At 36.7% G+C, this 72,089-nt stretch overlaps 4 protein-coding genes across 4 annotated transcripts; 2 read left to right on the plus strand and 2 right to left on the minus strand.

The window, feature by feature from the left end:
* The first annotated feature begins 3,855 nt into the window (after window positions 1-3,855).
* On the plus strand, window positions 3,856-13,504 carry LOC122048510. The gene is made up of 4 exons (XM_042610071.1): window positions 3,856-4,206; window positions 9,710-10,042; window positions 11,396-11,555; window positions 13,175-13,504. The coding sequence occupies exons 1-4, from the start codon at window positions 3,856-3,858 to the stop codon at window positions 13,315-13,317; spliced, it is 987 nt and encodes a 328-aa protein (XP_042466005.1). The 3' UTR covers window positions 13,318-13,504.
* A 5,406-nt stretch (window positions 13,505-18,910) lies between these two features.
* On the minus strand, window positions 18,911-22,189 carry LOC122046615. The gene has a single exon (XM_042607393.1). The coding sequence runs from the start codon at window positions 21,907-21,909 to the stop codon at window positions 19,021-19,023; it is 2,889 nt and encodes a 962-aa protein (XP_042463327.1). The 5' UTR covers window positions 21,910-22,189; the 3' UTR covers window positions 18,911-19,020.
* A 21,293-nt stretch (window positions 22,190-43,482) lies between these two features.
* Window positions 43,483-43,953, plus strand: LOC122049362. The gene has a single exon (XM_042610755.1). It carries the CDS (start codon window positions 43,558-43,560, stop codon window positions 43,756-43,758), a length of 201 nt encoding a protein of 66 aa, XP_042466689.1. The 5' UTR covers window positions 43,483-43,557; the 3' UTR covers window positions 43,759-43,953.
* Window positions 43,954-60,261: 16,308 nt separating this feature from the next.
* LOC122048511 (disease resistance protein RPM1-like) lies at window positions 60,262-60,944 on the minus strand. The gene is made up of 2 exons (XM_042610072.1): window positions 60,500-60,944; window positions 60,262-60,407 (listed from the first exon to the last, which is right to left on the minus strand). Exons 1-2 carry the CDS (start codon window positions 60,942-60,944, stop codon window positions 60,262-60,264), a joined length of 591 nt encoding a protein of 196 aa, XP_042466006.1.
* Window positions 60,945-72,089: the final 11,145 nt, after the last annotated feature.

A 72,089-nucleotide genomic window follows, 5' to 3' on the forward strand; every position in this document is an offset into this window, starting at 1 on the left:
ATTATTTTTAAACAAGCTTTTAATTTGCAGATAGATCCTAGTGAACTCTAACTTATGGTAATTCCTCTATATGGGTTCACGGGGAATGAAGCTCAACCACTAGGTCAAATAAAATTGGCTATATCTTTAGGAGAGGAGCCCTTAATGAGGATGTGTCAATCGTATTTTATGGTGCTGGACGCACCCTCTGCATACAATGTCATCCTGGGTCGAACGACCTTAAATGAGTTTCGGGCGATCGTTTCAACTTTTTGCCAGAAGATAAAATTCCCTGTGGATGATCAAGTAGGGGAGGTTAGAGGAGACCAACTAGTGGCGCTAAGTGTTATGTGGAAATAGTCAAGACAGAGGTCAATGTCGCCCGAAAAGTTCAAAAAATGGAGGTCAATGCCATTTAGGAAAAGTCGTCTGCCTTGGTGTATGAAGAAAAGGAGGAAGTACAGATTCAAGCTAGCCGACCGGAAGTTGTCACTCACATAGCAACAGATCTGGAACCTGAACTTAAAGCCAAGTTGATGCAATGTTTGACACGCAACAGTGATGTGTTCGCCTGGATGCCCAAGGAAGTGACAAGCATATCCCCTGCAGCTATGGAACACATACTTCATGTATATCCTGATGTCCGGCCAATCAAGCAAAGGAAGCGGGACTTTGGAGCCGATCAGAACAAGATCATTAAAGAAGAGGTGGATAAGCTACTGGAGGCAGGTTACATCCGAGAGATACAATTCCCCAACTGGCTGGCCAATGTTGTCCTGGTCTCTAATCTCGGGAACAAATGGAGAGTATGCATCGACTTCCAGGATCTCAATAAAGTCTGCCCAAAAGATTATTATCCCTTGTCTCGCATTGACCAAGTAGTGGATTCTACTACTGGATGTGAGTTTATTTGTATGTTAGATGCTCATCAACGGTACTGATCCTGTCCAAAAGTTGAAGAGATGGAAAGCTGGGGATGTGGCACTCACGCTAACCTCCTGTGGACTCCGCGCGGACCTGCAACATAGACTACCTCAATACCGAGCTAGGAAAAGGGTCTCTGGCGTTAGCGCTCTGACACTCAAGTCAGTCACCGGCGATGAAGAATGAAGCGGAGCAACAAAAAGACTATAGCACAAATAGTGAATATCGCATACCTCCGTCGATGCTTGGATCCCTTTTTATATAGAGCTCCGGTAGCGCGCATGCATGCTTCCCAAGGCGAGCACGCATCTCAAATCTTTTCTTGAAAAGACTTGTCAGTAAAGTGTCCTGACACAGTATCTTAATAGACCGAGCATATCTCTGAAGTGACAGTGGAAGTTTCCGTCATACGAACTCCTGGCAGTCCATGCCCGGTGTTGGTGGCACCAACTCCCAAAAGGATATAACTGGATATCAATGTATTGTATCGCTAGGCGAAACGGGTTGGCCGCTCGGCCAACTATTCGCCACTCTGGTGCCCGTCCGATCGGGCAAGAACCTCGATACTCCTTTTGGCTGCTGGACCGAAGTTCCACTCTACCACTGTCGAGGCCTGCTATCAAGCTAAGCAGAGTAGCCACTCGGTCGAAGTTGAACTCTGTCGACGTCAGGCTCTGTTGTATGACCGAGCGAGGTAGCCGCTTGGCTCGGCTTCTACACGTCGTTTTCCCTTGAGCGTCGGTTGTTGGATTGTTCCCCATGTCGAAGGCGCCGGTGGGTCGGATCCTTATCTTCAGTCAGGGCATGCTTCACCCGACCGGTCGATACTATCCATTTGTTGACCGTCTTGATTTTGATTTCCTTTGACTTTTACCGTGATAGCATGATGTGGTCCTTCATCATCACCGTGAAAAGGAAAGGGATAATTTTGAAATTATATCAAAAGAAGGATACACTGAGAGAAAAAAGCGTCAGTGTAAATACAAAAAGAAAGAGGGAAGAGAACTTAGCTCAATGAGGTACCGTGGCTACTCAACGATAACAGCGAGAAGGAAGTTGGCGATGGCGGTGGCAGATTGGAGTGAAGACGACAGTGAAGGCAGCGACAAGATCTCGGATGAGGTGTTGGGCGCTTGCCTTTGAGAGGATCCCAACAGCAAGGTTGCCTATGGCAGCGCGCGACTCTTAGGCAAATGCGAGCGGCAGCACAAAGGTCAGACGGCGTTCCTTCAAGGACCACGAGGACAAGCGAATGGCGACTGCAGTGACGACGGCAGCGACGCTATTATAGTAGAAACCCTCGACAGCAACAATGAGGAAGTTGAGGAAGCTGTGGCAGTGAAGGCGGCAGCAAATAAATGAGGAAGTTGCAACACAAGTTGCTATTGCAGGGGGAAGAAGATGCTGGCAGGATCCGATGGCCTCAGCTAGCTTCGACAGGCTCCGGCAACGGCCTTGGCTAACTCCGACAGCTGTTGTTGTCTTGTTGAGCGACAGCACCTGCGGCGAAGGGCTACTGTGTAAGGAGGACTCTCTTCCTTTGTCCTTGCTATCGGAAAGAGACAAAAGAAGAGGCAGTAGGAGAGAAGGGAAAGAGGAGAGAGAACGGGTTAATCAAAAGAAAATTAGTTATTCCTGGCATCTCCAGCGGAGATTTTTTTTTAAAGGTTTTTAATATTTCTGATCTATTTCTTACTTATGTGATCGGCCACAGAAAATCTTCGCTTACCCTATAAGCGTTGGAGATACCCTTAGCCACCACAGCTGCCCTTCCTCGAACACTAGGGTTATAAATAAATTAAGTGCTCGTGAATAAGTTTAATATTCGACTAAGTAAATTAAACGTGCGTGAATAAATTTAATATTCGATTTACTAAAAATTTATTTATATTTATTTAATATACATAAAATTAATTAAATAAATAAGTTTGAATAACTCGTTAAACTAAATAATAAACTTGAACGTATATATATTCAGCTTGTTAATGCTCATAAATAATGTTCATAGACAATGTTCCTAAATAATGTTAATGAACCATATTAATTAATAAAAATTTTATCAATATAATAAATAAATAATAAAATAAATAAATAAATTTGAATGATCAAATTCAATAACTTAAAGTTTTAAACAATCAAACAAATTTAAATTTCGATAACATCTAAACGAACTAAGCTTAGGCCAAGCTTTAACAAACTTAAGCTCATAAAAAAATAAACTAAGCCAAGATTGAATAATCATTTTAAAAGTTTGGTTCATTTTAAGTTCGACTTGACTTGACTTGACTCAGTTACTTTATCAAACAAATTTGAATAACTCAAAACTCGACTCGGCTTGATTTATTTATAGCTCTATCGAACACTATGACTTTGACACTCCATCGAGAGTTATTGAACTTTTGATATGCATGAATCAATATTTAAATTTATCATTTTTTGAGTTAATAATTTATCGTTAAGTTTGTTACCATTTTTATTTTTTATCCTGCTAATTTTATTTTTTTTAATATTTATTAAATATTATTTTATTATATTTAAATTTTGTATTATTTTAAAATTTTAATGTAATAAAATAATTAAACTGAATTACTAAATTACAACCTGATTTTTTTTAGACATACATGTTAATAAAGTAATTGAATTTAAATGCGGATCAGCTTTCCTTCAATAAATTTAAAATCGAACAGAATTCTATATGCGTAGATTCGATTTAGTCGTATGGAACGTTAATGTTTTTTAACGAGTCAGGGTTATATAACGGTAAATAATATCTGTTATCACTCTTCCCACGCGTACTCACACGAACTCTACCCGGCGCCCTCTCCTGATCTCTTTTCCCTCTCACGTGTACGTCGCCGGCCTTCTTCCGCCGGCAGTCTGTCCCTCACTATCGCTATCTATTTCTCCCTCGTTTCCCTCTCTCGCTCTGCTCTGCCTGTGCCCGGCGTGCGAATGTCTCCGCCGTCGCCTGAGCGCCCACGGCCGCCGGAGCCGAGAGAGGCCGCTTCAGGCCATCTCTTCCCTCCCTTTCCTCCCTATTTGTCTACTTCTTCCTCTCCCTGCGCCAGAGGTCCACCCCTGGCCGCCAGGAGCCCGTGCCCTGCCCCGGAATCCCACAATCCGCTGCTGCTCAGAGCCAGGGCACAGCCAGGAGCTAGGGCAAGCAGTCGGCCTCTCCTTGTTCTCTCTCTTAGCCACCGTCTGGTCCACGTGTCCTTGCATGAAGCCACCGCTGTTGCTGCTTTGCATCCAACATATCACCGCGATGAACAGATCTTGCCTTGCGCGTTGGTCAAATTAAAGGTCATAATTCAGTAATATTTTATGGACATTATGTAAGATTGTTTAGTTTTGATTAATAGTTAAATGATATTTATGTTGGATAGCCTCAAGCATTTTGTAGCATTGAAACACCTATCCATATCTGTTCAATTGAGGGAAAATTGGAAAATAAATACATGGTCTTAGTATATTCATGTTGTTGGCTCGATTTAGTACCTAGGAGTGTATTTTGGATTAGCAAGGGAATAAAAGGTTGTTTATTAGCATTATGAATTAAGTTTTATAACTAGGGTTATGTAGAGATAGGTACCTCAAGACTGGATCTATCAACTCTGAAGTTTAATTATTATTTTTTTGTTACTATCGTAATTAGAAATTTATCTTAATTTTTTTTCCTACAATATTTTTATATTTATATTTCTAAATATCATTGATGGAGAACATTAACTTTTAGATCCTCAATCCTACTTGCTACTTGTATATTTGACATGGATAAATCTATAATTGAGCTCATTGCATCTTCTCTGTGCATACATATAAATATATGTAAAAATAGATTCCACATATGTAGTTATAACTTATTTGTAAAAAAATATAGAAAATTAAAATAATGAAATGAGTTTTATTTGAAAGTAAACCATTGAGGGGTTAAATAACTCATATGTTAAAATCGTTCTATAAAATCGCAATTAGACCTCATATTTTATATGGACCTGAATGTTGGGCTATGACTCGAGCACATGAGCAGAAGATGAGAGTTGCATAGATGAGGATGTTAAGGTGGATGTATAGGCATACAAGGATGGACAAAATAAGAAATGAGAGCATTAGAGAAAAAGTTAGAGTTGCATCTATTGAGGAAAAACTTCGAGAGACACGTTTAAGATGGTACGGACATGTACTTAGACGACCAATAAATATTCCAGTTTGGTGATGTGAAACTATGATAAACATGCATATAAAACGAGGAAGAGAAAGACAAAAAAAGACTTGGTTAGCAACAATAAAATAAGATAAAATTTATTTAAATATAGATGATTATATAATAGGAGATAGAGCTCAATGGTGAAGAAGGATTCATACAGCCGACCCAACCTAGTGAGAAAAGACTTAGTTGTTGTTGTTGTTGTTATATATATGTGGGTGATTATTGTTGGAATGTATACTAAAAGCCTAGCTTTTGTAAACATTTATTTTTGAAATAAAACAATCACATTGGTCAATATCTGTATTTATTTGTTAAATGTAATTGTTCAATTAATTTATATAGTAGATAACATGGTGTGTGGTGTCACACTCAGAAGATCATGTTGTCGGTTCTTTATAAATTATAAACAGTTGCTCACGACTAAGATGGAAAGGAACAAACCATTAGAATAGTCGTAGTGTAATTAAGTATTAGTTTATCTTGACTAATAAATTACACTGGTACATTCTAAGTGTATTGGGTAAGACCATTTTAGGTAAGTTCTTTTGTACTGACTTAATAAAAGAACTAGACCTTAGTTATTATGGAAATGTGTACTCTTAATCCTAATATAATAACAAACATATATATTTAGTATTTATTTCTTTAACTTATCAAAGGGTGAGATTTAGCTTGATAAATCAATATGCCCGATAAGTTGGGAAATGATATTACTTATAATGTGTGTTGTTGATTATAGAAGGAAACTGTGTCCTAGTTATCTAGGTTAAGAATGTCCCCAAGAGGAACTCATAAGGATTGCAATGTTAAACCCTGCAGGTGGACTTAGTCTAACATGACAATGAAGTTGAGTGGTACTACTCTTGGAGCTAGATATTAATTGAGTTGTCGGTAACTTACTTAATTAGTGGATATTCGTTATCTTAAACACAGGGAGACTAACGCACTCATAATAAGAAGGAGCTCATAATGTAATTTGGGATTGGTGCGGTAGTGCGATAATATCTCTCTAGTGGAATGAGTTATTATCGATGAACTTGAGTTGTGTGTTCGGGGCAAACACGGGATACTCAAGCTCATCGGAAGGTTAAAACCAATTTCTCCTCTAGGTCCCTGTCATAGCCTCATTAAAGTCTCAAGTCCATCTAAAGAAAGACTCATCTTGGTGTCCAAGAAGGGGGCCGGTCCATTGCTTGGTGACCAAGCAATGGCCGACCACATCTCCTCTTAAAGGGCCGACCCTTTGCTTGGTTCCCAAGCATGTAGGGGCCGGCCACAATAATTCAAACAAGGAGGGGTGTTTTAAATTTTTAGAATCTTCTCTTTGTAGAAAATTACAAGTTTTAAAAGAGAGATTTTTAATTTAAAAACTTTCCTTATTTGAATTAGGCCACATGTTTTAAAAGAAAGTTTAAAAATTTTTAAAACTTTCCTTTTTTTAACCATCCTCATGGTTTAAGAAAAAAAGGAAGAGAAGTTTTAAAATTTAAATTTTCTATCACTATGTTAAAAAAGGAAATTTTATAAGAAAAGTTTTAAATTTTAAAACATGGTTTTAATTTTTAAAATTTTCCTTTTTTAACTCCTACTTTAGGAAATTAGAAGAGAGCTTGTAAAATTTTATAAGGTTTTATAAAATTTTATAAAAAAAATTTTCTTTCTTTCCTTGATGAGGTGGTCGGCCCATCAAATCCACTTGGTTGTACTAAAATTTTAGAAGCATTCAAAAAAAAATTCTTTCTTTCCTTAATATATATATATATATATATATATATATATATATATATATATATATATATATATATATATATATATACCATTACAAATCAAAAACAAGATTGCTAGCCGGCTAGGCTTACATAACATAAAATACCATATAACGACACTCTCGAACAAAATCGGAATATACAACGCTAAGTACATTTAACCACATAAGTATAATCCACAAGAAATCTTCAATAACCCTAACTGGACATGTATACACACACCCCCTGCAAATAGACAGTCTAACATATGACTCCTACAACACATACCAATCATATGTACACACAACATAGATATGAATAGTCAACATATTTAACCCAATCAACCTGACATTCCCTATGCTACCTACTCTCTTAGGTTAGTGGTATACCTCAACAATCAAATATAAGTATCATGCAGGAATACGACAATCAATAGACAATTCAAAGTAAAGTAGCCTAATCATCCAGTAAACACACCTAATCTAATATAGATTTGGTTCCAACAAATCCATTCAACTACTACCACAGTTACTTCAACAATTAAGCATTCAAAAATCTATAAATTTCTCAATGCTAATAGTCTGACCAATTGCCCATGCTTCGAGCTGCCACTGCTGAATTTGAGTCAATATCAAAAAGGTTTAAAGGTTACCAATGTGGCTTGCTACATGGGCGCGTGACGGGTGATCAAAAAGCTGATGCACTGAGACAATTTAGATATGGAGAAACTCGTATACTCCTCGCCACACGAGTCATCGAGATTGGTGTTGTATCCTAGACGCTTCTTTGATGGTGGTTATGAATGCTGAGAAGTTTGGAATCGCTCAGTTGCATTAGCTCAGAGGACAAGTTGGGAGAGGAGAAAGGAAATCTAAATGCATCTTCTTGTCTTCTACTTCTGGTGCTCTGAATCGTTTGAAAGTTCTTGAAAGATCATCGGATGGATTTTACCTGGCAAACACTGACCTTCTACTTGGAGAACTTGGTAACCTACTTGGTAAGAAGGAATAGGGGCACATTCCAGATTTTCGCAAGAGATCGATGGATTACAGGAAGCTCAACTTGCTGCTTTAGTAATAATTTCCCTTCTCTTTCCAAGTTTAAGTTTATAGAACAAACACAGTGTAACTGATGCTCGTACTTCTAGTTTCTGAAAGCCGTTTTTTTTCTAGTTGCATAATGTTCTGGGGGCTAAGCAATGATCTTCAGCTTTTTCACAAGTTGCGAACAGAACTTAGCATGAGGCAACCACTGTGCATTTTTGGTGAATATTGAACTTTCATTTCCTAAATGTAAAGAATGAAACATGCTCGATGAAACCCTAATGGCACGCGAATTTCTACTTCGTCTCAAGTCTCAGTAGTAGTAGAAGAGCCGAGGCCTTCATTTTTTTCTCCTGCTGGACTTCGGTTCGACTGATGATTCCTTGTATTCTTGCGACGAGACTCTATCGCATTAAAGAGAATGGCTGTTTTTGTTCTTTTGGTGTTGGTTGAATGGTTCCCTCTGGCAACGCCGAACATCGATGGAAAATAGTATAAGAATGAAGCAAAATAGTTATTTGCAAATATTTATGACTCGTATCTTTCGTTTAAATGGAAGAGAAAAAAAAACCTAATAGTTTGTTTTCTTTATCAATGGGATCTCAAGTAGGGCGGTAAATGAACCAAGCGTTCGTGAACAAGCTTGGTGTTCGGTTTGGTAAGAGCTTGTTTATGTTCATTTAATATACATAAGATTAATTAAACAAACAAGTTTGAACAGCTTGTTAAGCTAAACAAATAAGCTTGAACACATATGTGTTCAGCTCGTTAACGTTCGTGAACAACGTTCGTGAACAAAGTTCACGAACCATATTCATTAATAAAATTCCTTTCAATATGCTAAATAAAAAATAAAATAAAATAAACTAAATAAATAAATTTAAATTATCAATCTCAATAACCAATCAAACAACTAACAGTTTCAAACAATCAAACAATCTTAAATTGAGAGATTCATAACATCTAAACGAACCAAGCTTGAACGAAGCTCAAGCCAAGCTCGAACAAAGCTCAAGTCAAGCTAGAATTGAGAGCTTGATAACATCTAAATGAGCCAAGCTTTAAACAAGCTCAAATTCGTAAAAAATAAACCAAGCCAAGCTTGAACACTCATTTCAAAAGCTTGGTTCATTTTAAGCTCGGCTCGGCTCAGCTTGATTACCTTATCAAACAAACTTAAACACCCCAAAGTTCAACTCAACTCGACTTGTTTACCGTCTTAATCTCAAGGAATTGTTCAGCTTAATTAATATGCCAACATGATCTTCTCAGCCTGCATGACTCATCTACTCGACTAGTTCAGTTGTATCATCACTCGCCTTTTACCTAATTTGGCTAGGTAATTTAATTTGAAATGCTCCGCTTGTATTTAGCGTTTATTAATCGGTTAATAATTGAATTGTTTAAATTGAAATCAAACCAATTCAAAAAATTTCTAACTTAATTAAATCGAATAAATTTTTATTTAAAAATTAAATAAATCGTGCTTATAAAATATTAATTAAATCAGTCAAAAATTAAAATAATTAAATTTTTAGTTAAATCAGGATAAGAAGGGGAGGAGAATTATGAATTATGAAATTAAATATTTTAAACCTTGGTTTTTAACAAGACTGAATCGATTTACTGAAATAATTGAAAAAATGAATTTTTGAATTGACTAAATCAAACTTTTAATTTTAATCTGTTCAATCAATTAATTTAATTTAACTGACTGTTTATTTTTAATTTGATTTAAACAATTTAATTAAATTTAGATTTTCTAACATTTTCTGTTTTGAAAAATATGTTTGGTTTGTATTTTCTAGTTTCTAGAAAAAGAAAGAGCATGTTATTGGAAAAGTAGAAAATGCCTTGAAGTTATTTTCTATGAAACACTTACACCATCGCACAAAACAAAACCTCCCGTGCCCTACTTTCCCTTCCGCCGCTCCTCCCCTTCCGCCGCGCTGTCGCTCCTCCTTCGCCCACCGTTGCTCACGCGCCGCCGCTCCTCCCCTTTCGCCGCGCGCAGTCCTGACATTGCCGGCGTGTGTTCTCACCGCCGCCGCAGCCGTTTTCTGGTCCCACCAGTGATTTCGCAGCGTCTTCCTCTCGGTCGTGAACAGAGTTCGCCGGCTGCCGCATCGTTCCCTCTGACGGTATCGTTCCCTCTGACAGCATTTTTTCATAGTACACCCCTTTAATCCCATGCCTTCTTCCTCGATATTAGTAGTTTCGGACAATAGGACTATGGTGTAGCTCTAGAGAGCATTCGTACATTATGATCAGTTGCAGATTCACAATACCTTCTTATTGATTATGGTGGAGCTCCAGAGAGCATTTTTTACTTTATGATCAGATAATGATCTTTCTTATCTATGGGAAGAGATGACCAAAAGAAAGGTGCCAATAAGGATAATTTGTTTATGGAATACCCTTCTGATGAGATGCTCATGTCTGGAGTTGAAGGTGATTTTAGTGATCAAGAGCCGATTCCAATTGATCCAAGCCAAACAGCTCAGATGTTGCAAGCCATATGTGGAATGATTATGTGGAGCAGCATCCATAATTAACTTTGTATTTTTGTTTAATATATATGAACATGTGCGAAACTAAAAACAATATGTTATAGCATATTTGCCCTTAATATTTTGCTTACCATTTTCCATATTAACATACCAAACGCATTTTCCAGTTTTCTTTTCTATAAAAATAGAAATACAGCATATCATACCAAACACATTTTCTGTTTTCTAAAAACTATATTAGAAAATACAAAAATAGAAATAGAAAATGAGAAGTAGAAAATAGAAAATGAAAATAGAAAACACTCAAATCAAACGCTCTCTTAGTTTTTAGTTCACTATAAAATGTAAGTCCAGTTCTGTGATTCCAAACATTGTGTATTAAGTCTATTGACTTGCACCTACTTCATTATGAATTTACTGTTCATATTCGTGCCGAGTATGGACAGGTCTAACTGGATATATGTTTCTCTAAGGAGATAGTTAAAGTCACATGCAAGATAGTTTGTTAGTATTTGGACTATGCAGTTGAAATAATCAAGGTTAAGTTGCCTTTTGTGGAATTATTTTCATAGTTTAACTTGTTTGAAATGTTTGTTATCTCCTCTAATGCTTTAGTTGTTAGCTTAGGAAAATGAATCATGCCCTATTTTGAAAAGGAATGTATTCCTCATTATGTATGGGGAGTAAATAAAATGCCCTTGTGATCCTAATCCAATTATATCTTGTTCAATTATTTTAAAAAATGGCTTTCATGTTTTGTTCAAGTAAAGCATTTTGGTGAAAAGATATGTGCATTTGGAGAGCTAGAACAATGTGCATTTACCTGAAGTTTACATCTATAGTGTTGTTATAATTAGTTGTTTTTTGTGGGGATGACGGATCTTCTCCGTGACAACCACTCACTCCGTAGTTCATTGCTTCTGTGTTTCTTCTCCCACATGTGTAGCATCATATTCTCCTATTTCCTATTGTCTTTTTTTCTAGACAAGAGAGAGAATGGCATTGAGGCGTCCATTGGGATTGTCAAATGGGGAGTTGATGCGATCAGACTGCAAGCCTTGCACACGTTTGATGCGACACACAGCTGGCATCTTCAGTGTTGGTGGTGCCCTTTCATTTTGGATCCTTTGTCGTATCCACTACGGTATTTTCCCTCATCCTCTTGCACCTCTTGTGGTTTTATTCTTTAGTTCGTCAGCCTAGTGAATATCAAAGTAAATGGTAAATTACTAATATCAGTTGCTTTCTAACTTCCATGTGTATTGGTGACATGGTAGAAAACATTTCTTTTCCTTCAATGGAACAATTAGGTTTTCTGATCATTGAAGGATTAGGCTCAGTGAAATCTTGACTATGCTTTCTCAATTGAAATGTTTCTGTCTTTGCCCAAGAACAAAATTAGACCAACAGGATTTTCTCCAAACTAGACCATAATGTAGTCGCTATGATATAATTCTAGGATCGAAAGTGGCGACTATAGGAAGGGGGTGAATAGTCCTAATTAAAAAGTTAGATTATGTAATTTAGGTATAGATTTATGGGTCTAAGAGTTTCATTCTCTCCCTCAACATTTCTACTTCCAACGTGCCCCTTCAAGTCTAACGTCAATAGAAGTGAGGACTTTGATAACCAGGTTACATCAACCCAATCTAAAATGTCAAGACACTGAGATTTTTGTTTTTAAACATATTTAATAAACCTCACTTAGCAATGTGATTCCTCAAAGCTTTTTTTTTCTAAATTTCTATCTGTCAGTTCAATTTTTACTTGTTTCATTCTTTAACTATGCTTCTCTTTGCTTTTTATTTGGGCAAAAGTGAAAAGGGTGTCCCTTTTTTCCAAATCCTCAAAAGGGCGTTCCACTTTGTTTTTTTTATCAAAAAGGCACCTCATCCTTGTAAAATGCCATAATTGTCCTCCAGTACTACAAGTACTACAACTGAGTTGTGTAGTTGTAGCAGTTATGGTTTCGTAACTATTACATCTAAGCTATAACGTGAATGTTAAACCTTAAACATTGAAAGACCATAATTTTTGACATGGGTTGAATTATGGGACGCACAATATATCAAATCGAAGCTCGTTCAGATATCTACAACTGGTTACGGGAACCTGTCACGATCCTATTTCAGCCTCAAAAAAATGTTGTTTAAATCTTTTTAGGAAGCTCTGAATAATTTTAGTCTTAAATTTTTCCCCATGTTGTAGCATCTACAAAACCTTGGCTGCTATGGTTTTAGAGTTGCTACAACATGTTCGACCAATTCGGGATTTAGGCGGAAGATATAGGCAGGATAATAATGAGACATTATTGAACATTTGTATCATTTTAAAAGAAGTGGGATGCTCTTTTGATAAAAAATCAAAGTGGGGCGTCCATTTGATCATTCGGGAAAAAAAAGCGCCCTTTTTATTTTTGTCCATTTTATTTTATGTTTTCATTGATATCGAAGTGTATGAATTTTTTTTCCACTCATATCCTTCACCTTATAAATTTAATCATGAACCATGATGATCTTCAGAGGATTACTTTTCAAGTACAAAGTAAGCAATTAACTACTTCAAGTTGTTCCTTATTTCTACATTGTAGAACACAATAAGCATCTGCTGTGTGCTTTTCCTATAAGAAAATAAGCTTGATTACTCACGCTAGCGATTCTTAAGACTTCTTATTGATCTTTTTGTCCTGCGTGTTGTTTAGATAATAAAGATCATATTGTTAATATTACTATAAACATCTTGAACTTTGTTGCACCTGTGCAGGACCACGGATAACCATCCCACGAACTCTTCGGTGGGCTTCATGTGGGGCAATAGCGGCGAGTTCCTCGTCTGCTCTGCTCGTTCGGCTCTTTAGTCCAGAATGTGAACCTCAAAACATTGCTGCTGTCCAACTCCCTAAGTGAGCTTTCGACTTCTCCGGCGGAATGTCTTACTTATCCTTAAAATTAAGGACAGGCAAATTGAAATCCAGAATTTTCAAACTGAATTTTAAATAAATGATTGTCAATTGTGGTGTAATATTTAGACGGTGACTCCCAGATGCAAATTGAACTTCAAGTCGAATGTATGCTGAGCTTTGCAGTCCTGGAAATAACTTAATCGACGATTCTTATACTCCTACCAAAAAGGATCTTTAAAGCACACAAATGGAAGCATTCACAAAATGTTAGATCTGTTGCAACATCATTTAAAAAAGAAGAAAAAAAATGGCCTCTTTGGGATTGGTCTCATTCGAAACAGGCTTACGCCGTGTTTCATTCAGAGCAGTTGCTTTCAAACGTTCATGAGAAAGAGTTTGGTTTCCGGTTTTATGTACGTTGGCTCATTATATATATAATCATTAAATTGAACAATTATAACTCATTAATATTTATGAATAAAATTATAAATTATTCATAAATAAATAGAAGTGTGGTGTTTTAAGAATTTATTTACATTGAATATATATATATATATATAAATAAATGAATAAGTTTGAATATCTAGACGTTTAGCTGAATAAAATTATGAATTATTCGTGAATAAAAATACATGTGATGATAAGAATGTGATTGTTTCCTCGGATGAGTCTAGTGGCTAGCGTATGAGGTGTTGTCATTATGAGGTTTGGAGTTCTAATCTCGATAAAATTTAGTTAAATGTCTTCCTTATGTACTAGTTATTATTCCAAAAGTTAGTAGTCGTCCGTGATTTACCTTCTCCGTGCTTGCCCTGGGACGAGTTGACGGGGGCACTAGGGAGCGAGCATATTTGTCTTTTGCCACCATGAATAAGAATGTGATTTGTCCTCTCGGAACGGTGTGGTGGTTAAGACATGAGGTGCTATCATATGAGGTTTTGAGGTCAAAACTCGACATGTCTGAGCATACCTCCCTCCAACTTTGCTACATGCATTAATGGCTAATAGTCACCCGTGATTTACCTCCTTTGTGTTAGCTTAGGGATGGGTCGGTGGGGGCGCTGGGGCGATCGAATCACCTATTGCCACATAAATAAGAATGTGATTTACTTTCAGTGATTGATGTAGTTGGTACTTATATGAGCAATTATTCTAATGGTTGATATAGTTAGTATTTACATGAGTAATTATTGTAATACATCTTATGGTCAATTTTTAAAGGATGTAAACTATCTCATTAGAAGTCTGACCTCCTACATGCAAATAATCGTTATATTAGAACAAATACTTCCTATGGGTTACTATTTTTAGAGAGTGTCAGACGCTTCTGGAGGGTCGCTAAGGTAATGGCTAAGATTATGAAATTATTATATGTCAGAGTTGGGTGGGATGGTAAAAGGTGAGATGTATTTCTATAATAATTAAGGTTCAATTCTCGTGCAAGACACATTTAGGATGATTAAATTACTTCTGAAGCTGAAGCTGAGGTACACATCAAAAGTGATCATGCTTTCTAAATTTACATGATTAGAGGAATTTGAGGTCTGACCGTCGACCGTAGATTAGCCTTGTTAATAGATCTAGATACTGATATCCAAAAATGAATAAGATTATGAATTATTTATGATAAAGACATGTTCAATTTATTATTGTTAATGAACCATATTGTGAACAATAAAATTCGTAAATTATATTTATCAATAATATTTTTATTTTAAAATAAATAAATAAATAAATTTATATTATAATTTAATGACGAATCTAATAAATTTAAAATTATAAATATTTTAAACAATTAAATAATTTTAAATTAAGAATTCCATATTATTTAAACCAATCCGTTCAAATCTGAACTAAGTTCAAACTTATATAAAAGAAATCAATTGACATTTCAATGAGATCCGTTTTAAGCTTTGCTCGGTTACCTATCAAACAAGCTCAATACAAATTTTATCAAAGGTTTGTAAAATATAAAAATTTCATTAAAAGAACTTTTATGATTGTGTAGGTGAGGTTTAAGGTTTTTAATTCAATAGCATGTTTGAGTTTTCAAATATGTTTTTTCTCTTGAAGGTGGAGCAATTAATGTACACGACGATTGACCCTTTTTAAATAATTTAAAAATAAATTATTTGATGATTCTATTATAATGTTTCAGTTTATAAATAATTAGTAATAATTAAAATTATATTTTTTTTCTTTTAAAAATAAATATATTTGAGATAAGTTAAAAAAATATACAAATGATTATAATTAAATTAAATTTATAAAATAATTAAATATTAAATAAAATGATAAATTAAAGAGAAAATTATATTTTTAATCTTGTAACTTACACTTTTTTCAATTTTAGTCCTGTTATGAGTCAATTTATATTTTTAGTCCTGTAACTTGTAATATTTTTCAATTTCAATCCTTTTTCCTCTAAAATTGAAATTTTTCAACGGAAAATGATGAGTTGTAAATTGAATTTGGGGATTTTGATTTTTTATGACCCATGTGCTTTTTATATTCCAACCACAAACTAGACATTTTTCGTTGAAAAATTTCAATTTTGGAGGAAAAAAGATTGAAATTGGAAAATATTATAAGTTACAGAACTAAAAACGTAAATTGACTCATAACAGGACTAAAATTGGAAAAGATATAAATTACAGGACTGGAAATGTAATTTTCTCTAAATTATATTAAATTTAAAATTAATTAATTAATTATTAATTATAATTAAATTAAATTAAAGATTATAATTAATTAAAATATTAAATGAAAACTATATAAAGATATTAAATGAAAAAATTATATGTAAGTTTTTTTATTGTGGAGAAAATAATATATTTGTATTAAAATTAATGTAATATATATGGAGCCATACAACTACATGGGAAGAGAATTAAAAAAAAATCTCACTCAAATCTTTAATGATTGAGAATATTTTAATAAATTTTTATAATGTTAATATAACATGTTAAAATTTTAAAAAAGTTTATTCAAAATTTTAACTATAGGAGATCCTTCGCTCTTGGCTCACCGTGACGTCCGAACACAGCAGTGACAGCGCCGCCTAGCGACTCCGAAGCAGTTGTCGTGTCCTGACGATCCAGAAGCCGCCGCTGTGGCATCGCCCGCACGCAACATCCGCATCCCCCGCCCCTGCTGCCGCTGCCGCATCATCGGAAGCAGTAACGAGGTTTTGTTCCCCTTCCCACAAATCACACCATATTATTGGTAGATTCCTCTTCTCTTTTCCTTGAATCGACTGGAGTAAGGATCATGGATTTGTCAATTTTATTGTGGAATTTGTTACATGCAGCAACAATTTGCTACTGGGGTTAATGATGTCGCGCGTGTTCTTGAGAGAATGATACAAGAAGATGCAGATTGCCAAGCAAACGCAAGATAAGATTTTTATAAGTTCTATTTCTCTAAATAAAATTCTCATAAATCTTAAAAGTCAATAGTACTCGATCTGAATTATTCATGCTTTGAGCCTTTGCTGGTTGGAATTTAAATGTTTATGACATTAATGGAGGACGATGAATGCTGGAGTATCTTTAGTGTCCATAAGGGCAGCATAGACACTTATAGGAGATCACTTTAGATTTATCATGGTTTATAAGGTATACAAGTGTTCACATAATGGAATTGGCAATTTAATCCTTAAAGGAGATCACTTTAGATTTCTTCAATTAACACAGAATTTATTAGGATTTTAGTCTGTAGTAGAAATACAACATATCAGAGACAGTGAAGACTGATATCTAATATCCTGATCAAAAGAATGAGGAGAAAACATATATGATTAATCCATTTTGTGCTAAAGAATGGCCAGATGATGTCAAAATGAAGAAGCACTGAAAAACCTTTGATAATTCTGATTGATTACTCCAACTTGACTGGCTGTGCTCAGGACTGAAAACTTGGGTACCGAATGCTATCCGCTGAAATAGCCTGATATCGCCATACTCTAGGGCATTGAAGATTTTGCTTTGGCCAGGTTTGACACCATTGTTTAGATCAACGTCAGCTAAGGCATTGAGAACTTGTACAACCTGAATCAAATTATGTTTATGCCAACATTCAATGTGATAACTACATGATGATTTCAGCTTGCAGTAAAACACTGGGTAGGTGATGAATCATTCAGTATACCTTTCCCATTGAAGGCCTCATAGTTGCTGAATGCCGAATGCAAGCTACTGCTGCTTCAATCAAACGAAACATTTCGTTTCCATTATAGTCATTTCCGAGCCATGGGTCGGGTATTTGTCCAAACTCCCTAGTTCCAAGTGCATCGATTAACCGTGGTCGTGCCTACAAAATTGCATATAAACTGATTTATGTTTACTGGCACAAAGAAGATAAAGTCAAAAGTCAGGTGGCTTATGAATTGGAGAATTAGGAAGTTCAGCTTGTTCAATTTAATCATGTTTCAGTGGATAAACCTTTATGAAGACAGCTAAATCCATGAGGCTCTGAACTCTAGCTAGCATCTTTAACCCAACAATTTCTTGTCAAAACCTATTTCTCGGGATTAGGTGAATTGGTTGAAATGCAGTTACCTCAAAGACTAAAATAGTTAAACTACTCCGGACTATAATAAGACTATGCATATGTACTTAACAACTACAACAATTGTCTAAAAGAACATGTAAAGAAGGAAATGTTAAGTCTTACCCACTCAACAAGGCTCTCCTCGCACATAGGTTGACTGTTGTCTACAGGTTGTCGTCCAGTGATGAGTTCCAAAAGAACAACCCCAAAAGAATAAACATCAGATCGGTCAGTCAACTTGCCTCTTGAAGCATATTCTGGAGCCAGATAGCTAAGTTGAAAAGATAAACATAATTGTTAAGGTTAAGTGATAAGCCATATCAGACAAGAAATAGTCAATTCATTGATTCACCTACCCAAAAGTTCCTACTACTCGTGTGGTTACATGTGTTTTAGCATCCATAGCTAACCTTGCAAACCCGAAATCAGAAACCTATGCCATGTATACATGCACATTAGCTATAAAGGCAAAAGAAAATGTAAACTGGTAACTTCAGAGGATAACCTGTGCTTCAAAATTGTTATCCAATAGTTATTGGAGGGCGGCTGTGGTGGCTAAGGAAAGGAAGTGCGCAGGTGTTCGATGAAGCAGCAGTGGCAATTGATACCGCCACAGTGGTGGCAGCGCCGCGGCCACGGTGGAGTGTCAAGGCCATGTTTGCAGCCATGGCGGTGTGGTTAAACTGCCTAGTGAAGGCGACGGATATGGAAGCAGGCAGCGGCAGGCGCAGTGGAGCAGAGATTGGAGATCAGTGCTGCACGAGGCCATGCATTTTGCCTTATATTTGTAGGTGTTTTCTAAAGTAATCTGGAAGAGGATTAGTATTGCTTCAACAATGAAAGACATAAAATGGATCAAATCAAATTCAAATGATTGTATTGTATTCCAGTCTCATGAACTAACCACCATCTACATAACCATTGTAATTGAACAATAAGTCTACCTTGGTTGGATTTGCAATCAGAACTTTATTTTCAAAGAAAATACCTTAAATTATCTTTTCAGTTTGATTTGTGCAAGCACTATAGTTTGTGAATAACTGAGGAAAATTGTTATCAGTCACAATTCTGATCTACTCTTTCCACTGCTCAAAACGGATACATAGATTAAATACATCACTCAACGTGATAGATACATGAGTTACATGTTCTTACATCACATTTTTCGCCGGAATCTGACCAACTTAGCCAGTGTTTCCTGAGCAGCCAAGGTCTGAGCATGGTTATGGCCTAGCATCACGGTCCTAATACTAACACAAGTCCTACAGAGTTCTTCCCCTTCATCGAAGTGCCCTCCTCTCAGAAGCAACTTAGCTCTGGTCTCGAGCAATGTGGCTTTCAGCAATGTCACATCCTGCCAAACATACTCGTCCACCTTCTGGTTGAACTGAAGCTTCTTCGTCCAGCACAATCTGCCTCGGTGCCAATCCTGTATCTGAGAGACGAACGATTTCTCTGCTTCTTCGAGCGCGTTCGTGCACACCTTCAGCAGCTCCAGGGTTGAATTGCACCTTGAGAACGTCATGAAGGATCTGATTGCCAAAGGAAGTGCAGTCTTTCTGATAAAGAAGGCCATGTCCAGTGCACTAAGCTGCACGAGAGGTGGCTCTTGTTTGAAGCCGAAGACTAGGAATGCTGAAGCCCACAGATGATCCAAGTTCATTGCAGCATTGCCAGCCCTCATGGCTCCGTGCACAGCAGCCTTCGCCGGCGGCAGCCCGCCTTTCCTTTTGGCAAACACTTGGGTGATTGGATGGAGTTGGATCCAGCAACCTGGCTGTCTCAAGCTTCTCTTTGCCAGGCCGAGATTTACTAGCAGCATAGCAGAGTCTACTTCTGTCTTTCTTGCTTGACTTGTTGCTAAACAGCACCTGGTGCCGCAAAGGAACACGTCAGTAAGATCTTTCCCCCATTGACAAAAGCTTCCTTTTGTAGGCAGGTTGTTGGAGGCAGCCGCTAACAGAGTTGAAGAAACTGGAACGGAAGCAAACCATGCACCAGTTTGGGCCATTCTCGACGCAAGGCTTCTTCCCGCCGCTTGATCCACCACTGCGAAGCAGAACGCCAGGGTTTTCATCAAGAAACTGCTGCTCCTCCACAAACCATCCTCATTGCCATCGTTGACTGAGATCCTATCGATTGTTTCAAGAAGTTCCGACGGTGAAATGGGAAGCTCTGAAAGAAGTGAACCGACTACAGACATCCCGAAGCTCAATCTCTCCATTCTCTCAACAATTTTCTTCAACACTTGACTATCCTCACTGGTGTAGTCCTTCTTCCTCCTCCCTTTGAGGAGCAGTAGCGAATCTGCGAGTGAGAGCAGCGGAAGTTGCATGGGTTCGAAGCTCATGACCTTGGATAGCCTAGTGGTAATGATGACATGGGTAGCGCCAGTGTTCCTTGGAATGAGATCATGCAAATCTTTGCCTTCCCACCATTCTTTCTCCGTCTCAAGATTGTCGATAACCAGCAAGTAAGGGATATCTCTGAAGAGCTCCCTCTTTACCCGCAGGAATGCGTCGAACTCTTGTTCATCGAAGCTCCTTATCCTCCCTCTTTCCTTCTCTGCCTCTGCACTGAGGTCCAATCCTAATTTCAAAGACAAGTTCAAGATGTTTTGCCTCAAGTACTTTGTTTCACCACCGATCCACAGCACCATCCTGTATCTCTGAGCATACCTGTAGGCAAATTCCAAGGCAAGCTCTGTTTTACCAATGCCCCAGCTCCCATTGACACAGAACACACTAGCATTTCCATGTCCTTTGTTAGCACCGCATCGCGATTTCTTGTGCTTCGATCGCTGCTTCTGAAGGCTTCTTCCTTTGCTTGGTAGTTCAATAACTGGTTCAATCCATGCCTCTAAAGTAGGCTCTTTGCTCTTCCTCATCTCCAAACTAATATACTTTTTACTTGTTCTCACTGTATCAATCTCCTCGTCGGCGAATCCATCACTTGAGCTGCCCCTCGTCAGGGAAGGCTTCGGGCATTCCATTTCATGAGCTTCGACGCACCCAAAGAAAGCAGCTTCAATCTCTGCCACCTCCTTCTCTCTACCCACAAAATGGCCATTTCGAGGAAAGGGCAATTCTTCAAAAGTTTCAGTTTCTACCTCTGCAATGCTCCTCCTTCCAAGCCTTGATTTTAGAATGGCCACAACCTTGGATATGCAGCTTCTCCAATTGCTACCATTTGTTTCAATCTTGAACTCATTGCACTTGGTAAAACCTTCCAATGCTTCTCTGCTTTCTTTACCCTCCAACCTCTCATTTGAAAGGCTAACGATCTCAGAGAGTTCGGTGTCGAACAGAACTGAAATCAAATTTTTCTTCTGAGCAAAGAACCTGATTTCCTCGACACTGAGACGATTTAGAAAGCTCGATGGAGTCACCACGATGACGCCGAAGGAAGCAGAGCATATTATCCGGTCTGCGATTTCATGGCTCTGAGAATCCGAGTACTTTGCCCGGTCAGCAACAAACGATGCTATTCCCTGGAGCTCAAGCTCGGTCTTCAGCCACTTACAGAAGCGAACGAGTACGTGGTTGTTTCCGTTGTAACCAATATAGACATCACAGCCATGGAGCTTCAGGTTGGAAGGAGGAGACACCGAGCCTCTTGTGAGCGAGGTGCGTGGAACCGGGAAGGAGAACGATATGCGAGGCAACATGGCGTCGGAAAACTTATGCTTCTGCTCGATTTGGTCTGCGACAAAATCAGAACTTTCCGAAGGAGGAGTGTAGGAAGTGCTCGGGATGTCATCGGAATGCAAAGCTGAGTTTGATGTGGTCGTCGACGGCATCGTAGCTGTGGTGGAGTAGCTGTTATTCCCATTTGGAGGTTCCAACGCTCTCGGAGAAATATACGGAGATTGCAGAGCCGAAACGAATGCAGACGATGGCGGAGAAGGTGAGTTCAAGTGCGGGGAGAGAGAGATGGACGGAGAGATTGGGACAGATTTCTCTCCGATCTCCGATGAAGGCCCTGCTATTCTAATGGTCAGCGTAGATGTGCATGGTTCCGAGGAATGAGAAGCTGATTTATCCATCAGTTGCTACAGCTCTGCCTTTCTTCACCACTGAAGCAGAAAAAAACAGAAGAAAAGGAAGAACTCACAAAGAAGGCTCATTTCATGCTCCAAAGCTCAAGATCAACAAGCATTTCCCTTTCCGAAGATCCAATTCCATTTCACAGGGGAACAAGATACATGAATCTGGTCCGAATTCTCTGTAGTGCTCACATGGGTGAGGTTTGAAATAAAAATCATTGGGAGGGAGGAGAGACGGTGCCAGTCCAGAGACTGACTGGGGCTTCGAGTAAACAATACAAAGATAGTGTTGTTATTGGCCTTGGTTCTATGTGTTGGGTGGGGTTGAACGCCAAGTCTGGCCAAGTGGCGGGAGACATTGGGAGGGGAACCAGGGCTCAGACATTATTGTGCAGAGGGATTCAGTGGAGCAGAAGAAGACAAGCTATAATATTGCTGCGGTGTGGTTCAGCAGGGAACAGAGGTGGCAGTGACCATGCTGTCGTATTTGGAACAGAGACCGGTCAACTTCACCCACCCCTCTCTATATATCAAAGGCTAATGTTGCCCCCACGAGTTACTACTACACTCGAATGAGTGATGGATTTTATCATTAAGAAAAAAAAAGTTGAATTATTCGTCCACTAAAACTCGAGAGTAGATCCCTAGTTCGTAAATTATGGATTAGGAGATGATCCATTACATGAGGACCCTTGATTTAAATGAACTCCATTTTTAAATAGGTAGAGTTCATCCAAATCAAGGGTCTATATCAGTGGATCATCTTCTGATCCATAATTTGTGGATCAGAGGATCTCTAATCATGTGTTCCCAATTTAAGATGGTTAGTAATTAATCAACAAATCAATCCTCTTTTATAAAAAAGAAAATAAAACTGTTAAATAGACATTTCATCATATATTTTATTTTGAAAAAAGAAGTTATTTTCAATAGCTACGGCTGATAATGAAACAATTTGATAAAATATACTATTCTACTCTAATTAAAACTATTATATATAAAATATCATTACATATAAGATATTTTAACTTAATCAAAATCATTTTAAATTTTGTATAACAATTATTTATAATTAGTGTTATATTAGTTGTTACAGTCTTGTAATAGTTAGTTAATAAATGCTATAAAAAATTTTAAGTAATTTTAATTAAATTTATTTTTTTTATTAAATTGATAAATAATAATTTGGATTAGAATGAAATGTTATATTTTGGTTTTTCAATTGAACGCGGATATGAAATCCAGGTGAGATTTGATAGTTGATCCTCTGAAACTTTTATTCCTTGTGATTAGATACCCCACCGGGAACTCAAAAGCAATGTTAAGCCATGGGATTGCCTTACACAGAAATAAATGCTCTGTGGGGCTGTCTCATGTGGGTTGATTCCGTGCTGCCTGTGCAAGCCGTCTCATGTGTGCAGTCTGAAGCAGTAGGGAGTAAATGTATAGGACATAGCTTTCTCTGTAGGTGCAGAACAATTGCAGTGAGAGATGCAATAAATTTGCTCCCATAATTTTAGGGGCTTAATCGAATTGAGTCAAGTTGAATTGAGCCAAGTCGAGTGGAGTTGAGCGGAGTTTAGTCGAATCAAATCAAGCCAAGTTAAATTGCACTGAGTCGAATTAAATTAAATTTTAAAATATTTAAACTTATTTAATAAGATAATCGAGATAAATCGAGCTAAAGTTAAAATGAATCAAATCTAATTTGACTTGATTTATTTTTTTATGACGTTGAACTTATTTGAAATTTAACTTGAACTTGATTTGTTTGGATATTATTAAGCTCTCAATTCAAGTTTGACGAATCCAAATTTATTTGATTGGTTATTGAATTTGATAATTTAAATTTATTTATTTATTTTTATTCATTTAACATGTTATGATTTATTAATGATCATCATGTATCAAGTTATTTATGAATATTAACGAGCTATATATATATATATATTTAAATTTATTTAATTAATTTAATAAATTATTTAAATTTATTTATTTATTTATTTAATTATATATATATTGAATCAATATAAATAAATTACGAGTCGAACATTAATTTATTTACCTCCTAAGTATTTAGATAAACAAAGTGAGCTTAATGAAAATTGGTGCTTCCAAGGCAAAACCACTGAAGCAGTAAATTTCCTCATTGTTATGGTCAACAAGAATTGCGTACTTTAATAATTAAGGGCCCACTAATTTATTGATCTTTCGTTTTTTACCGCTTTTGTAAAATCTGATATTCAGCTTTTTTACTGAATTTAGTTCATGAGTTTTTGAAATATCAAATTTACCTATCTAATTTCAAAATTATCAAATCCTATGCTCAAATTAGTTCAATTATAAAAAATTATCAATTGACTGATTTTTTTTTTCAATCTTATTTTAGTCAAATTATTTTTATATATGTGTTTAAAAAATTCATCAATCAGTTTCGATCAAAACTAACTGATAAACATAGAAATCTTGAAATAATATAAAATTAGTTTCTATATGTTCATCTAATTTATCTGATTATAAAAATACTATTAAATATCAATTTAAGCTAATATATTTAGAATAGTAATTTTTTTAAAACATGAATATGTTCGAAAAACTAATTTATATTTAAAAAATCACGATTCTTAATATATTGAGTCCAATTAATGTTTGATAGCATTTTAAAATTAGGAGAATATATTAGACGAACACATAGAAATTGATTTTATGTCATTTCGGGGTCTCTAGATCGAAATCAGTTGATGGATTTAGAGACATTGAAATGATATGAAATAAATTCCTATATGTTCATTCATCTAATTCTCATTATTATAAAAATACTATCAAATATTAATTTGATCCAATATATTGAGAGTAATGATTTTTTAAACATGAATTAATTTTTCAGACATATTTGTATTTAAAAAATCACTGCTCTTAATATATTTGGTAAAATTAATATTTGAGGACATGAATATAATCATAAGAACTTGAAAAACTTATAAGATCTAGTTTTACTTCATTTTGAGCTCTTTAGATCAATCAACCAACCAAGTTTGGTCGAATGAACATAAATTGATTTTATTTAGGTTCATTCAACCATAGTTTTAAAAAAATTGCTACTCTCAATATATTACGTTAAATTGTTTTTTGATAATATTTTTACAATCAAGAGAATCAGATGAACACATAAGAACTAGTTTTATGTCATTCCGAGGTCTCTAGGTCCATCAATCGATTTTGACCGAAATCCATTGATGGACCTAGAGATCTCAAAATGACATCAAACAAATTCTTATGTGTTTGATTATAAAAATACTATCAAATATCAATTTGACCTGGTATATTGAGAATAGTGATTTTTTAAATATAAATTAATTTTTCAGCCACATTCCTATTTAAAAAATTAACGCTCTCAATATATTGAGTAAAATTGATGTTTGATATCATTTTTACAACCAGAGCACTAGACGAATATATAGGAATTGATTTCATGTCATTTCAAGGTCTCTACGTCCATCAAACAGTTTTGGTCGCAACCGACTAATGGATTTTTTAAACAGAAAGAAATTGATTAGACTGGAAAAAAATCAGTCAATTGTTTTTTTCCTAGTCGAATTGATTTGAGGACGAGGGTAAAACGGAAAGTAGGTATATAATTTGATATTTTAAAACTATGGTACATGATTTGAATATTTTAAAAACTTATCTACTAGGTTCCGTAAAAAATTATGGGTGCGTTTGGTTTGCACGTTTTCCATTTTCATTTTCTGGAAAACGCGTGTTTTCTAGAAAACAGAAAATGACTTTTTGTCATTCTCTATTTTTCTAGAAAATGCTAGCTATTTTTTTAGAAAACAGACACGAAAAATGTAAACCAAACATCATTTTTCAGAAACACGCGTTTTTTATAAAATGGAAATGAAAAACACACAAACAAAACGCACTCTATATCTTCTTTCTTTTCTCTTTCATTTGCATACAACTTTTCTCACCTTTTTTTCTCTTTCTTTTAATTGAATTTTTTATTTTTTACTCTTTTACATACCTCATAGAAGTTTAGTCTTAGAGCACCTATAGGGAACCCGAAATAAATGACAGAGGATACTTTTGGACTCCTTGTAATATCAAAAATTCATTGGACCTGAAACGAATACAATATGAGCTATCTAAGTTGATCAAAGAATTTTGACTAAAATTTATTGATGGACCTAGGCTATTTGAATTTCTACAAACTTACACAGATCTGATAGGGTTGAATGAAAGAAAGGTACATAATGTCAAACCTTGATTCTGATCACAATAAACTGTGGCCTTGATTGGGGAGACCAAGACCACAGGGGCATGATCTGAGAGGATCAAGGCCAATGTGAGCTTGATCTGAGTGGATTAGGCCCAATAGGGGCTTGAGCGGATCTGGCACCCAAATTAGGTCCACCATTTTTCTTAATCTGAACCAAAGTTTGACATCATATATATGAATATAAGTTTAAAGAAATCCAAACAGTTTAGGTCGATCAGTGAGTTTTTATCAAAATTCACTGATGAATCTAGACTATTTCGTTCATTAGTAGGTTTCGATCAAAACTCACTGATCGACCTAGAGAGCTCAGATTACATCTATTTCAGGTCGTGTGAATTTTTGAGATTGCAAAGAGTCCAAAGGTATCCTCTATTACTTACTCCAGTATATATTATAAACTTCTAGCTAGAGTGCTTGAGCCTGGTCTCTTAGAAATTAGGATCACGTTAAGCCTAATTTGAGAACATATTAGACCTAAGTAGGCCTGGTGTGAGGAGACCACGATCACGTTGGACCTGATTTGAGAGCAGATCAGACCTAATCTAATCCTGGTTTCCTACATACCATGACTAACATAAACATGATTTTCTTAAATCAGATCCATGTTGGGATTAGCTCAACGTGGTTTTGGTCTCCCCAACCTATGTTTACAATTTTCCTTGATTAGAAACTAAGGTTCGACACTATATCTATCTTCCTTTCACTTAACTTTACTGGATGAGTGTAAATTTATAGAAATCCAAAAAACCTAGATCTATCAGTGAATTTCAATTAAAATTCACTGATCGATTTAAAAATCTCATATTGCACTCATTTTAAGTCATGCAAATTACTAAGATGGTAAAAAGTTCAACTATCCATGACTTATTCGGGCTCCCGGACTCCCCATAAGTGCTCTAAAATTATGTAGCGTTTGGTTCTCTCTTGGGAATCGAAATGAGAATGGGTATCATAGTATAGTAGAATGGGAATGAGTATGAGCTTGGGTATCATTCTTAAAACTAATGTTTGGTTAGTTGAATATTTTCAATCGGAATGCACCTAAATTTCCTTTTTTACCCTTAGAGGAAAATAAGAGAAAAAATTAGATAGAAGAGAAAGCTGAATGTGAGAGAAACATATGATGAGAGAGAATGATGAGAGAGAAAGTGCGATGAGAGAGAAAATGTGATGAGAAAAAATGAAGAGAGACAAAGTGTGATGAGAGAAAATGAGCGAGGAGAGTGAGCGTGATAGGAGAGATTGAGAAGAGAAAAAGTATGATGAAAGAGAAAGAGTGATAGGAAAAAATGAAGAGAGAGAAAATATACTGAGAGAAAATGAGAGATTGAGGAGAGAAATTATGATGAGAAAATGTGATGAGAGAGAAAGTGTGATGGGAAAAAATGAAGAGAGGAAAAGTGTGATAAGAGAAAATGAGGAGAGAGAGTGTGATGGAAGAGAAAGTATGATGAGAGAAAATATGGAGAGAGAGTATGGTAAAAGAGATTGAGGAGAGAGAAAGTATGATGAGAGAGAAAGTATGATGAAAAAATAAGGAAAGAATAAAGAGAGAGAAAATAATGAGAGAGAATACAAAGAGAAAATAGTAGAGAATATGTGATGACATAGAATGAGGAGAGAGAGTGTGATGGAAGAGAATGAAGAGAAAGAAAGTGTGATCAGAAGAAATATGGAAAGAGAGTATGGTAAAAAAGATTGAGGAGAGAGAAAGTATGATGAGAGAGAAAGTATGATGAAAAAATGAGGAGAATGAAGAGAGAAAGTAATGAGAGAGAGTGTGTGTGATGAGAGAGAATATAGAGAGAAAATAGTAGAGAATGTGTGATGAGAGAGAATGAGGAGAGAGAGAGTATGTTGAGAGAGAAAATATGATGATAGAACGAGGAGAGAGAAAGTATGATGAGAGAGAATAAGGAGAGAGAGTGAAATGAAAGAAAAATTGAACAAATATACTAAGTGTATTTTCGTCTAAACTTAATTCTTATTCCCATTCTATCAAAACTCAAGGGAGGGGTAGGTTTCATTCATACCCAAATTTTTAAGATTCATTCCAAAATCTTAATTCCATTCCCATCAACCAAACATAAAATTTAGGAATAAATCCATTTCTTCATTTGAAAACTTCTAAACCAAACGCCACTTTAAACTTTCATATGACATGCATGTAATGGAGGGGAAAAAAAAGTTTAATAATTGAAAAAAAAAGAGAGAGCGAGAAAATTGTATATAAAGGAGAGAGGAAATATAGTAGCAAGTGGTAGAATGGTACGACCAAATTGTAGGACCGTTAGATTCGATAGAGGGGAGGTGAATATCGATTCGAAAAATAAGAGTATAAATACGCAGCGGAAAAGTAAATGAACACAGTTGTTTTTTACTTCGTTCGGAGCCTGTGACGACTCCTACTCGAAGGCCCGTGGTCCTTGACCACTTTCGTTGGGCAATCACTAGCAATTCAGAATAATAATTACACAAGAGCCGTACAGGGAATGCTAATGAAACTGAAAAACAAATACCGACAAAAGGGAAAAGATGAAGCGTAGTGTCGGAGCTTTGTTGGCGTCGCACTGAGCGTCGAGCAGCAAGACCAGCAGTAGAAGAGTTCTCAGCTTGATTGATTGTTCTGAAGCTCCTGTCTGGGGCTTCTTTTATATGCTGTTCCGGGCGCCTGGATCCCTTCCGGGCGCCTGGAATGTGACGTAGCTGCTCCACCCGAGATGCTCCACGTGGCGACGACTTGGCTGGATATAATTCGCCTTCCGGGCGCCCGGATCCCCTCCGGGCGCCCGGACTACCTTGTTCCAGAAAACTCCCTTTTCCTGCAAAACAAAGTTAGTCCGAGGCAAATGTATATCCTGTAAAACAGATTGTCAGCACAGTTAAAGTTCAACAGATAAATAAAAAGAGTATGACTTAGATTCCGTCTCTCCGAGACCGGAATCTAGTCACGATCTCGACTTAGACATCCGAAATGGATCTAAGCCGGATCGACGCCTAATGTCCCCTTCCCGGGAACGCGTCCTCACAGTCACTCCCTTCCAGTGACTTACCTTTCTTACCTGCCAGACGTCCGGTCAGCCCGTCGACCCGTCTGGACTTCTCGCCAAGCGTCCGGTCAGCCCGTCGACCCGCTTGGACTTCTCGCCAGCTATCCGGTCAGCCTGTCGACCTAGCTGGACTTCTCGCCAAGCGTCCGGTCAGCCCGTCGACCCGCTTGGACTTCTCGCCAGCTATCCGGTCAGCCCGTCGACCTAGCTGGACTTTTCCTGCACACTCGATCAAAGTGTCAGACTGTTAGGATCCTTTCGTACGGCTAGAGAGGGGGGGTGTGAATAGCCGACCCCAATTCGTTCGATTCTTTCTACAATGTCGAGTTAGCGCAGCGGAAATAAAACAATAGAAGCGACAAGGAAAGAAATCAAACCTCAAACTCGATGGATGTAACGAGGTTCGGAGATTAGGGCTCCTACTCCTCGGCGTGTCCGTAAGGTGGACGAGTCCGGTCAATCCGTCGGTGGATGAGTCCCCGGAGAACCGGCTAATAATATACTCCTTGTGGGTGGAGAAACCTCACCACAGAGTCTCTTGCAACAGCAAGATAAGTGTACAAGAAATACAGCAAGAAGCAAGAGCAATATGAATGTAAAAACAAACACTAGCTTGCCTTCGACTGGTTTCCGTTGACGAAGCATCAACTTCACGGAAGAGCAGCAGCAGCTGACCAGCCGGGGAAGCTCACACGAAGCTTCACGAAGTAAAGAGCTCAGCAAAGCTCTGGTCGCAAGAGTGAAGAAGAAGAAGTAGCAGCAGTCCTGTAGAAGCCCTCAGCCCCTTTATACCTGCGAAGAAGAAACAGCGAAGAAACTAGCCGTTGCATCGCAACGGCTAGAACACTGATCGGTCTGCAGACCGATCAGCCTAGGCGCGTGAAGCTTCTGTGGGGACCGATCAGGTGTCGCGATCGAAGCCCTGATCGGTCTGTGGACCGATCAGGGAACCACCTGATCGGTCCATAGACCGATCAGGCTTCGGCTCCTCTCGCCACTGATCTCTTCCTGATCGGTCTGCCGACCGATCAGGCCATGGGTGGATCGGTCAGCAGACCGATCCACGGCTTTCTTCTCGCAAGTTGGAGACCGATCAGATTACAATCAGTGAGCCACTGATCTGATTCTGATCGGTCACCAGACCGATCAGGGCAAACGCAATATCACTGGATCGGTCACCAGTCCGATCCAACTCCTAGGTTTAGAGTGTCCTCTCTAACCTAGTTCGGAGAACGAGCTACCGAGCCCTCTCCGACTCCATATGCCAAGCTTCACTCACTTGGACTTCTCAACACCAGATGTCCGATCACCCTTGATCCATCTGGATTTTCCCTTGCCCGACTTCACTCACCGGGACTTTCACCTAGCTTCACTCACTAGGGTTTTCACCGCTTCACTCACCATGATTTCCACTGCCTGGCTTCACTCACCGGGACTTTCACCTTTCACCTAGCTTCACTCACTAGGATTTTCACCGGCTTCACTCACCAGGATTTCAATCTGCCCGACTTCCCAGGACTTTTCCGTCTGCTGGCTTCACTCACCGGGACTTTCCTTGCTGCCTCACGGGACTTTCCAACCGCCTAACATCCAGTTAGGACTTTCCTTGCCGACTTCCTCACCAGGACTTTCCAACCGCCTAACATCCCGTTAGGACTTTCCACTGCCTGGCTTCACTCACCAGGACTTCTCCGTGCCAAGTCTTCATACTTGGACTTTTCCCGTGCCAAGTCTCCATACTTGGACTTTTCCCGTGCCAAGCTCCCTGCTTGGACTTTTCCAGTGCCAAGTCTCCATACTTGGACTTTTCCCGTGCCAAGCTCCCTGCTTGGACTTTTCCAGTGCCAAGTCTCCATACTTGGACTTTTCCCGTGCCAAGCTCCCTGCTTGGACTTTTCCAGTGCCAAGTCTCCATACTTGGACTTTTCCAGTGCCAAGCTCCCTGCTTGGACTTTTCCGTTGCCAAGTCTCCATACTTGGACTTTTTCCCGAATCAGGTCAACCAGGTCAACCTTGACCTACGGTTGCACCAATAATCTCCCAAACATCTATTCTTGTCCCATATCAAGAATAGAACTCTCTCACGAGTGTCAAACATCAACATGCAACACAACTAGGTCAACCTTGACCTAAGGTTGCACCGACAATCTTCCCAAGTCAAACATCAAAATACAACTCGAGTCAAGTCAACTCGAGTCGGGTCAACCAGGTCAACCTTGACCTAAGGTTGCACCAACACAGACAACAACAAAACTAACTTAACCTATTTGTCATTCATCAAAACCTGGGTTAAATCGTTAGTGCTAACCGCACCAACAATCTCCCCCTTTTTGATGGAATGACAACCTGGTTAAGTTAGTGAAAACATATGCACGAAACAACATGCATTTATGTGGTTTTTAAGTTAGTCTGTATTTTCAAATTGGTTTATCTAACTTAACCACCTAACCCTCCTCCCCCTTTGGCATTCATCAAAAAAATGAACAAAGGTAAATAACCATAGTGAAGAGTTACTGTAATAGGTAATCAAATTTTGAAAGATAGCTAAGTTTGGTTCAAAATTTGAAAGATAAAAGTACAATTTTGAACACCAAGTTAAAAAATAGTCAAGTTGACTTGGGGTAGACAAGTTGAGTTTTGAAAAGTTAAAGTTAATCAAGTTTAACTTTTCAAGCGTGTAGAAATTTTCAAGACAGGTTTTTCAAATTTACTTTTTATATTTAAGTAACATCTAATTTTCAAAAAGGTAAAATTTTCAACTTCGATTTAAAACAAAGCAAAATTTAAACTTTTCAAGAAATAAAATTTTTGTCAAAATTAATTTTTAAGGCTAATTTTAGAAATAGTTAATTTTTCAAATCAGGTTTGAAAATTAATGTTCAAACATAGGTTAGGTTTTAAAAGGCATTTTTCAAACATACAAAATTTGAGTTTATTCTCCCCCTGAACTTGATACTTACTCTAACCAGCTGTCTAACCAATTAGCTACTAACTTACTATCAGAAGATAGTAGCTTTCACTTGGTTAGTCAGATTAAGTTAATTATAACCAGTCAGTGTTTGACTTGACTGATGAACTTTAATATGATTAATGTCTGAATTGTATTTAACGTCCAGACTTATGTTGATGCACTGAAATAAGCATCTTAAGTCCAGACAGTTGGCCTATGCATCTCACCCATTTCTATGTTTGTCAAACACAAGCAAGGTAAACCTAAGGTGTTGTTGAGATGCTCAAAAACTAGTCTTATGGGTACATGCTTTCTAAGGATTCAAAACTAGTCTAAGGCCAAAACTGTTTTTGAAAATCTAAAAATGGAAAGTTTTGAAAACAAACAAGTTTAACCTATAAGTTGGTAAAATCATTTTTGAAAGTATTTTTGAAAGATCCTAGCCTATTAAGATAGAACATATTCAATGTAAGTTTGAAATGCCACTAGATAAATCCAAAATGTTTTACAAGTAGTGTAGCTACAGAAGTAGGTCATCACTAAAGCTACTGAGATGATGAAGGGGGTGGTCCAGATCCCAAGGATCGAAGAAGTGCCATCAGCTCAGTATGTCGGGTGTCCCCGGCGGCTCGTAACTCGGCAACCTCTGGCCGTATGTCCCGATGAAAATCAGAGTTCTCCTGCTGGAGACTCGTCATAGCTCTCTCTAGTCCGGTCATACGGTCGGCTAGAGTGCGGGGAGCGTGTCGTGGTGCTCGAGCTGGGGGTGGTGGTGGAGCCGGTGCGGCTTCCTCTGGAAATAGTGCGAGCATGAACTCGTCCACCTGTGCGTCTGGATCGGGCTGGTGCTGTGCCCCCCTCCGCCAAGATATAATCCCGTCATCTCTATCTATATGGATGCCGGCTAGGGAAAAGTTCCGAGCGGCTATAACATCGAACTCGGTCATATGGGCAACGTCTCCCCTAGTGACATCAATGTGCAACGAGGACATATAGGCTGTCAGAATGTGACCAAATGGCATATGGACTCTACTGTCAGTCACATATCCAGCTGAATAGATGATGGTGGAGAAGATATGTAGGCTGATGTCAATTTCTAACCTATGAATCAGGGCATAAAGTAAGAACGAATGGAAAGGGCGCATCACAGCGATGTCTCGAGTAGTCAGTGGTAAAATGCAAAGGACTACAACCCTATAAAGAGCGTAGTCCTGGACTCGAAGTTCTACTGACCTAAACTGTGTCACCGTGGGATCTCTCTCTCCCCCGAAAAAATACGAATAAATCGTATCGAGAGTAATATGTGAGTAGGGATCTTCGAACGGTAGATCCCTCGGAGGATAGCACAAAAAGGAGCAAGTAGATGGACGCAACTCTAAAAACTCTCGGATGGTCGTAGGGGAAAATACGATATCGGTGCCTGCTGCCCTAGTGGTATAGGTGAGATCGTCTACTTTTACTAGGTTATTGCAAAATTCGGCACACAGACTTATGTTTATTGGACTGGTACATTCGACAAGGTTCCTTAAATTATAGTGGCCTATAACCTCTAAAGCAGAGGGACATGACCTTAGAAAGAACGATCTATCTATGCAGGTAGTCCTAATGGCTTTATAAATGGTGGACTCAAATTTAATCCTAAGTTCGTCTGTGGGAAACCTAGGGTCTGTACTAGCATTGGAGGGTCCAGCACCAGTGTTTGTTCGTTTCCTACTGTATATAAATAAAAGAATATTCAAAAAAAATTGAGAAGACAAAAAATAAAATAATAGAGAGGGGAAGAATTTTTTACCGAGGAGCCATCGAAAAATATAGATTTGACGACCTCGGTTGAATCGCAACAGCGTCTTCACCGCAAGAAAATTTTGATTTAGAGTACTTTCGCACTGAGGTTCAAAGTGAACCTTGGCAAAAGTGAGAAGTAGTGGGGCAAAGGTTGGGGGCGCCTGCTGCCCCTTATTTATAGGGGACTCCGGGCGCCCGGATCCTTTCCGGGCGCCCGGGGTTGCTAGGGCGGGGCGCCCGGATCCCCCTCCGGGCGCCCCGGAGGGTAATACCAGGGGCGCCCGCCCCTGGTTTTTGACTTTTTTTTTTTATTTTGTTTTGTTTTTTTTTTTTTTTGGAAATTAGGTTTGAAGTTAAGTTTTAAGTTTAAAATAGTTCTTTTTAAGTTTAGAATTTTGAAATTAAGTTTTAAAATTAAAATTTTGAAGTTAATTTTTAAGTTTAAAATTAAAATTTTGAAAATAATTTTTAAGTTTGAAATTAAAATTTTGAAATTAATTTTTAAAGTTAAAATTTTGAAATTAATTTTTAAGTTTAAAATTAAAAATTTTGAAATTAATTTTTAAAGTTAAAATTAAAATTTTGAAATTAATTTTTAAGTTTGAAATTAAAATTTTGAAAATAATTTTTAAGTTTAAAATTAAAATTTTGAAAATAATTTTTAAGTTAAAATTAAAATTTTGAAAATAATTTTTAAGTTAAAATTTTGAAATTAATTTTTAAGTTTAAAATTAAAAATTTTGAAATTAATTTTTAAAGTTAAAATTAAAATTTTGAAATTAATTTTTAAGTTTGAAATTGAAATTTTGAAATTAATTTTTAAGTTTAAAATTAAAATTTTGAAAATAATTTTTAAAGTTAAAATTAAAATTTTGAAAATAATTTTTAAAGTTAAAATTAAAATTTTGAAATTAATTTTTAAGTTTGAAATTAAAATTTTGAAATTAATTTTTAAGTTTAAAATTAGAATTTTGAAATTAATTTTTAAGTTTAAAATTAGAATTTTGAAAATAATTTTTAAAGTTAAAATTAAAATTTTGAAAATAATTTTCAAAGTTAAAATTAAAATTTTGAAATTAATTTTTAAGTTAAAATTAAAAATTTTGAAATTAATTTTTAAGTTTAAAATTAAAATGTTGAAAATAATTTTTAAAGTTAAAATTAAAATTTTGAAATTAATTTTTAAGTTTGAAATTAAAATTTTAAAATTAATTTTTAAGTTTAAAATTAAAATTTTGAAAATAATTTTTAAAGTTAAAATTAAAATTTTGAAAATAATTTTTAAAGTTAAAATTAAAATTTTGAAATTAATTTTTAAGTTTGAAATTAAAATTTTGAAATTAATTTTTAAGTTTAAAATTAAAATTTTGAAAATAATTTTTAAAGTTAAAATTAAAATTTTGAAAATAATTTTTAAAGTTAAAATTAAAATTTTGAAATTAATTTTTAAGTTAAAATTAAAAATTTTGAAATTAATTTTTAAAGTTAAAATTAAAATTTTGAAATTAATTTTTTAAGTTAAAATTAAAAATTTGAAAATACTTTTTAAGTTTGAAATTAAAATTTTGAAATTAATTTTTAATTTTAAAATTAAAATTTTGAAAATACTTTTTAAGTTTAAAATTAAAATTTTGAAATTAATTTTTTAAAGTTTAAAATTAAAACCTTATTCATCTCACCCGATCTATATTTTCAATCAGGGAATCCTATGATTTCGTGAGATGAAATTGGATTTTTAATTATAGAGTTTTGGTTTAACGTGTGTTAGATTCAGTTTTAGTTTTGGTTTCCACAAATAGGCATTCTTCGGATAAACTTCTAAGCTTGGTGAGTCACAAGGACATCATTAGAAGTAACCAACCTTTCGAGGTTTTCCGAATAGTCCTATCCACGGAACTTAGTACTAAATCTTGGTCTAACTGGTTAGGATTCGTTTAAGGGTAACTTCGGTCAGTTCCACTTGGCCAAATGCACCAGATCGAAACCATATCTTTCTAGACATGCGATGCCCAAGTTTCCCTAACGTACTATCATCAAAAAATTTCACCAATACCATGATTCAAGTTAAACTTGGTCTCTAATTCTAATTGCCCTGCCGGGTTTATTAGTTTTGGGTTACCCTGTCGGGTAAGTTAGTTTTGGAGGTGCCAGCTATTCTGGAGCCTCCCCCTGAATTATTGGCCATTAATTTATGTTTTAATTTTAGGCTTGTGTCGATTCTTTTTATAGTTATAGTTAACTTGGTGATAATTTTGTTGTTTCTTAAACTGTTTAGATTTTGAATTTGATTTAGGTTTGTATTTTGGATTTTGGTTTGGTTTATTTAATTTTATATAATGTATTTTTTCTTTAGGTATATAATATTGATTAAGTCCTACTTGCGTGGTTAGACACGCTTTCGGAACCCAAGCTAAATTGGTTGACTTGTATTGGGTTATTAATGATTTGAAGGTTTTATTTGAATTCGACTTATATCCTAATCCGGTTTTATTATAACATGCTTTTTGATTATTTAGGATTAAGTCTAGATTTTTTGATCTTGTTGTAAATTTTTCTAGCATTTCTTTTAAATCTTTAACATCATTTTTTAACGATAGATTTTCCTCTTCAAGTGTTAGATCTTGAGTTGGATTCGAATTTTTTAATTGTTCCTTGAGGTTTTGATTTTCCTCAAGAAGTGATTTGTTTTCATTTTCTAATTTAGTTAATTTACTATTTAAACAGGAAATAATTCTAAATTTTTTTTTTTTAAATTAAAGTATACCTCATTCGGGCCTTCGGAAACGAGTACGGACTCGTGGCTTGTTTCGGGTTCAGACCCGTCTTCATCTTCCGACTCATTTTCTGTTTCGGCTTCGCGGGCCATCAGTGCGAGGTGGCTTTGATGTTTCTGCTCTTCTTCCTCCGATTCGTCCGAGGAGTCGTCCCACGTTGCTTTGAGTGCCTTCTTTTTGGTTGGCTTTGGTTTTTCGAACTTTAGTTTTGGACATTCGTTCTTGTAATGTCCCTTTTTGTTGCAGCCGTAGCAAGTCATGTTCTTTTGTTCTGAGGGAGAGCTGATCTTTTGAAGATCCTTTTTGCTGAAGCTCCTCTTTCTCCTGGTGAACATTTTTCTTACCAAGTTCACCAGGTGTTCTTCGTCTTCAGAATCTTGATCGGAGTCTTCTTCAAGTTCAGGCTTGCTTTTCTTTTCTTTGGAGGAACCTGCAAATAGAGCTATACCTTTCTCGGCTCCAGCATTAGTTTGTTCGTGTAATTCTAATTCACAAAACAGCTCGTCTAATTTTAAGTTGGAAAGATTCTTAGAAATTTTGTAGGCATCCACTATTGATGCCCACAAACTATTACGTGGAAAGGCGTTTAAAGCGTACCTTATTAAGTCTCTGCTCTCCATTTGGTGGCCTATCGCATGAAACCCGTTGAGGATGTCTTTGATCCTCGCGTGTAGTTGATTCGCTGTTTCTCCTTCCTGTATTTTTATATTAAAAATTCTATTTAGAAGCAGGTCTCGTTTTGTTACCTTAGCGTCGCTCGTTCCCTCGTGCAGTTCGATCAACTTGTCCCATAGCTCTTTAGCGTTTTTGCGTGGACCGACTCTGTTCAGTTCTTCTCTTGTCAATCCGCACTGTAGAGTGTTGATCGCTTTATTTTCTGTTGATGCTTTTTTCTTGAGATCTGCTGTCCAGTCTTCAGGATCCACTAGATTCCCGGCGTTGTCCACTGGAATTTTGTAAGGTTTCGTAATGCTCATCCACTGGTCGAAGTCTGTTTTGAGGTAGACCTCCATGCGCTTCTTCCAGTAAGGGAAGTCGTCCCCGTTGAAGAGTGGAGGTCGCACTGTGCTGAATCCTTCTTGTTGGGACATTCTGTGCACAGGTAAATAACCAAAAAAAATCCCAAGACTTGGTCTTGGATTAGTAGTGCGGGAAGAGAAAAATAGAAAAGAATCTAGATTCGTGTTGCACTAATTTAAATTGATTAGAGAAATATTAAGTTAACGAAACACCAGTTTTAAAGTTAATTATTAAAAAAAATTCACCCCCTAGGGAATGGTGGTCACCTACTCCCCTCAGATACTACTGTAGGACCGTTAGATTCGATAGAGGGGGGGTGAATATCGATTCGAAAAACAAGAGTATAAGCGCAGCGGAAAAGTAAAATAGACACAGTTGTTTTTTACTTCGTTCGGAGCCTGTGACGACTCCTACTCGAAGGCCCGTGGTCCTTGACCACTTTCGTTGAGCAATCACTAGCAATTCGGAATAGTAATTACACAAGAGCCGTACAGGGAATGCTAATGAAACTGAAAAACAAATACCGACAAAAGGGAAAAGATGAAGCGTAGTGTCGGAGCTTTGTTGGCGTCGCACTGAGCGTCGAGCAGCAAGACCAGCAGTAGAAGAGTTCTCAGCTTGATTGATTGTTCTGAAGCTCCTGTCTGGGGCTTCTTTTATATGCTGTTCCGGGCGCCTGGATCCCTTCCGGGCGCCTGGAATGTGACGTAGCTGCTCCACCCGAGATGCTCCACGTGGCGACGAATTGGCTGGATAGAATTCGCCTTCCGGGCGCCCGGACCTCCGGGCGCCCGGACCTCTGGGCGCCCGGACTACCTTGTTCCAGAAAACTCCCTTTTCCTGCAAAACAAAGTTAGTCCGAGGCAAATGTATATCCTGTAAAACAGATTGTCCGCACAGTTAAAGTTCAACAGATAAATAAAAAGAGTATGACTTAGATTCCGTCTCTCCGAGACCGGAATCTAGTCACGATCTCGACTTAGACATCCGAAATGGATCTAAGCCGGATCGACGCCTAATGTCCCCTTCTCGGGAACGCGTCCTCACAGTCACTCCCTTCCAGTGACTTACCTTTCTTACCTGCCAGACGTCCGGTCAGCCCGTCGACCCATCTGGACTTCTCGCCAAGCGTCCGGTCAGCCCGTCGACCCGCTTGGACTTCTCGCCAGCTATCCGGTCAGCCTGTCGACCTAGCTGGACTTCTCGCCAAGCGTCCGGTCAGTCCGTCGACCCGCTTGGACTTCTCGCCAGCTATCCGGTCAGCCCGTCGACCTAGCTGGACTTTTCCTGCACACTCGATCAAAGTGTCAGACAACAACAAAACTAACTTAATCTATTTGTCATTCATCAAAACGTGGGTTAAATCGTTAGTGCTAACCGCACCAACACAAATAAATTATTATGTCTCTGGTAATTATTAAAATATGATATGACGATTGAGCCATTCCCGTATAATCAATTATCAGCAAAATACACTAAAAATGATCCGAGGCCACTGGCAACCAAACTGTTAGGTTTGACAAATCTGTTACACAATGCTGAAATATTTATGCACCATACTGTTGTTAGAAAGAGAAGCTAAGAGCAAAGGAAAGCATCAATATCTTGTATCACAACCACTCGAAGCATTTCGACGATTTACATCCAGAATCCTCCTAATTTAAAACTGAAAAGAATATAATTCAAACCTGAAAAGAGAATTTCCTTGTGTTCCTGATGTGAAATTTGCCTTTGAAATATACTGAGACGGATGCAGATAGGCTATCAATCTCTTTTTACTCTTGCAATCTATAAGGAATCGTGAAGCCCAACATGGCTCTACCAGAAAAGAGACCTAAAAACAGCCTTTGAGCTAAGAACAGGACCATCAGTGATGCTTTTGCTCCCCAAATCAAACACAGGCCATGCAATTTCATCGCCAGGTTGATTGAAGTATATGCAGTTCTCTTTGCATCCCGTATTCTCAACCAGTAAACATATCGACTGTATATTTCCCAAAAAGATTGCGTGGTTCCTCAAGCTCTCCACCTCCACGAATGATACTCGCGGAAGAAGCATCTGGTAGATCCGGTTTTTCATGTTCACCATCGATGTGTCTTGCTGAAGCTGAAATACTGAGAAATCATTAATAGGCCCATTATTGCCTTCACTTGATGCAAGAAGTACCAAAATCACAGTACCGCGCTTAATCAAGTGCATACTTAATTCCCCTTCATCCATGAAGCTCCATGAGTTAACCAATGATAGTGCAGAAATAGAGTTGGCACCAAGTATTGAGTCTAGGACAAAGAGGAAAGCTCTTCTGCAAAATAGAGTTTCCCCTCTGATCGTGCAGAAAACTGAACAAGGAATGCATGAGACAGATTGTCCAATGCAGTCTATTCACCATCCCCAGATGAATCACAGATCAACTCTTTTCATCCATTCTAAATAAGTGAACACTTCCTGACCTGAGGTGGCATGGGCTCTGTGTTCTCATAGGATTGTAATTCTGTACTGCAGCCTTCCATATCCGGCCTACACTACGAAGACTGAGAGGTTTAGACCAGCTTAACTGATTCAGGATTAGTTCAACGATATGAACAGGAAGATCACGCGATGGCAGAGATGACATGTCACATGCTTCACAATTTCCCTGTGGGTTTCCAAACACTCCGTCCATATTGCAGGAGCTCATCTTCCTTTTAACGTATTCAAACTAGCTATTCAGGTCTACATGTTTGGAATGGATGGATTTCTATAGAAAAAAGGGTAATTTCAGCACTAAGGAACATAACAAAAGTTTAAAGAGCAATAAAATTATAAAAGAAACCTTAAAGAAAAACAAGTCAATTTAATAATTTTGTACAAACAAAAAATAAATCTTTAAGACACATTTAAGTGATTTACCTTGAGACTGGAGACTGATCTGTCTCCAGAATTAATTGGATAGTAAGAATTTTGAATTATAATCGGTAGAATCATATAATTAATTTCATTTGTTTTAATCTATTTCGATTTGTTTTATGTTCGATTTTGAATCTATTACTCACTACTACGTATATTAATTCATCCAAACAAAAGGTCATATATTATTAGAGAAATGTTATATGAATCCCAAGTTTCATAAACAAAGAAACTCTACACTTCCAAGAAAGAGCACGAGCTGCAGTACAAGGGAGAATAAGCTTTGAACATCCGCATTGTCCGAAGCCGGTGGAAGAGCATCGCAAGCGAGACCTTCATCTCCTTCGCGACACTCACTGGCAAAAAGGCCTGGAGGGTACTTCCCGTAGAGGTTAATATAACTGAACATGGTCGTGGCGCAGTCATTCGTGCCGTCGTTCAACCGATCAGCGTAAGGGCACGCGAATTCCTTGAAAGCAGCGCAGCAGAGCTTGGCAGGGTACTTTGGCCCCTTGCACTGGCTGGTGATCACCGTGTAGTTCAGGTTTTCGAAGTCGATAGGGCAACCTAAATAATAAACGCGCGCAGAAAATTAATGTATCGGAAACAAGCTCATCGATGATCAGAAGAGAAGAGGGACATTAATTATGTTGAACAATTTATTACTCGATTGAGCCTGAAGCAAACTTCTCCCCGCTGAGCCACGCGATTCGAGAGCATTATCTGAGATGAAGGCAGAAGCGGCCACTGATATTCGCGCTACGACGACGAGAAGAACAGCGGGGAGGGAAACCTTCCGAATGAAATCCATCTCTTCAATTCCTATCGCCAGACGGAGGGAGAAAGGAAGAGATAGATGGGGAGGCCACGAGAGAAATGGAGGAATGGGAATAGAAGAGGAGGGGGCTTCTGGGGCCGCACAAGTCGGGGAACAGAGGAAGCCATGATCGTTCGCGAGAGCTAATAAAAGAACATTCTATTTTTACAGTATAGCTTTTAACAATCATCTGACCAGTTCGCAATTGTATTTTTTTTTTTCCAGAAGAAGAGCTCCTATCGTTCTCGCCATGATTACAGATTAAAATTAGCAAATTGCAGTATTCGCTATATATAAAGCATTTAAAACAGGGGCGAGCTTTTAGTTACGTGCTCCGCACAATTCGCAGGCCTCGCCGCAGTCACTGCCGGCGCTTCCGGGGCCGGCGTCTGGAGTCATCGTCGTCGTCGTCGTCGACGACGCAGGAGAATATGATCCAGGAGACGATTGAGAGCCACGCGACGATGACGCAGTACATGGCTTCTCCCCCGAGGCCTTGGATCGTTCCAATCTTTTCCATGATCTCCATGGCTAGCTCTATCTCTCCATCTCCCCTGTTGCTCAGAATTTATAGGAAGAGGACGTTGCTGACGCTATATCGTTGATGCTTGCTTAAGGTTTAATGCTTGTGGAGATCAAATGGTCTGCTGTAATTATGGCGATGTCTCAACGAACTGCGAGTTTAATCAAAGTTGATGGGGATTGGCTTCCCTTCCCTTCCAAGGAATCGCGATCGGTGCAGGCAGCGCTGTGGTGACATTTATCAGGGCGACAAGTTAGGTGGATCCCCATCACATCTTCGTATAGCAATTTAGAATTTTTCGACATCATTTCAGTTTAATCTTAATCAAACCTAAATATTGAATTTAGGTGAGATAATAACATTAGAAGCCTGAAGTTAGGATCGGCTAGGCAAGACAAGAATCGCAAGGCATCGAGCTCTTCCTCAATCATGTAGTTTATTAGGTGGTGATTTGCTAGAATGGTTTAATGGTGGGTAGATGATGGTTGACTTTGCTGGTCTCTAATCAATATCACAATCTGTAGCATAAATCTCTGTTATGTCTCATGGTCCACCCGTTGTTCTATTAAAAAGGTGAAATCTTACGTTCCAACGGTCTCACGTAGTCAGTCATACGATTATTTATGTTCAGATAAATTCAAAAATTATAGTTGAAAGGACATTTTTTTAGAATTTGTCAAGACTCAACCTCCTATCCGTTATAATAATTTCTATCTTGCAATAATCAACTCAATCATACTCCGGAGGTCTCATGGTTCATCCGTATGTCTCCTTAAATTTTCTATCTTTTGAAATTGTTGTAAACAATTATTAACTATCTTTAATATTTTATCTCTTTTAAAAAATTAACTTATAATTCTGCGGCAGTTACTCTACGGTAATCTATCTAATTAATAGCTTTAATTAATTTAATTAGGTGCATTAATATATCAACAGGCTTTAGTTTTTTTCCGGTCCGTTGGTGCATTTAATTTAGCGCGCACACATAAAAAAAAACCCAATATTTTCTATTTTCTTATTCCAGAAATTTCTTTAGTATTTTTTGCTGTTTTTATGCACACGGAGATGGATCATTTTTTAATAAAAGAATTTTTATTCAATGACGTCTTAAAGTTAATAAAAGTAAATTTCTACGATTAAACATTGTTAAATATTGTTAGCATAATTAAATTATAAAATATAAACAAAAAAACAACAATATGAACCTTCATAAACTTATTAAAATAGTAAAATATTTATAAAAATAAATAAGAGGATTAACATTCGAATAAAAATAAATATTTAAAAGCCCATCTCTAAATATACACGAGCTATGCATTGAATTTATCCGGTAGATAAATTAAGGGAACACCGTCCACGGTCCACCTATAAGATTAATCGGAATTATATAAAAATAATAAAAAATTATTAAAATAAAAAATTATGTATTAGATCAGTTAGAATTTTGTTAATATAAACTCTTTTCATCGCTCTATTTAGTTGTTATTGTTCCGGCGCCTCAGAGATCCAAAAAGCTTGCCCCTTTCTCATCCTCCTCAACTCCATCCAACGACACCGCGCCATGTGCTGCCCGAGCAGGTGCTGCTGTCTCTGCCTCCTCCTCCTGCTGGCGATCATCGTCGTCGGCTTCGTCTTCGGATTCGGCATCTTCTCTCACGGCTTCCACAAGATCAGGGACGCTCTACACCTCGAGGAGCCGCCTACGCCCGGATCCCTCAACCGCCGGCCCTTCCTCGCCGGCGCTGCACCGCCTGCTTTCTGAGAGGCACGCTTTTACTCTTTCCTTGTTTCCCCTCATTCTCTGGATCACTTCGCATGCTTACATTGGACTTCGGAAGGGAAGTCTCGGATTGGTAAATTCTAGGGTTTCTAGATTTCTTTCCTCGATTTGATGTTCGGTTTGATCTGCGGAATTGGATAGATGGGTTGAAGATGGAATTTGTTCCCGGTATGGAAATTTATTCTGGCAAATTCAATGGAAAAGAAAAAAAAAATTATCATTGTTTGATGAATTATTTCTTGCCCAAATCCATTCTGTAAAAGTGAAATTCGTCAGGCCCCGCATATAGTCATGAGGATAATTACGATTCAACCCTTGTTCAATTAGGCATTTCTCACCCAAATTCATGATTCCATGGCATATAATTTATATAGATCCTTATCCAAGTTGAAAAATTCCTCTCTTTTTTTTAATTGTTTGAAAAAATAATTTAATAATACGAAATAGCCGTTTGTTTTTGTTTTGTTTTGACCGCAGACTGATGGCAGGACGATTAAAATGAGATGCAACAAAAATGTAAAATAATCTTTATGGTGAATAAGGTGATATGGTAAAAAAATTAATCCAAGATTGCCCAACTCCAGATTGAAACTAATATTTTTAAAAAATGTTAATTAGCAATGAAAACATCACATTGTGTTCCTTTCTTGAATCTCAGGTTGAAACGCTTGCATGGGGAAACATTAGCCGTGATAAAAAAAATTTCTCATATTTTATTAATAAATAAACAACTTATTCATAGATTAATATATACATAAACACACTAACTCCATTATATATACGTTAATCCATTATATTTGTGACGACATCGTTATTAATTTGAATATTAATATATGTCATCTTTTTAAAAAAAAATATATCACATATTAATTATATTAACATTTCCCTTTTATTAATATACATTCATATTCATTTTAACATTAATAATTATTATTTATATTTTCACTTACTACTCATTCATCTTATTCTTTATTTTTAAAGTTTATTTATTTATTTATTTATTATTATTTTTTTTTTGATAAAATCTACTTATTAAAGATGTTAAAGAATTGAACATTATTAATGTATTAGTATTATAACACTCATCCATATTGATTGTAATATCATTTGGGTGTCCTCAGGGTGTAGTACAGACGGTGGGCGTATGATATCTCTGGCGTAATGGCCAGGGGTCGATTCTCAGGAACTGATTACCTGGGGTTTACCCCGCTATGCGCTTATGGCCTGTGTACCTGCATGAACCTCCCTCCATATCCGTGGGGTCGGCACTAGGAGGACCGCTAAGATAACGGATCTACCTTTTTGTAATATCATTTGGGTATTATAACGCCCACATATTAACATCAATATGAATAGACTAATAATTAATTAATTTCATAAGGGCATCTGAACGTTAATATATATATCACATTTTCAAATACCACGTACCATTATACTAGCACTTCTCTTTTATTATTTATGGTCTCAGTATTCATTTATTCAGTTTTATTCTGTCCAAAATATATTTTCTTAATTTTTAATTTTTTTATATAAAATCCACTCATCAAAAACGTTCAAAAAAAATTAAACACTATTAATGTATGGCTGTTATAATACTCATCCATATTAATTTATGACACCATATAGATGTTATAATACTCCTAGTACATACAGTAATCCATATTAATTTATGACACCATTTAAATGATATAATACTCCCAATACATATAGTAGACACTAACTTTATAATTAAGTTAACATATGTTGACTCTTAATCATATAACAATCACTAACCTATAGTTTCATAATTCATTAATCCCTCCTTTAAATTAACGCTCCAGATATAACAATATCTTGCAGACAGGGATCAATTCCCGGTAATCACATGTTGTTAGGAAAAAACTCCTCCTAACCCTAATTATTTGACGATTAGTTATAAACTGACCCGATGATTTATCTCCCTTCACGGATGAACTGTGGTAACTCTTGGGATGAGTGTTGATGTATTGGAATGGTGAATCCTCCCGTGTCTCCTCAAAAGTAAAGATATATGCTTATGTGGAGGACAAGAGTCAACATGAAGATAACTTGACCCGACCGATTATGCCAAGATTGTCCCAATTGACTATGCCAAGATTGTACCAAGTGGCTATGCCAAGGTCATATGCTCTGGTCCTCTCGATGGTCGTTCGACTGTCATAAGGCACACTCCTATTCGGGAGACAACTTCCAATCGAGTGTTCCTAATCGAATGCTCCTAGTTTTCTCTCGACCGGCTATGTCATGGTTGTTCCAAGCGGCTATGCCAAGGTCATATGCTCTGATCCTCCCAAATTGAGGATGACTTCATCGTATTGATAATATGAGCTCAAATCCTTCTCTACCTTAGTGATCCGATGCTCTATGGGACGGACCTTCCTCATTTATATTTCATAGTTAGTATTCTTTTAACGTTAGCCATCAGTAAAATAATCATTAACGCATTGGGCAAGGGCGGAGCCAAAATTTGTAACCCGTCTGGGATACAAATAACCTCCCAAGTTATCCTCGGGCTAAAAGCACTTTGTTTTAATTGGAAAATTCAAAATCAATATGATAAACATGTAAAATTAACATAATCTGCTACAAGCCCCCCCCGGGTCACAACCCAAGTAAACTACTACTTGGCTTCGCCGTTGGTATTGGAAAGACATAAAGCCAATACAAGTGATAAATGGTCATTAATACATAGGAAAGTAAAAGTCCACCGAAGGTAGCATACAAGGAAGGGAGAAACATAAGATGAGACAAGTTTTTCTAATCTTTAAACTCTTGACTATTCATTGGGACATCATGATGTCATTCTAACTCTTGTCTTCAATTTTTGTTATTCTCCCAGTTCTCATGTGGTAGTGATTTCACCTCTAGGACTCCTCTATAATAATTGATACGTCTGTGACCTAACTGGTAGATGATCCTCTAAAAGTCTTTCTATAGAATCAAGCGGAATCACTTTTTACTATAATAGATATAACACTGTCAAACTCCGATAAATGGAGAAGAACAGTAGATGTGTATGCCCAAAAATATTACATAAGAAAATATACCTTGTCAACAGAGAGAACCTCCACTTTTTATATCACCTTTCATAACCTCCCCAATAATGAGACAATAAGAAATATTTGGTGTCAGAAGATATCAATAAATGGAAGATATACAGTCTTCCTCCAAAGAATCTTCCGTTACATGTATATAAACAATCTTTTATAACTTCCGCAGTAATGATAAAACTGTATAGCCACCTTCATAAGAAGGTTTTGTTGCATGTATATGTTGGATATCAAAATATTCTCTGATAAATAACTATTATTTTGTCAGTTTATTATGATTCCTTGACAATGTTATCTCCAGGAGGTAGTCAGATAGGTTTTCAGCCTACCGAGGCAGCCCAATCGAATCTATGACCGATCGAAATTGTAATGAGAATTGCCCTATGCATTTGGCTCCAGCATATATATATGAAATGAGAATAGAGCCCGGTAAACTCGACTGACCTCATATGATATGAGCTCTATATCTTTGAATGAAGAGTTAAATCCCATAAATTCGACCAGCTATAGTGTCGGTCGAATATAGACCCATAGGCTCTAATGCTGAATATTTGATAAGTAATGAGGAGCCTAGTCTCGTAGGTTTGGTCATTGCTAGGACCAACCGATCATATGATGGGAGACCAACTAGAAGAAAAAGGAGTTCGGCCCCATAAGTTTGATTAGTTGTGGGGCCAGTCGGCTTTATACTGAAGGTTGTATTGTAGGACTAACGATCTATAAGTTGAGAGTTATATTGCAGAAGTGGGGAGTCGGGTCCCGTACATTTGATCTGTGCATTAAGACTGACCGAGTTTATCTTAAGTGTTGCACATTTACCTTGTATATATACGAAGGCAGTAAGCCCTATAGACCCGACCGACATTATGATTGACCAGTCAGTCATACTCTTGGAAGTCCCACCTGTTAGGATGTATACTAAAAGCCTAGCTTTTGGTATAAACATTTATATAGAAATAAGAATCACATTGGTCAAATGTCTACATTTATGATAAATGTAATTGTTCAATTAATTTATATTATAGATAACATGGTGTGTGGTGTCACACACAGAAGATCATGTTATCGGTTCCTTATAAATTATAAACAATAGCTCACGACCAAGATGGAAAGGAACAAACCATTGGAAGGTCGTAGTGTAATTAGGTATTAGTTTATCTTAACTATATAATTACACTAGTACACTTAGAGTGTATTGAGTAGGACCATTTGAGGTCGTTTCTTTTATACTGACTTTATAAAGGAACAAAGACCTCAGTTATTATGGAAGTGTGTGCTCTTAATCCTAATATAATAACAAGCACATATATTTGATATTTATTTCTTTAATTTATCAATGGGTGAGATTTAGTTCGATAAATCAATAAGCTCGATAAGTTGGGAAATGATATCACTTATAGTGTGTGTTGTTGATTATAGAAGGAAACTGTGTCCTAGTGATCTAGGTTGAGAATGTCCCCAAGAGGAGCTCATAAGGATTGTCATGTTAAACCCTGCAGGTGGACTTAGTCCGACATGACGATGAAATTGAGTGGTACTACTCTTGAAGCTAGATATTAATTAAGTGAGTTGTCAGTAACTTAATTAGTGGACATTCGACATCTTAAACACAGGGAGACTAACACACTCATAATAAGAAGGAACCCAAAATGTAATTTGGGATTGATGCGGTAGTTCAATAATAGTTCTCTAGTGGAATGAATTATTATTTATAAAATTAAGTTGTGTGTTCGGGGCGAACACGGGATGCTTAATTTTATCGGGAGACCAAAACCAATTCCTCCTCTCGGTCCCTATCGTAGCCTCTTAATTATAGAGTACTATACCCACCTATACCCACCTTCTTACCCATCCCATAGGGGCCGGCCAAGCTAGCTTGGAGACCAAGCTAGGGCCGGCCAAAGTTTGGTTCATGGGTGCTTCAAGGTGGCCGGCCCTAGCTTGGGTTCAAGCTTGGTGTGGCCGGCCCAAATTAAAATAAAAGGATTTTTATTTTTTTTTAAAATTTTCTTATGTGTATAACATGATTTAAAAGATAGTTTAAAAAATTAAATCTTTCCTTTTATAAGATTCTACAAAAGATTAAGAGAAGAGCTAAATCTCTTTCCTTATTTGTAGATTAAAAGGTTGATTTTAATTTTGGTAAAAACTTTCCTTTTTAATCATGTTCATAATTTAAAAGAAAGTTTAAAAATTAAAAATTCTCTTTAATTAGTTTCTACAAAAAGATTAAGAAAAGATTTGATATCTTTCCTTATTTGTAGATTGAAAAGAGATTTTAATTTTTAGAGATAACTTTCCTTTTTGGAAATTATCCACATGTTTAAAAGAAAGATTTTAATTTATAAAATTTCCTTTTTATTAACCAATCATGAAGGGATAAAAATTATTGAAATTTTTTATAAATTTCTGGAAGCAAATAAGGAAGTTTTAATTTGTGTTTAAAATTTTATTTGCTTGGAGATTTGTATATGGCCGACCATTGTAAATTGAGAAGAGAAAAATTATTTTTAATTAAATAAAAATTTTCCTTTTCATGGCAAAAGAATTAAGGAAGTTTTTATTTAAATTTCCTTATTTGCCAAGACCAAGGATTATAAAAGAGGGGGTAGAGGTGCCTTCATGGGTGAACAACTCTATTATTTTCTCCCTCTTTTCTTCCTTGGTGTGGCCAGCCCTTCCCTTTCTCTTCTCTCCATCCTTGTGGCCGAACCTCTCTTCCTCCTTGGAGATCAAGTGGTGGCCGGATTTTAGCTTGGAGAAGAAGGAGAGAAAGCTTACATCCCTTGGAGCTTGGTTGGTGGAAAAAGATCTTCATCTTTTGGAAGCATTGTGCTTGGCCGAAACTTGAAGAAAGGAGAAGAAGGTGCTTTGGTGGTTTCTCATCTCGGAAGATCGTTGCCCACACAACGTCCGAGGTTAGAAGAGGAATACGGTAGATGATCAAGAGGTCTTTCTAAAAGGTATAACTAGTATTTTTCCTTTCCGCATCATACTAGTTATTTTAGGAAATAATACTAAATACAAGAGGCATACGATTCTAGTATTTCAAATTTGTTTTCGATGTTGTGTTTTTTTTGTTTTTTCTTTTCCTTGTGATTTGATTGTTCTTTTCGGTTGACCTAAAGTTATTTAAGGAAATTAAATATTAACTTTCCTTAAAAGGCTTTGTCTAGTCGGTGGTGGTTGTTCCCATATCCAAGAAGGCCATGTGCCTCGCCACGTCAGTACTGGGAGCCAATTTTGGAAACTAATATTTAATGAAATTAATAACCTAGGTGATTTGGATCAAACGTGTTAAGTTCCGCAGGAGATCCAAATCAAAACCTAAAAGAACAAATAGATTAAACTTTGGATCAAACGTGTTAAGTTCCGCAGGCGATCCAAGTTTAATTTAAAAGAACACATGGTAGGTAGGAAAAGCTTCAGACCTTTGTACAAAATTTTTGTACAGTGGAACCGTTATGTTTTCCGAGTAGCAACCAACACCACCAGCTATTGGGTCGACTGATTACATACTGAGTTATATTGTAAGTCTAACCAACTGTATATTGAGTACCATAGTTTTGCAAGCCCGCACGACCTTTATGCTGATCGACTATTTACAAGTAGAGCACTAGATCCTTCAAGTCCGTTAGATTCTTGGATCGACCATTCTTATATCGAAGGTTTTAGTGCTGGGAGTGAAGGGTTGAGCTTTGGTGAGAATGATCCGTTTCTTTGACCTTGACTGTCACCTCACATTGACTTTGACCACCACCTTATCTTGACCTTGGCTTACTATATTATCTCTAGGTCCACTCACAACATACCGTATCAAATATATTATTCTAGTAACTCAATAATGCATACAAATACATACAGTTGCCCACTAACTCCATGATACATATATAATACATATAGTTACACACTGAATTGTTAATTATAGATCAATATTCACTAACCTTTAATCATGGAACATGCCCTACCCAGTAACTCTATAACTAAACAAGCCATGCTATTGAGTTGCAGACAGACTGCCAACTATTGCTTCGCTTCACCTGGCTGTCTTCTCTGAGTTGCGACACAAGGGCATTAGGGTCGGCTCAAGCCTATTTGAGGCTCTAGGCAGGGGAAAAAAAAATTCTCTCACCCTTTTTCATTTGGACTTGGGACCAACAAACTTTCAGACTTGGGACCGAAAATGGTGGTTTAATTTTTTTTTAACAAATTTAAATATTATTTTTTATAAATAAATTTTTACATAAAGTTTAATTTTCTTACTATTTGAGATGCAAATTTATTAATTAAATTGTCATATTCAAGTTTTGATAACCTAATTTAGAAAAGTATAAATTCTAAGGTATTAAAAGTGTATTATTATTAGATATAATAATACACCTTAAAGAGATAATAAATGTACAATTCACTAGATGAAAATAAGTGTATTGAATTGTTTAAAAATAAAGAAAGATAAAAGTATGAATAATTTCATTTTGAGATAATAAGTGTACAATTTACTTAGCTGAAAATAAGTGTATTGAATTGTTTAAAAGTAAAGAAAGATAGAAGTATGAATAATTACTAAAATGAAAGATGGAGAGAATAAATCTTACGAAAAAGAACAAAATTAAGGAAATATAGAGCAAAAAAGGTGGAATCTGCCACCCAGCGGCCCCACATGGTCAGCTCCACAATCATCTGTGAGAAGGTAAATCAGGAAGCTGTAGTTGTCTAGTACGGAGGAGGGTTTTTTTTCCTCGACTTTTCTGAGATTTAAACCCTTGCCCTATGGTAGCAACTCTGCTCCGCACTAGCCAACTCAACCTTGCCCGGGAGCACAAAATATAGAAAAAATATACCAGCCATTATCATGCCCCCTGCCCAACTCATCATCATCCGCGAAGCATAACAAAAAAATAAATAAAAAACACATGTACAAAATAACAAAACTCAATACAATTCTTAGAAAAAAAAAATATCAGAACGAGAGCAAACTAGCCATTATCATTTATCAAGAACTAAATTAGAGCCTTTTTAGGCATAGAGCAAAAGAAAAAATAAACCATATTTTTCATCACCTAAACTAAAATAATTATAAATGATAGAATGAAGACAAAGGAGAAATCAAACAATTTATGATTGTAAATACATCTAAATAAAAGCTAAACTTAATGTCTATAAAGGAAGCAAAATGATAGAGATATCTAACTCGTTATTGCTAAAAAATAATAAAATCATCCATTTTGATCCAACACAATACGGACGAATGCACAGAGAGTAGCATAGAAACTCAATAATAAAATATTGCAACGTGATAGTGTTAGGTGTGATTTCTCTTTCTTAATCTCAATGGGCAAGAGTAGCACAGAGAGGAAAGTTGGAAAAAGAGGAAGAGAAGCAACTAAAAAAACACTAGCATTTTTATTTTCCATTATATGAATAAGCTAAAATTTTTTTAATTCAAGTTCTTATTGATCAATGGAGAAATCGTGACCAATGAAAGAGAAACGTAACAAGAGAAGGCTAGGATTGAGAGATATTAAGAAGGAATAAATTAGATCTTATAAAATAACATGCATAATTAAAAATAAATTTAAAATATTCAAAAAAGTCCTTTATGACTCTACCTTCTGACAACACATCATTTTGTCAATGTTCTCCTAAAAATGCATATAAACGACCCAGTAAGCAATTACAACCTAATAACCAAACATGTGCCATAGATTCTTTTGACCAACAAGAACAGGAAAACTAGTCTCACTTGGCTGGTCAAGCCCTATAACTGAGGACACCTGGATCCCACATGATCTCATACTCTCACAACAGTTACTTCAAATAATAAACACCCATAAATCCGATTTAGACTCCCTCATTTCTAGACTAGAAAAAATAAAAATTATTGGAGACAATCCTACTAAATATTGGGACCAAGACAAAGTCTACTGTAAACTATCAATAATTAATCCGGGCTTACAATTAAGACTCAAAACTTAAAATATATAAATTGGGAAACTGAAGAATGTAAAATGCACATTAATCAACTCTGAACTTTAGGAGTCATTCAAAGGTCCACATCTAGGCACCGAAGTCCATCCTTCATAGTCAATAAAGGATCAGAACAAAAACATGGCCAATCTAGAATGATATTTAACTACAAGAGACTTAATTATAATTATTAAAAAGATGACTATGAAATCCCTGACAAAGACCAACTCTTAAATAAAATCTAAAACTCAAAATGATACTCTAAATTTGACATGAAGTCAGAATTTTGGCAAGTCAAAATGCATCTTAAGTCCATTGAATGGAAAACCTTTTCTTGCCCTGAAGGACATTTTGAGTGGCTTGTTATGTCTTTTGGCCTTAAGGTAGCCCCTCAAATATTCCAAAGGAAAATGGATGACATCTTTCGAGATGTTTCTCTCTTCACTTGTGTATATATATAATGTAAGGAAGTAAGTAGTGCCAATATTGTGTTATTTTGTTGTACTAATATTTGATCTCCTTGATTTACTAGTGCAGCGTTACTGTAACCAGTGTCTTTACTTTTAGCAAATTGTTGAGAGAAATCAATAGCTTCTTCGTAATGAGTGTTTTTAAATTGTATTTTGTTCATAAAAGGTCCTGGAGGGTCTTAAATCTCTAATACCACTATTTTTATGCTTCTTCTTAGAAGTTGTGTTGGAAGTAAATAGTAAATAGTGAATAGTAAATACTATTTGGTATCATTATTTTTATGCTTTTTTTTAGAAGTTGTGTTGGAAGTAAATAGTAAATAGTGAATAGTAACACTATTTTTAGGCTTCTTCTTAGAAGTTGTGTTGGAAGTAAATAGTGAATAGTAAACAATAAACAGTAAATAGTAATAGTGAACAGAAACGTAAAAAGTATAGTAGTAGTGAATTACGGAATTATAGTAAATGACAACAGCAATGTAACGATGCAATAAATGTAATGATGCAGTACTATTTTTACTCTGCTTCTTCTTAGAAATTGTGTTGGAAATAATAGTAAACAGTGAATAGTAAATAGTAAATAGTAGATAGTAAATAGTAAACAGTAAATAGTAATAGTGAACAGTAACATAAAAAGTATAGTAGTAGTGAATTGCGGAATTATAGTAAATGACAACAGTAATGTAATGATGCAGCACTATTTTTATGTTTCTTCTTAGAAGTTGTGTTGGAAGTAAATAATAAACAGTGAATAGTAAATAGTAATAGTGAACAGTAACGTAAAAAGTATAGTAGTAGTGAATTACAGAATTATAGTAAATGACAATACTAATGTAACGATGCAGTAAATGTAATGATGCAGTACTATTTTTACTCTACCTTTTTTTTTATGCTTACTCTGCTTTCTGTTCTTGTTTGTTTTTCAAGGAGCCTCACCTGTTTAGGATCTCACCAGTTAATCAGTGCTCTGGCTTATCCGTAAGATTTTGAGTTAAGAATACCCTTCTTACTTAGCCCGCACAGGTCTTATATGATTTTGGTTATTCCTGATACAGTTATCATTTACCTATTGATTACTAGGATAAGGACTGAGGAAAAGAACTAAGAAAAGATAGGCAGAATATCTTATTTTTATTAAACTCAGTTCATCATCATAAAAACAAGCATAAATCTTATTTAGCGGAGAATTTTACAAGGAATTGCAACCAGAAACTGAGAGAGTTACATATTTGTACATAAAGACAACTAACAAAATAAAACTTACAAACACACTTGAAGAGCACTGGGGAATTTGGACAGTTGCGATGGCAGTGGGAGGAGTGGATGCCCTGAAAGGAGAGGTTTGGGGGCCTTTTATAGGCAGAGGAGAGAGTGTTTGCTTGGGGAAGAAGGAAAGCAGGGAGAGAAGAGAAGAGAGGGGCTAGGAAAGAGGAGGCTTGGTGGAGGACAGGTGGAAAGCAAAAGAAGGTTTAGTGAGGGACAGATGACTTCATTTTAGTTGAATGGACATACTGTTGGAGGAATGGAAAAAAACGTCATGGATGACGTTTTTAGTAGATGTTGCTATTGGTATTGTGTGAATGGAAAAAGATGTCATAGATGACATTTTCAGGGGCAATGTTGTCATTTAAGTCTCCATTAGGTTGTTTAGGTTTTTGTCACTTGTCAAGTCCAGAGAGGGAGTTTGTGAGCTTCCGGCTAAGTCTGGCTGCATACTTCTGTGGAGTGCTGCTCTGTATACTCTAACAGAGAGGACTGAGTTGGTTAGTCACTTTTGGCAGTATCTTTCAGTTTTTCTTTGATAATGTTGCAACAAAGTTGTATGTTGTGTTTTAAAGGAGAAAGGGAAGAATCTAATACCCATATCTTTTGGCCATTAGATTTTTTCAGTATAAGTTTCTCCGACTAGGAAGTAATTGTTTGGATTTGTCAAACGGTCCTAAGCCCAATTAGTTCCTTGTACTGATGCTCTCCAATGCTTTAGTTGATATCCAATAGTAGGAGGAGCTTCCCAATTAAGATTTGGGTCGGAAGGATAATCTTTAAGTTTTGTCTGAATACCTCCAACTTCATTGATGTCAATCTTAACCAGATGTTTAACTGGTTCAATGTTGAGGTTAAGCCATTCAGGTGGAGAGCTATCAAAAGTGCATACGACAAATGTTTCCTCTTCTTCTAGGGCCAAGTACCAAGTTGTTTAGGAAAATCTTTGACAGAATCTGGATCATGTATCCAAACTTTGTAAAGCAATCCATAGTCCATTAGAAGAAAAGGAGTAATAAGCCTTCCTTTTGTAAGAGGTTGCTTGATACTTCTCATAGTCCAAGTTAACCTTACGGAAGGAATATAACAACTTGCATGGACATCCATATTTAGTAGAGTCTCCACAGGTTGGGCCAATTTTTTGATATTTGAGCTTTAGGCCAAATTTTGCTTCATAGACAATAGTTATCCCAGGAGAGGGATTTTTATGGAAGGCTTTTAAGGCTTCATATAATTTAATAAAGGTTTGTAATGTAGACTGTTCTGCTAAGTTTCGAACGTAAGAGTTGATGTCTTTAGGTATGGTATTGGGTAGGCTCAATATATGAGCTGCTGATGTTCTTTGAGCGAAGGTTGTAGTAGCTTGTTCTTTTAATTGGGCCAATTTTAAATAGTTAGGCCGTTGTGGCTTTTTGTCCATTAATGCTGTAGAAGACGAAGGAGACCCATGAGTTCCTTCAGTAATTTGTGCATATGTAGGAGTCTCTTCAGTTTGTGAGCTGGTTGAGTTTATTATCATGATTGTTGTTTTTAATAAATTGCTAATAAAAAAATTATCACCAAGTTGGGCTCTGGCAGCATTAAAAGCCTCCTCAAGTGAATAGTACCTTTAAAGAAAGGATGTTCTAGGCCTTGTATGACCATATTTGTTTCTTCCCAAAGTAGCATATACCCCTGCTTGTAGTCCAGAGAAGACAACATAACAAGAGAATTTCTTGCCTGCTGGTTTTTGTATGGTTGTTAGAAAATAGTTTGCTAAAGCATTTATAACTGCTATCTTATGTCCAGAGCTGCCAGGAATAATCGAAATATGCCAAATGTTATCAATTAGATAGTGTTGTATGTGATCTAGTTTGTCTCTGAATATAGAGCGGAACTGATCCTCTTGTTGTGTGAACTGTTGTAATTCTTGAGTTCCAAATCTTAATGTTTTAGTAGCAAATGATGTTCGTACCTTCCTTGGTCTATCCATTACCTGAAAAAAAAATTTAGTGGAGTAAACGAGATAAAGTGTCAGCTAAAGAATTGTTAATTCCCTTTATATGTTCCGAGTGAATCCGTAAACCTTTATTAATAATGGTATCTGTGAATTTTAATCATCTTTTAGTACTTAATCCTGTTCTTAATCTTTTAGTTTGTTGGCTATATTTGACTATAGCTTCACAGTCTGTTCTAATAGTAATTTCTTGCTTATTGCAAATGAATAGTCTGGATGCTTCCAGACAAAATAACTGCTAATATTTCAAAATCTAGTGAAGTTAAATGCCCTTTTTCTTGAAATTTTTCAGAGGCATACCTGCATAAGGTTTATGTAGTTTTAGGATCATATGTGGAAGTTTTTCTAAATAAAATACCTCTCCATCCTATTTCATATCCATCTGTTTCAATAACTAAGTAGTCAGAATCAAGTGGGAGTGTTAGCATGAGGATTGTTTTTACTAACTATTTAATTTGTTGTACAAGTGTTATATCTTGTTGATTAAAATGTTTTTGTCTGATTAAAGAGGTTTTATTGTATAAGGGGCTGCTAATTTTTTCTATATCTTTTAAATAAGGTCTTGCATAATTTAGGAGTGCTAAAAAAGCTCTTAGAGTTTTAGTATCATCCATTTTATCTAGGAAAACAAGGATTTTAGCAGAGATATGAGGTTGAAGGGCTATTTGTCCCTTGTCCTATCTCTGCGCCTAAGAAATCAATATGAGTAGTTGCTATTATCATTTTTTTTCGAGAAATAATCAGACCATGTTTCTCAAATAGGATAAAAATAATATGAAGATGAGCATAATGTTCTTGTTTAGTTTTAGAAAAAACTAGAATATCATCTATATATACACAGGTGAAGAGAGAAACATCTCGAAAGATGTCATCTATTTTTCTTTGGAATATTTGAGGGGCTACCTTAAGGCCAAAAGACATAACAAGCCACTCAAAATGTCCTTCAGGGCAGGAAAAGGCTGTCCATTCAACGGACTCAGGGTGCATTTTGACTTGCCAAAATCTTGATTTCATGTCAAATTTAGAGTACCATTTTGAGTTTTGAATTTTATTTAATAGTTGGTCTTTGTCAGGGATTTTATAGCCAATTTCTTGACAATTATCATTAAGTTTTTTGTAGTTAAATACCATTCTAGATTGGCCACATTTTTGTTCTGATCCTTTATTGACTATGAAGGCTGGACTTCGGTGCCTAGATGTGGACCTTTGAATGACTCCTAAAGTTAAGCGTTGATTAATGTGCATTTTACATTCTTCAGTTTCCCAATTTGTATATTTTAAGTCTTGAGCCTTAATTGTAAGGTTTGGATTAATTATTGATAGTTTGTAGTAGACTTGGTCTTGGTTCCAATATTTAGTAGGATTGTCTCTAATAATTTCTAGTTTTCTAGTCTAGAAATGAGAGAGTCTAAATCAGATTTATGAGTGTTTATTATTTGAAGTAACTATTGTGAGAGTATGAGATCATGTGGGTTCCAGGTGTCCTCAGTTATAGGGCTTGACCAGTAAAGTGAGTCTAGTTTTCCTGAACTTGTTGGTCAGAAGAATCTATGACACAAGTTTGGTTATTAGGTTGTAGTTGCTTACTGGACCGTTTACACACATGTTTAGGAGAACATTGACAAGATGATGTGTTGTTAGAAGGTAGGAGTTCTACGTGAGATTTGGTGGTTAAGGGGTGGACAATAGAGGGATAGTTTGATACTATTGGGGATATATGGGTGAGGAAAAGAAAAGAGCATAATCCTTTGTTAGAAGAAAAGCTCTATCTGGTGTTACAAGAAAATTTAAGCCTAGGATTAAGTGAATATTAGGATGTAATAATGGTTTAATCCATAGTTTAGAAAGTCGGAGTGGCGTGCTATATTTACCACAGTTGTCATAAAATCTCAAATGGGTGTTGGTGATAAATTGTGTGCATGCTAATTGTTGGCCATCAAATTATATACTTAGTAATGGTTGTGATGCGGTTTTTATAAAAGTTTTTGACAAAACTGAAAGAAGTGTATTTTCATCTATGGTGGAGTTGGTGGCTCCATTGTCTAGAAAGGTATGTAGGGTGAACTCATGGCCATGAATATTTACCCGACATTTGACTCTAATGTCTAGAGTTTTTCTCAGATTACAGATACTAGAGGCTTTTATAAAGACCAGATCTCTATCAATCATATCCATTGGTGTAAGTTGTAAGCCTTTGCCTTTATCAAGAGTAGCCTGAGAGGAATGTGGAGGAAGGTTTTCTTTCATTTGTTTATCTAGGGTCTGTAGTTCTATTTCCAATTTATTAATACGAGTTTCTAATACAGAGACTCTTGTTTCTAATAAAAAATTTCGAGTACCTCCTTTAGAGAGCTGGCTTATGGGTATTGTAATAGAGAATAATTGTTGAAGATAAATATTACAGGCTTATTTCTTACATAACTTACAAGTACCTCTTTTATCTAAAGATGGATAATAGCTACAAAAGAAACAAGGAATGTTATCAGTTCTTGTTTTGAGTATCCACTCATGTGGACAGTTAAGTTCTTTTGTAGGCTTTGTACTGTGTTGTTTAAACATTAGATTGGTATCTCGAAATGGAACTTCATCCCATGATTCTTCTAGATTGTCTAGTGTATCATAAGGTATGTAATTTTGGCTTTCAAGATGTAGGTTATACTGTTGGTATGCAAGTTGCAAGAAGGAGTTTACAAGACTATAGTCAGAAGGAGAAATAACTTCTTCTATGTCATCTGCAGAAACAATAGAGTAGATGGAGGATGTGTTAGAAACATCTGATTGTACTTCTACTAAACCAAGATTTGTACATGTAATTAACTTTGTTTCTCTAGTATATAAATTCTTTTTATTTGGGCAGGCAGAAGATAAGTGACTTGGTTCATTACAGGCGAAACATGTGATGGTATTAGCATACGTCTTCTTTGGTTTGAATTTTCGCACATATTTTTCTTTATTGAGATAGGGTTTCTTTTCTCTACTTTTTCTAACATAGTAGGTCTTTTTTAGTTTTATTGCCTTAGGCCTTGATATCGATTTTCTTGGTGTTCTTGATGAATAATTTAGTCTTGGTCTAGGTTGGGTGAGATCATATTGTTGAGGGGTATATATCTGACTACAAAATTCATATTGTTGATTTTTGAGTTGTTTTTTTATATGGATATAGGTACATTTTTCTTTAAGTATGGAAATAATATGTTGGATTCTTACTCCAATGTTATCGTATTGCGGTGCTACATTTATATATGTCCAAGCCTGATGTATTTCCTTTCCTAAGTCTCCTGGAAGTTTGCTACAGTCTTTCCCCTAATTCTGGGTTACAATAGTTTCCTGAGACTGCTGTTAATGCTAAGAAGTTATTAAAAAAAAGTTTAATCCAATTCCAGCTAAAGAGTTATAATTGTTCTAAGTCTCTCATAATTTCTTTTTGTCTTATATCTAATCCAATATTAGCATCTCTGGTGATAAATAATCTATGAATTGTATAACAAAAATTGAGTATGTTATTTCATTACGAGACCATCCTGACTACCTCCTCAGATATGTGATTTTATAAGCTTATGTCATCCTTGGTGCGGAGCTTCGGTTGGTCCATTAGCAGGTGGCGTAATCTCGAAAGCTTTCTTATCCTTCGGGGAATGTATTCAACTCTCGTTCCCTTCATATCCAAGGTCTCAAGCATCTGTAGTTTGCCGATGTGCTTGGGGAGGTTTTCCACATGAGTTCACCTCAAGCTGAAGTACCTCAAATTAAATAGATCAGCCACTACATCTCGGACATGGGTAATAGCAAGATTCCTCAATTCTAATACCTTCAAGAGCATTAAATTGGGGGACATTTTCACAAAAGAAGCAGCAGAGTCCATGTCACCTAAAAAGAAGAACAGAGATCGAAGGCGATAGATAACGTTGTCTGCCACAGTTGCTTGCTTGTCTTTCTTTTTTGCCTTTTGGAAGCGAAACAGGGGATTTCTTGATGCTCTTCTGGATAGATAGGCGACGTGTGGAGCTTATCTCTGGTTGCAGCGAAGGATATTTCTCTCATCAAGACATGGACTCGACAAGCTTTTGTTCTTCCCATTTCGTCTGCAATTGCTACTGGAATAAGGTTAGCTCTGACCAGCTCATCCATGTTATCCTCTGCTATTTCCTCCATTGTTAATATTCCTGGCTTTCCCTCCACAAATACTTTTGCCACCCACAACCTTATTAGCCAATTTTTCTTGATAACGCAGTTGTCGGGGAAGATGGCACACCAACACAAGTAGCACAGCTTGAGATTGGATGGTAGATCATAAAAGTCGAGCACCAAAACACCTGACATGTGGACGAGCATCTCGTTGTCCTTGAACTCCATGCTATTGTAGAATTGCTTCCAAGTTATAGTTTTCCTATCTTTGGTCGACATAACGCCTGCAAGTGTCACCATAGCTAAGGGCAACCCTCCACACTTGGCCACAATCTTCCGAGCCCAATCCTCCAAATCCTTCGGGCAAGGGTTTGATCGGAAAGCCTTGTTGCAGAAAAGAGACCAAACTTCTTCCAACGACAAACGTTGGAGGTTCAAGACGTACCTCTCTCAGTCGAGAGTCAGGATGCTATCCGATGGTCTCTTGTTGTCAGGAGAATCCTGCTTCCTGGGGCGGCCTTATGTAGCAGGAAGTGAGAAAGTTCGTCGCATGCCAGAGTACCTGTGTTCGACGGGGCCTGAAGCGCATACTAAAAAAGTGATTCTTTTGCTACGATAAATAATAATAAAGTTCAATTTACAAATAACATATATACTAAATATATAAATAAAATAAAACTAAATATATTACATCAATAAAAAATTAATAAATATTTAAAATAATTATATAAACACTACTCGTCTAGTTATTTTAGAGATAAAAATATTTATCAAATCTGCATAATTCAATTGTCGAACTCTTTCTTTCTCAATCGATAACATTGATAGCCCATTTAGTGTATCCTATAACACTGAGACCAATGCGGTGGCCGTATGCAGTAGCAAGGCAACAAGTAGTAACTACCATGCAATTAGGTCGTAGTTCGCACAAACAGCGACTGAGGTAGCGTGTGATAGCCCTATGCTACGCAATTAAATCACGCAAGCAAAGACCAACCACTAGCTTGCGTCGAGTGAGATAGCCACTGCGAGAATCGACGCGATTAGGTCACACAAACGATTCTTGTTGCATGATTAGGTTACAATTAGTGTCACGTGTTGCAAGACGAAGAAGATGGTCGAAGAAGAAGATTATGATTACCTCTTGTTCCGTGGATCCGTGCCTTGGTAGAAAGAACGCCGAAGAAGAAATCACGTGCAAAGAAAAGCAACACCGGAGAAGCAATTGCGTGCAAAGAAGAGTCATGCGTCGGTGTATGCCTCGGAGCCGTGAAAATAGGTTTAACGACCATTTAGGGTCCATGTCTCTCATTTTTTTTTAATATAATTAAAAAAAATGAACCCTTCATTGGGTTGGGCCCTGAGGCGGTTGCCTCTCTGGCCTCATGGAAGTTACGGCTCTGTCACATGCATTTCTGCTGCTCACGCCATCCAGGACGATCACATACCTCTTGCCATGAAGGGAGCTTTGTAGTAAGGTTAGTAGATCTTCCCTGCTTCTGCTGGGCCGATGGCATCGTTGGCCACTTGCCTTGCGATGCTTCCCATAAGCTGGTCGAGGCTGCAAGATCCGGACATGGAAACCCAAGCAGAGCAATCAAAGCACTCCTTGATTCCTGATTTGCTGTAGACTTTCATTGCGAGGGATGTCTTGCCCAGACCGCCCATGCCGCAAATAGAGATCATCGCTATGTTCCTCGGGATGTCGACGTTGTTCTTGTGCAGGAGCCACTCAGTTAAAATGTCTTCGGGAATGTCTTCGTGTTTCTCCATTCCTACGAGCTACGCTATGGTATACAAATTAAGAGAAGAAAAAAATTAATTATATTATTGGATTTTAAATTTGATATAGAGTATAAGATCTTATATAATTAAGTTAAGAAATCCTAAACTTTATATAAAAAAAAAGTTCAAATTGCCCTAAAAGCTATAAACAAATAAATATATAATCTAACATCCCTCTCAAACTCACGATGCTACAGCTAGAAACATTGAGAGTTTGCCAGATAAGAAATGAAAATATGAAGCGGAATGTGCCTTGATAACATATCAACAATTTGTAGCTTTAAAGGAACAAAAGGTAATGTGATAGTGCCAATCTGAAGATGATGACGAGTAATATGACAATCAATTTCAATATGTTTTGTCCGCTCATGAAAAACTGAATTACGTGTAATTTGAATAGCACTCTGATTATCACAATATAACGGAGTAGGTTGATGATGAGAGACACCCATATCCGCAAGCAACCAATGCAACCAAACTATCTCACAAGTAGTTGAGGCCATAGCACGATACTCAGCTTCTGTGGAAGATTTAAAAATAACATCTTGCTTTTTACTCTTCCAAGAAATGAGGGAATCACCAAGAAAAATGCAGAAGTCAGTGGTAGATTTGCGATCTGTTGGATCACCAGCCCAATCCGCATTAGAGTATGCACACAGCTCAAGAGATGAAGTAAAAAAATAAATAAAAGACTTTGAAATTGAGTGCCCTGAAGATACCTGAGAATACGAAGAACAACATCCCAATGAATTGTAGTTGGTGCAACGATAAATTGACTAACCACATGAACAACATACGTAATATCTGGACGAGCCACGGTGAGATAAGCCAAGCTCCCAACAATAGTTCTGTACAATCTAGGATCCGACAAAGGTGAGCCATTAGATGGAGAATATCGAGCATTAGTCTCAATAGAAGTATCAACAACTCTATCATCGGTAAGACGAGCACGCTCAAACAGATTAGATATATACTTTGACTGAGATAAAAGATAACTTTTCGGGGAATAAACAACCTCAATGCCCAAAAAGTAGCGTAGTATACTCATGTCTTTCATAGCAAAATAATGAGCTAACTCAGACTTAAAGGAAGCAATTCCATCAGAATCATCACCAATAATAATCATGCCATCAACATATAATGATAAAAGAATACGACCTGCACTCATACATCTGACAAATAATGCTGAATCATGATTACTAGGATGAAAACCAAACGAAGTAATCACTGTAGAGAACTTCTCAAACCAAGCACGAGGTGCTTGTTTGAGACCATAAAGCGCTTTAGGAAGTCTGCAAACTTCACCAGGTTTATGTGAAATACCAGGAGGAGGTGTCATATAAACTTCTTCATGAAGATCACCATTTAGAAATGCATTCTTGACATTCATCTGTGATATTCTCCATCGACAAACGGAAGCAACAACAATCAGAGTACAAACAGTTGTCATTTTTGCAATAGGAGCAAATGTTTCTTCATAATCCATGCCATACTCCTGATAATAACGTTTAGCAACAAGATAAGCTTTGTATTGTTCGATAGGTCCATCAGATTTAGTTTTGATCTTATATACCCAACGAGAACCAATAGTATGTTTTCCTGGTGGTAATGGAACCAATAGTATATTTTCCTGGTGGCAATGGAACTAAATCTCATGTATGACTCTGATGCAAAGCAGTTAGTTCCTCAGCCATAACAATCTGCCAAAGTGGGTTACAAACAACTTCTCTATATGATTCAGGCCCAGAAAGACAATGAATAGATGCAACAAATGAAGCAAAAGAACGAGAATAACAAGAGTAAACAAAATCTCGTAGTTTAGTAGACTTACGAACACGAGTGGATTGACGACGGTGGAGAGAAGGATCATCCGCAACCTCAAGAGATAATTGGGTAGTGGCAGAAGGAGGAACATGTAGAGCGGATATCTCATGGACCAAAGTACCAGATTCAGTTGAACTACCAGTAGAATTTGTGGGTGAATCTTCCTCAGTATCAGTATTGAAAGGATCAATGCAAAGCAGATCTGACTTTGTCACATTATGCGAACTAGCCGGAATAGAAAAGAATGGAATGTGCTCAAGAAACACAACATGACGAGAGACATACAATTTTTGACAAACGAGATCAAAGCAACGATATCTTTTTTGACTAACACCATAACCCAGAAAGACACAAAGAGCAAACCGAGAGGCTAACTTATTACGCTCTGCATGTGGATGAAGGACAAAACAAGTACAACAAAAAACATGCAAAGAGGAATAGACAGAAACATACCCATATAATTTTTCAAAAGGTGACAAACCTGAATTGTGTGAGGTTAGAATTCTATTAATGACATGAGCAGCAGTAAGGATTGCTTCCCCCCAAAAGGCACTAGGAACACTGGTACACAATAAAAATGAACGGGCTGTTTCAACAAGATGTCTATGTTTCCTTTCAGCCACGTGATTTTGTTCAGGAGTATCTGTACACGAGGTTTGATGAATAATACCATCAGAAGCAAGTAAATGTGAAAATTGATTCGAAGTGTATTCACCCCCCAAATCACAACGAAAACACTTTATGACACTTCAATGTTTTCACAAGAGCTCTAAAGTTATTAAAAATTATAAGATAATCAGACCTGTGTTTCATAAGATAGACCCAAAAGTAACGAGTGCAATCATCAATAAACGAAATATAATATCTTGACCCCCTTTTGTAAGAATAGGAGAAGGTCTCCACACATCAGAATGGATAAGATTAAATGGAGCAGAAGAAAAAGAAAGACTTTTAGAAAATAGTAAGGCAGAAAATTTGGCCAGTTTACAACCATTACAATCAGAAATATTAAAACTTTTTAAAGGTTCTAATGCCCCTGTAGAGGCTTAAACTACAAACGAGGCGCTGAAACATGACCTAAGCTAGAGTGCCACAAGTAAAAATTAGAAGATGAACGACTCAGATGAAAATACGATAAATCCACACTCGAAGCCACAACTTCTAGTAATTTGAGTTGATCTAAAACATAGAGTCCTCCTTGCTTATGGCCTGCCCGAATCAGCCTCTGAGATTGCGGGTCTGAATATAACAATTAGATGAAGAAAAAGAAACTAGGTATTCAGACTCACATAATTGAATAACAGAAATAAGATTTAAAGTAAGACTCGGAATAATAACCATTAATAAGAGATAAAGAAGATGTAACAATTGAATCAACACCTACTAATGACATAGGAGTACCATCAGCAGTCACAATAGATATAGATGAACTGGGAGAAAAAGAAACAAAAGATGATAAATTGGATGACATATGATGGGAGACACCAGAGTCCAAAATCCACAAGGATAAAGATATATCTGAAATACTAGACGATGACAAACCTATATGAGAGGAAGCTGACATGGCAGAGGGCTGTGAAGCAAGGAACTGTTAAGCTTCTCAAACATATATGAATTAGGTTTTCATGAAGCATCTACACGACCAGGCATAATGATAGAATGAATAATTCTCAGAATAACCAAACTATAAGGATACACATTTGTATGATCTGCAAAAATTGATGTCAGGACGACCCGTGGTCACACAAAGAATCTGTGGTAGACAAGGATGTCAAATGTAGAAATCAGTAGCACAGGACATCAATGTCAAAATCAGTAGAAAAGGACGTCAGTGCCGAAATCGACAACATAGGGCTTCGACATCGAAGTCGGTAGAAAAGAGCGTTGGCGTTGAAATTGATAGCACAAGACGTCGGTGCCGAAATTGGTAGAAAATAGCATCGGCGTTGAAATTGCAATAAAATAATGTCGGTGCCGAAATCAATAGGACAGGACGTCGGTGCCGAAATCGACAGAAAATAGATGTTGACATCTACAACAGTAGGACAAAAAATAGATGTCGGCGTCGAAATCAATAGCAGCAGTAGGAGACGACAACGACAACAATAACAGGAGATGGTAGAAAAAATTAGGTCAGAGAAGGAGAACCGCTTTGAAACCATGTAGATATTAAGAGAAGGAAAAAACTAACCATATTATTGGATCTTAAAATTGATATAAAGTATAAGGTCTTATATAGTTAAGTTAAGAAACCCTAAACTCTATAAAAAAAAGGAAAAAGTCCAAATTTCCCTAAAAACTATAAACAAATAAATATATAATCTAACATTGGGAACTGTCAGTGATTACGAAGCTTGGCATCGTCTTCCTCGGGCGCCATTTTTTAACTTTGGTATCTCTCCCTTCTCTTTGGAATATCAGATTCAAACTTGTTCCATGTAGTTTTGGGCTATCGATCTACAGGATTTATCCCAGACTTGGCCGCGCCCGTTGTACATCATTTTCTCCAATATGTCCTCCACCTTCCGCGACGTCTCTTGCACCTGCTCTACCCAATCGGTGAGAGCGCCCCTTGCTGTTTTGTGCTCCACCTTGCATACAAATGAGTGCATGCTCTTCAACTCCTTGCCCAACTTTTCCAGTTCAGATTCGATATCGATTTCAGAGCCTCGGAGGCCTTTGATTTCTTCTTGCGACTAGAGGGAGGACAAAGCGTTCAGCATAATCGACAAGTAGTTGTCTAAAATGCTCACTGCGAGATCAATAGAGAATCCATTTTATTTATCTACGGACTGGTTCAGTTCCGATCTTTGTAACAAGTTTAATGCATAATTCTTGATTGAAAATCGACTACCTTATTGATGTAGGAGGAATCTAAAGTATTAGATTTGTATTTTTTAATTTTTAATTAGTTATCTATTAATTAAGTTTAATTATTTTGTAATTATATTTAATTTTATTTTAAATTTTAGGGAAATAAATCTTATTAGTTAATTTATCCTAAATATTAGAGAATAAGTCTTGTTAGTTAATTTTTTCTAAATCATAGGAAATAAGTCTAGTTGGCTATTTTTTCCATTTAGATTTTTTAAAGATTTTGAGAGCTATATAAATCTATGCTTAGATGATGTTTAGAACAAGTTATTTTGATATTGAATAAATTAGTTTCGTTTAAGCTACATTATTGCTATATTTCTTTTTTCTTTATACTCTTGATTACATAATAAGTTTAAGACTAATTTTGGCTATTCATTTTTTTTGGGTTACTTCTTTTTTGTTTTCTTGTTAATCCTTCTACAACTTCACTCCCCAGAATAATATTCATATTCTGCTCGACGTTAGTTGACATTAGAGCTCATTAAAATCCAATGGAGGATCATTGTGGACGTGGTCGTGGTCGCAACAGGCAGGTTCCAAATGAGGAAGCCCAACACCGTGATTATAACATCGAGGATGTAATGATGATTGAGGATTTACAGAAGCAAGTTGTAGAATTAACCCAACATCTGGCAGCACGGGATTTTGAAGATCACAAGATCTCTAATCATAACTCTGAGTCTACTTTTGAAAATCTATATCACCATCGAACTAAGTATCGGGAACACCGTGGTCGAGAGGAATGATATTGGGACTTTGGTTTTCGAGTTGATCTTCTTGATTTTTTTGACACATTACAAGCAGAAGGCTTCATTGATTTGATCAACGAAGTAAAGAGGATTTTCGAGTACAAGAAAGTACCTAATCACGTCAAAGTAAAATTGATCGTTATCAAGTTTAAGGGCCGAGCCTCAGCATGGTGGGAGCAACTTCAACGATCATGAGAGAGACAAGGTAAATCCAAAATCACTGATTAGGAAAATTAAAAAAAAAAACTAATGAGAACTCACTTTATTCAGTTTGGGTACGTGCAAATTTTGTTTCAACAACTCCATACATTGAGGCAAGTGGCTAAAACCATTGACAACTATACAAAGGAATTCTATCAGCTTATTGCACGGAATGATCAATCCGAGACCAACAAATAGGAGCGATCAAAAAAATCGAGTTGTTTGCCATCAAGAGCTACGCCATTCCCAACAGCCACCACAAGGTAACCCTAAGAACTCTATCAAGTGTTTTCGATGTGGTGAATAGGGCATCGAGTTTCATATTGTAAAAGATTCCTAAATAAAAAAACAAAACCCTGTTGGTTGAGGAAGACATAGAGGATGAACCCGAACAGATTGATGAGCCAATTTACGACGATAATATTGATGATGAGATTCTTTATGGAGATGGTCATGAGACTTTCATCGTACGCAAGAGCCTACTGGTCCCCAAGGAAGAATCGGAAGATGATTGTCTGAGAACTAGCATCCAACTTGCACAGTTGTAGATAAAGTTTGCAAAATGATTATTAACAGTGGAAGCTGTGAAAATATTATATCTGAAGAAGCTATGCAAAAGCTACAGTTGAAGATGGATTGTCATCCAAAACCCTACAAGTTATTATGGATAAGAAAAGGGAGCAAGGTATGTTGGTTGCTACTCGGAATATCGTACCGGTTCCCCTGTACAAAAATTTTGTACAAGTCCTGAACCATACCTAACAACCTATTGTGTTCTTTAGAAATTAAATATAGAATCACAAACAAAACATAATATTATTGATTCTAAATTTAACTTATCTGTTCTTAAGGGTTTAGACTTGGATCACAAACGATGCTTAACATTATTGATCCAAATCCACCCATGTTACAAATTCAATTAAATATTAATTTTGAAAATCGGTTCCTAGGTCAAACATGGTGAGACACTTGGCCTTCTTGGGTATGGGAACATCCACCACTGCCTCGACAAAACCTCTTAACGAAATTCAATATTTAATTTCCATATAGTAACCCTAGGTTTAACCAAAAAGAACAATTGAATCACAAGATCGGAAAACAAAGAAACAAAAATTCGAAACAAATCCGAAACCTAGAATCACTAGCCTCTTGTGTTTGGTATTTCAAAATTCTTACAAAGAAAAAACTAGTATGATACGGAATAGAATTACTAGTTATACCTTTCTTTGTAAGCAACAACCTCTTGATCTTCTATTGTATTCCTCTTCTTATCTCGGACGTTGTGTGGGCAACGATCTACCGAGATGAGAACCACCAAGACTCCTTCCTTCTTGCAAGTTTCGTCCACCAACCTTCAAGCTCCAAGGGATGCAAGAGCAAAGCCTCCTTTCTCTCCTTCTCCTAGCAAGAACCGGCCACCAACAAGAACTCCAAGAGAGGGATGCACCGGCTACTAAAGAAGAAGAGAAGAGGAGAAGAATAGGGCTGGCCACACCAAGGAAGAGAGGAGGGGAATACTAGAAGATATGTTGTGAGGTGAGGCACCTCTATCCCCTCTTTTATATTCCTTGGTCTTGGCATATAAGGAAATTTAATTATAATTAAAATTCCCTTATTTTCCTAGTCATTGGTTAATAAGGAAAATTTAATTAAAAATTCCCTTTAAACCCTTTACATGGCCGACCCCTTCACATGCTCCAAATAAGGCAATTTTTAAACACAAAATTAAAACTTTCTTATTTGTTTCCAAAAATTTTTAAAATAAAAATTTCTCTAATAATTTTTCCCTTCATGGTTGGTTATAAAAGGAAATTTTATAAATTAAAATCTCTCAATTAAAACATGTGGATGATTTACAAAAAGGAAAATTTTCTCTAAAATTAAAATTTTCCTTTCAATCTACAAATAAGGAAAGACATCAAATCTTTTCTTAATCTTTTGTAGAAACTATAAGAGGAAAGATTTAATTTTAAAACTCTCTTTTAAAATCACGAGGATGATTTCATAAAAGGAAAGTTTTATCCAAAATTAAAATCTTCCTTTTAACTACAAATAAGGAAAGATATCAAACCTTTCTCTTAATCTTTTGTAGAAAGCTATAAAAGGAAATATTTAAATTTTAAACTCTCTTTTAAAACCATGGCTTCCATATAAGGAAATATTTTAAATAAAATCCCTTTTATTTTTATATGGTCGACCACACCAAGCTTGGGATCCAAGCTAGGGCCGACCACCTTTACTTGTCTCAACCTTTGGCTTGGCCGACCCAAGCTTGGACTCTAAGCTTGCTTGGCCAACCACCTAAGGTTGGGTAGGAAGGTGAGTATAACATTTTATAAATAAGAGGCTATGATAGGGACCGAGAGAAGGAATTGATTTTGGTCTCCCGATGAAATTAAGCTTCCCGTGTTCGCCCCGAACACCCAACTTAATTTCATCAATAATAATTCATACCACTAAAGAATTATTATTGAACTACCGCACCAATCCTAAATTATATTTTGGGCTCCTTCTTATCATAAGTGTGTTAATCTCCATGTGTTTAAGATGTCGAATGTCCACTAATTAAATGAGTTACTGACAACTCTCTTTAATTAATATCTTAGTCTAAGAGTAGTACCACTCAACCTTATCGTCATGTCAGACTAAGTCCACCTGCAGGGTTTACATGACAATCCTTATGAGCTCCTCTTGGGGACATTATCAACCTAGATTACTAGGACACTGTTTCCTTTTATAATCAACAACACACACTATAAATAATATCATTTCCCAACTTATCGGGTCTCTTGATTTATCGAGCTAAATCTCACCCTTTGATAAGTCAAAGAAATAAATACTAAGTACATGTGCTTGTTATTATATCGGGATTAAGAGCACACACTTCCATAATAACAAAGGTCTTGTTCTTTTATTAAGTCAGTATAAAAGAACTTACCTTAAATGGTCCTGCTCAATACACTCAGAGTGTACTAGTGTAATTTATCAGTCAAGACAAACTAATACTTAATTACACTACGACTACTCCAATGGTTTGTTCCTTTCCATCTCAGTCGCGAGCTACTGTTTATAATTTATAAGGAATTGATAACATTATCTTCTGTGTGTGACACCACACACCATGTTATCTACAATATAAATTAATTGAACTACTACACTAAGCATAAATGTAAACAATTTGACCAATGTGATTCTTATTTCTAAGTAAATATTTATACAAAAGCTAGGCTTTTAGTATACATTCCAACAATCTCCCACTTATACTAAAAGACTATGATGCCATATACCCTGCCATACATCTGATTCCCAACCCTTCAACATGCCCATCAAAAGCTCTTGCCTTAAGGGCCTTAGTGAAAGGATCTCCCAGGTTATCACTTGATGCAATCTAGGCGGCAACAACTTCTCCTCGTTATACGATGTCTCGTATTGGGTGGTACTTGCACTCTATTGTGTTTACTTGCTTTATGGACTTATGGTTTCTTTGAGTTTGCTACTACACCACTATTATTTCAATAAATTGTAATACTTTTTGGGCAAACCAGAAATCATGTCTAAGTCCATCATGAAGTTTCTGAGCCATATAACTTCTATGGCTGCCTCAGAGGCTGCCACATACTCAACTTCTATGGTGGAGTCCGAAAAAGCACCTATGCTTAACACTCCTCCATTGTTATGGCTTCACCTCCTAATGTAAACACAAAACCCTGAGGTCGACTTACTATTGTCCCTATCTGATTGGAAGTCAAAAATCTGTGTAACCTTCAGGGAGGAAATTATCTGCTTAGTAAACCAACATATAATCTCTAGTCCTTCTCAGGTACTTTAATATATGCTTAACAACAGTCCAATGTCCCTGTCCAGGGTTACTTTTGATATCTGCTAACCATGGCCACAGCAAAGCAGATATCCGGTCTCGTGCATAACATACATTAGGCTTCCGATAGCTGAAGCATAAGGAGCTGCCTTCATGTCCTCTATCTCCTTT

This window comes from Zingiber officinale, chromosome 2B (genome assembly GCF_018446385.1).
Source record: "Zingiber officinale cultivar Zhangliang chromosome 2B, Zo_v1.1, whole genome shotgun sequence".
Taxonomy (NCBI): Eukaryota; Viridiplantae; Streptophyta; class Magnoliopsida; order Zingiberales; family Zingiberaceae; genus Zingiber; species Zingiber officinale.

Excerpts from the sequence above, each read along its gene's own strand:
- LOC122048510 (XM_042610071.1), top strand. The coding sequence starts at position 3,856 with ATGTCTCCGCCGTCGCCTGAGCGCCCACGGCCGCCGGAGCCGAGAGAG. Across the intron at positions 10,043-11,395 it reads CCGCATCGTTCCCTCTGACG|ACAAGAGAGAGAATGGCATT; the intron begins GTATCGTTCCCT and ends CTTTTTTTCTAG. Across the intron at positions 11,556-13,174 it reads CCTTTGTCGTATCCACTACG|GACCACGGATAACCATCCCA; the intron begins GTATTTTCCCTC and ends GCACCTGTGCAG.
- LOC122046615 (XM_042607393.1), bottom strand. The coding sequence starts at position 21,909 with ATGGATAAATCAGCTTCTCATTCCTCGGAACCATGCACATCTACGCTG.
- LOC122049362 (XM_042610755.1), top strand. The coding sequence starts at position 43,558 with ATGTGCTGCCCGAGCAGGTGCTGCTGTCTCTGCCTCCTCCTCCTGCTG.
- LOC122048511 (XM_042610072.1), bottom strand. The coding sequence starts at position 60,944 with ATGTCGACCAAAGATAGGAAAACTATAACTTGGAAGCAATTCTACAAT. Across the intron at positions 60,408-60,499 it reads AGAGCATCAAGAAATCCCCT|GTGACATGGACTCTGCTGCT; the intron begins GTTTCGCTTCCA and ends TCTTCTTTTTAG.